Below are 72,089 nucleotides of genomic sequence, written 5' to 3' on the forward strand. Positions count from 1 at the left end.
GACCTTCATGAATGTTGTATATCTGTGTCTTAGCTTCGAAACGGCATAGGTTTCGTCTCAATCCGATAAGCGTAGCTTTGGATATGTTATTTCCGCATTCGTATGTCAAATCTGTCTTGTGCTAAGTTGAATTTCTGCACTTGTGATTGTTATAATTCTTGTTATTATGATATTGTGAGCCTATGGAACGGCTCTTGACATGAATTGCTGATATGTATAATGTTGGGTTGTGTTTGAGAAAAACCATGAAGCCTAAAAGGCTGGAAAATTAGGTAAACACAAAGGGCATGCTGCCCGAATTTTTACTCGAGGACTAGAAAACTATATTAGCAACTTGAGTGAAGGTTAAGTACTTATTACTTGAACTAGCGAGAACCTTGGCCACTATGTTTCTTGAGTGTTATACGTTAGGACTTGGACGAACTTGTACCCTTGAGAAATGAAATAATGATTGCTCGAAATATGTTTTCCTTGTACTTTCAACTCGCAAGACAATTTCAAGTATAAATATTACAAAGTTTTACTGTTTAAAAAGGCGAGCAAGTGTTTCACGACTACTGTCCAAGTGAATTTCAATTTCTTGATTCTTATTGAACGAAACGTCTAAGTTTCGAACTCTAGTCATGTTTCAAAGTTCTCAAATTGAGTTTTATCGCAGATTTGGACTCCGAACTCGGAGTATAACCTGAAAGTGACCAGTAAAGGCATTATATCTTGTGGTGAGTGCTTTCAAATACTGAATTGCACTAGATACTTGAACTGGATACGTGACCAATATGAGTACTTGTTATATACGTGAATTGACAGGGCAAGAGTGTACTTTATCGCACTTGCCCTTACGTGATATACTTGTTTATTGATTGCAATTGACTTGATATACTTGATGTGCGCACTTCCTGGAATTCCAGAAACCCTGTGGCGAGTTACTCTAGTCGAGCCGGCAAGGGCTTGGTCGATTGGGTAACGAACCCTGGGTCTCTTATTTTGTCGAGTGGAGTGATACCTCCTCGGCTAATCGGTATACTCGAGTATTACCACCCATGTTTATTGAGGATTTTGGGCCCAGTAGGGGGTGTGAATGGTGGACGGAGAGTCGTGTAAGTGGTGCTCTACTGGATTGGTTCCTTTACTTGAAAGTTGACGGAGTGTCAACTACTACGTGATCAAGCTCCTGATGATGAATGGAAGTTGGCTCCTGAGGGCCATCCGTATCCTTATGCTTTGGATTGATTATTGCTTATTGGATTATTGTTGATTTTGAAAAACTTTTACACTCGCTCATTTTGAGATTTCTACTTGACGTGTTATTGCTCACATTTATGAACTCTTCATGCTCGTTACTTTGTTATATCGAAAACTTGTACTTATAAATAATGGTCAATTTCCTATTTGGAAACTCACTGGGCTTTTAGCTCATACCACGTTATTTGTTTTCCTTACAGGAGGTACGAGTGACGCGTGAGACTTGTAAAAGACTAGCGTAGCCTTTTGTTTTGACTTTTGACTTTTGGTCTTGTACTCGCGCTATTCCTTGAATGGAACATGTTGTACTTGGATTGTATACATTTTGAACTAGTTTGGTGTATTGAGGCTTTGTACCTCGATTTCTATCAATGTAAATTATAAGTTTGAATTGCGGATATTATTTATGGTTCATGGATGTGTGTACATGACTCGATTGAGATAGTGAGTGAGTCCTGGCGAGAGCTGGGCAGGCGGTCCGCCGAACCCTTTGGTACGCCTTAGGGAAAGGTGGGGTCGTCACAGCCTAACTTTCCATTTACTTGTTCTAAACATGACATATTTTTAGGCTAGGATACTACTAATAATTAGCACTTTTTTTTTTTGTCAAAAGTCATCTTAGTGACTTTTGTACTTTTTAAAGCATCATATAATGAGAAAGAGAACAAGACTATAAAAATGAAATGCCTAAAACAAAAATGATATAAACAAATATAGACATTCTGTTTAATTAATTATTAGGTCATGACCATCATACACTGATCTTGAGTCCAAAAAATTAAATAAAAGAACCCACGGGCTCTTCTTTTTTTTTTTTTTTTTTGTGGTAGCAAAAGAATTTATGTTGTTACTTACCAATTGATTAATAAATTAGTTGTATCAAAAGTTTAAAAAGAAATCTATAAATGTAAAGCAACTATAGATTTCTTGAGTATGAGGAAAAAGAAGAGGATTTCTACATAAAATAAACTTGAAATGAGTAAGCTTCATGTATGAGCAACTTTTATTTTTTGACTAATCAAATGAAAAAGGAGTCTATATATGAAATGGTGTAATGAGGTTCAACAAGCGTGCAAAATAAATATTAAGCTTCCTGAGCATGGGCATTTTAACCTTTTTTTTTCCCTCTATTTTCACCTTTATATCTTTTCATCTGAATCTTTTTATACCTCTACAACTAAAAACCAGGAAACCCATGGTAATAAAGAATAATTCCTTCTTGCCTAAACCTATTTATGTTAGGATTTGTTATTTGCAAGCTTTGCTCTTAATTCTTTCCCTTGTTCACTCTACCAGGACAATCCTGTTCCTCTTCGTTCTATACATTACTGCATTTGTAAACTTAACTAAGAATATGCCATTTAGAAACTAGAAAGACTCAGCCCATGTGTATAAGCACTAAGTCAGGTAAATGTTTTCTTCACTTGAAATTTTCTCAATGTCCAAAATAAGATACCTTGTGAAAGGATACAGGACAGTTGGTATCATCTCAATTCCCACAAATTTGACGTTAGGTAAATGTTTGAAAGCATCATCCTCAGGGTCTTAACAGAAGGGGTTAAATGTGCAATAACCGATCAACAGTTGAAATCTTCTCAATATCCCACCAGAATGTGATGTGTGTTTTGCAGAAACTTGGGCACAAGTGACTCATTTTCAATAACAATTTATGATGAGACATCAGCCCCCAAGTCCTCCTTCCAGCAACTATGCTACTACAAAGACAAACTCTATACAGTTTCAAAGATGCGAAAATGTGGAAGAAACAACAAACAGGCGTATTAAGTAGGAAAAATGTGTGTGAGGATCTGTTCATTGAGAAAGCAAGACTAGGGCATTATATGTTGTGGGAGACAGGGTGGATGCCCTTCATGCCTTGGTTCCATGAACTATCAGGCACGTCGAAATCGTCCCAGGTTCCTTTGGCTCATCATTTAGCGGATGCAATGTGTTCTAGTGCACCCACAACTTCTTTCATTGATGGTCTTGCTTCAGGATTAGAAGCAAGACACCTTAGAGTAAGCTGAGCCACGTCCACAGCAGCTTTTATTGGGTATTTGCCTTCCAACCGAGAATCCATTATGCTTGTTATCTTTCTTTTGTCCGATAAATGAGGCTTGATCCAATCAACCAAGTTGCGTTTCCCCTGCTGATGATTAACGTCCAGAGCCCTTAAACCTGTTAGCACTTCGGCCAATACAACACCAAAACCATACACATCGCTCTTCACATACAAGCGTCCTGTTACATACGAATTCCACGTCATTATGACTCTTGACCTTTCGATTGGCATCTGGCTCAGACTTGATTTAAGCCAAACTAATCAAAACTATAGCTTCTACCACTGCCATGATCACAAGCAAGAAGCTTAAAAGATCTATGTATGATTACCTGTTGCTATATACTCGGGAGCAGCATAGCCATAGGTCCCCATAACACGTGTTGACACACGTGATTGACCATCTGAAGGACCCATCTTTGCCAAGCCAAAATCTGATAGTTTGGCATCGTAAGACTGAAAACAGAATGTTTTGATCAATGTTAAAAGCAATGAAGCTTCCCATGGTTCAATCTCAAAACAGCATTATTCATAACCTAAATTGGTATGTAAGTAAAATTTTTACAGCAAGCATATGGAGTCTAAGAAAGAAATTTTAGCTTTAGCAGACAAATCAAGAAAATTTTGCATCCAATAAACTTGGATTAATAAAACAATATGAGTATTAATGAGGTATATCGATCTAACTTACACCATCAAGTAATATGGACGATGCCTTGAAATCTCTGTAGATAACTGGTTTCTTTAATGCATGAAAAAATGCCAGAGCACGACCAGCTCCAATTAAAATCTTAAGCCTTACATCCCATTGAAGTGGCTGAATAGAAGAGCCCCCTAAAAATATAATAAACACCACGACACAAATTACTGCATGGTAGATCAATACCTTAGATGATGCCAGGCTGTTTGCAAATACTGTTAGGATAGTAAAACTCTCACTTCCAAAGAGGTGATTCTTAAAGCTGCCCTTTTGCATATACTCAAAAACAGCAAACAATGCTCCATTATGCCAGCAGTAACCATGGAGCTTAATAAGGTTAGGATGAGAAAGCTTTCCAAACATCCATATCTCGGACTGCATAAAGAAATATAAAGAACCTTTTGAAGCAACTCAGGAAATGTTCAACATCAACACACAAGGTGAATTGTATCTATTCATAAATCACGAGGAATTGACATACATATTTAACAACGTCAACCACCTTTCTCCTTTCCTCTTTTAAGTAGAAAATGTAGAAGATATAGCAAACACTTTCTTCAGTAAAAAACTCATAAGCCAATCCACTAACATTCAAATTCTTATTAATGTAAATTGTTGTGCAACCTTGCACCTTCTTATTTGACATTAATCATGCAAGTTTATTTTAAACTGCTAGATCTAAATTCACTAGCTGTGCTATACATGCCACTACCCATTGGGCAGTGGAAAGAGAACCATGCAAGGGAAGCTTTTTTTTTTTTGTCCATTCTGTGAATACATGCCCATGACAACTGTGACTGGCAACACCAGATATAGCATAATTTGGGCCAAATTCTAAGTAGCTCTAATACATTTGACTCTTCTTGTATATTGTTAGTATGATTTATCAAATCATCAACATGAAAGATTCCTTTTTGGAAGTTGACGCAAGCAATTTTGTTGATAATAAAAAACTGCTTTAGATCAACAACTGGACCTTTTTCTTCTTTTTTCTTTGTCAGGGAGATGATATGCCTAAAGAAAGGTCAGTAATGAATTATTTCAAGAGAGATGGCACTATAAAAAGGAAAGCTTTGTTCCACCCTTTTATGTTCCAGTCTTTTATGTGCCAACATAATTGATTCAGATAAGATGAACAATGTGCATGAAGGAATAAAAAAGCCGATACCAATTGAATCCAAAATGACTTTATATGTTCAGTCAGTTACAAGCTTAGTTTGAATTACCATGCACTGCTCAATTCCTTGAAGACTTTCAGGATTCCATTTTTTAATTGCAACAGGTGATTGACTGCCGCCCTTTGATGTGGACTTATCATGAATCCAACCTTTGTATACTCTTCCAAACCAACCTTCTCCCAGCACTCTATCACTTCTGAAACTTTTAGTTGCAGCTAAGAGGTCTGGGTAAGTGTAAATTCTCAAGTTAGGGAGGTCGCTGATATCCCCAATTGGATAAACCTCCTCACTTTTGCTATCCCCAATTGAAAATGCTGCATTGGTGTTTGCCTGTGATGTACCTGGCCAAAATGCACTTATAATTGTCCTTTGTCCCGGTCTAATGATTTTACACATAAAAAACTTAGGGGGCAAGTGGAGCAGTTTTATCATGCAAATGTGACTCAAAGAAGTTAAAAGAAGTTAAGGTAGTCTCAAAGTATCCCCACACCAATGGTAGCTCTTGAAATGGAAGGTATAAAAAAGGAAATTAAAATAAACAAAAACCAATTGTTTCACAAAAATAATTGTACCAAAGATAAAAAAAAAAAATTGACAAAGGAACCGCGTTAAAATGCTGGGATAGGTATTGTGGAAAATTTGCCTACTGTTGGTTAAAATTTTGAACTATTGTGCTGAAAGAATTTCAGTGAACACAAGGGCAATTAATAGAAATATATTTGTGCAAAAATAGAACAGCCTAATAGATTCCAGTCTGAACTAACAAGTTTCAATTGTCCAAGCAGAAAGTAGCTGGACTATAAACAAATGAAGGCTTGCTCAGAAAAGAAACTGGAGCTCAGGCTCTAATATTATGGCACCTACCTACTCCTGTCATTCCCTCAGTTACTCTCGTCTTTTCTGATGTGCCAAGTTGACCATCAAGCCACGATCTTACATGAGTAGAGAACCTTAACGACTTAGGATCTTTTAAAGCCTCAACTATGTGTAGCATTTGAGGTCGCTTAGAGTGCTGTGGATGTAGACAGGCCTTTGCAACAACAGCAGCTACCCACACTTCAGTCAAGAGATCCTGATCCATCACTAAAGATGGATCAACAATGTTCACGAAGAGTTCTTTATCATAAGTATTGATGTAACACAGGACTTTATCCATCCGACCATTGATGCTTGAAACATTGTGATCACCAAAACCTGGATGACCTGTGACTAGTTCAAGCAATACCTTTCCAAAGCAATAAACGTCATAGGCACACGTTGCATTGGATGAACCTCGTCATTTATGAGAAGATTAAGACAAAGGTACGGTCAAGCATATGCTTTTAGTAATCTTGTTTAACCTTTAAAAGCCATTTCTTATCAAACATGTAGCTGGGCATAAGCAGATGAAGAATTTTTCGCAAAAAAATAACAAAGCTAACTGGTGATAGTGCTGCTTTAAGGACACCCAATCTCTCAAAGTTTTGAACTTTTTTGCTATTTCCACTATTCTTTTTTCTTGCAGTTCAAATTTCAAGCAGCTGTTCACCATTTAAATTTAAGGTCCACCAGTTTTCTATTCTGCTTCCCTTCTGAATTATAGTTTGTAAGATGTCAGATTGACTCGAAAATCAGAGGCTAATTACCATTTTTCGATAGTGAGAGGAAAAAGTAAAAAGAACAAACAAACCATACTGCAATAAATTTTACATACCTGCAGTGCCTCCTTCAGAAGCCCTGAATCTAAAGAGAAAAGAGTAGCCACAAAACTCAAATAAGTCACATTGGGTATGAATTATAATTACAACTCTATAGATTTGATACATTGGGTATGAATGATAATTATAACAGAATCTAGTGCTAGTAAAGTAACACCTTTAGCTTCTTTTCAGATTAACTACGTCAATCACTAAGAGAACCCCTGGTTCAGAAGTTATGTGCATGCTATTATTTCTTTTATGAGTTCAAAGAGACACATTACAATGTCAAGCCTTCAGCCACTGCAAGTGAATCCTCTGATTCTTGTAATAAAAGCCCAAAGTTTCCTCAATTAGAACTATTACATTGATGAAAAGCTTCTTATACTGTAAACATTTTCATTCCAAGGATCCACTTGATTTTGTGATTTTACTCTTAAGAAGTTTAAAACATGGCCATGATATTGCAGATTATTTACCAGCAGACATTTTATGGGGATAGAATTGAATAGGAAGTCTCACGAGAACACCAAAAACTTAGAAGTATCACCATGGCACAAAATACTTACTTTGACAACCATAATAACCTTGAAATCCTGTTCTGATGTCTCTCTTTTTTCTCGGTACAGACATCAGCAAGCCTTCCTATCCGTGCTTCAAAGTTTTCATCAATTAGTATGCTGCGAGCTTCAACATTTCTGTAACGATTATAACAAAATCATGCCAATTGACAGGTGAAGCCCATCATGGAATGTTCAAGAGGTAAAAAATGACACATAAGGAAAAAAGGAATGAAAGAAAAAGGAAAAGCACTGCTCAAACACTATCATAGGAATCATTCACAAAAAGATTCCAGAACCAAAACTCAAGAGCCATCACTTTATCATCAGGTGAAGTATGCTGAGATAGTAGGGGCGAGTTAGAATCTTCAATATTTTATGTACGTCAAATTTACATTTCAATTATATCAGGAGGTAAGGCTCTATGCCTAGGAAAATGAATATGCCAACAAGCAAGATTCTTGGGTTTACCTATGAACAAGGGGTGGAACACATTCGTTATGCAAATAACACAAACCCTGTGCAGCTCCATTTGCAATCTTCAACCTCGTAACCCAATCTAACGATGCTGGTTGTTGCCAATTAGCATTGCTATCATCCGAGGCAACTCCCCTATGACACAAATAACTGGACAAGTCTTTGTTAGGCATGTACTTATAAACCAGAAACTTGTTATTCCCATTCTCAAAGCAATGCCCCAGCAAAGGGACAAATCTAGCATGAGAAACCATGCCAAAAAATTCCAATTCAGTTACCAAGTATGATGACACTGACAGATCAACCTTTTTAACAACAATCTGAGGTCCACCTTCTAAAACACCGTAGAAGAGATCACCAGAGCGGCCATGCTTGATGAAATTGGATTTACTGAAGTAATCAGTGGCCAGGAGGATTTGATCATAAGTAAAAGATTTCCCAATTAATGGTAAGCTGGAGGATATCTTAAAAGACGAAACTCGGGTAGAAGCAGAAGTGAAGTTAAAGGAGGAAGATGCTGATAATGATGCCGAAGAAACATCACTTGGGGTCCTAAGACCACTCAGCCGCAGCTGCTCTCTGCTAAGAGTGGCTCTGACTAGCCTTTCCCAATTATCATATAACACTGGCATCCTTGATTAGTATTCTACTACTGGTATTGCGTACAAGGTTCTTTAGAACCACTTTGTAGTCATTATGATTATGACATGATCCAATTCTGACATCACGATTTCATTTCATACATGAATATCCCACTAAATTACTAGTGCAAAATCAAAATGTTAGTGTAAATCTATTGATAAACACCCGGAAGGTGAGGAGATGAAAATGAATGTTCTTTTCCCTCTCTGCAATTCAACACATACATCTTGGACTGATCAGTTGACTTGGTTTCTTGCTATAAACAAATAAAAAAGACTTGGTTTTACAGCAAGCAGTATACTATATTGGTGGAAGAATCATCATGGCTAAAAGTAAGAGAGTAATTTGGCAGCATCTATGTTTAAATATTCTAAAGTTGCATCGAAGTCTTTTAATTTGTATAGCATTCGTCTTCCTTAAAACACCGTTGTTGTATTTTTTACAATATCTGGTGTACACGAACAAAAGTCATGCATACAACAAGACAACATAGAAATACAACCATAAACAACCATACAACACAACCCCACCTGCTCATTCCCCGAAAGTCAGTCATCAGTGATTACAAGTTACAGCTATAACACAAGGCATTTGCATTTTCAACTCAGAGTGCAATTTATTAACAAAAATTTTAAAACCCATGCTACAGCCCATTGAACAAAATCAAAAATTCAAAACAAAACCGATATAGGGTAAAAAAGCCAACCTTTAAACCGGAAGCATTGCTCTCTGCTTGTTCAATCCCAGAAATGTGGCGAACCCATATATTCCAATCCCATTCTGATGCTGAAGATGGATTATAACTGCTGTTTTCTTCATCAAAACTAGAATTGGAGGACGAAGAAGAACTCTTATCATAATCATTGAGAAGGTAGTAGTAAAGCCTCCTAACTTCTTATTCTTATTATTCCTGATAGGGACCGGACACATTCTTGGGAAACTAACACCAGTAATATACTTCTTAAAGGAAATTCTACCGTCCCTTTTGATACCATACCGATTGTAATTCAAAAATTTAATGTAATTCAGTAAATTCGTCCATCACTCAACAATTTAAATTTTTAAAGTTTTACAAATTTAATATTAAATTGGTACTCATCAAAATGGCACAAAAGGTACGGTAGAACTTCCCAACTTTTTATTCTGGGGGAAAGTCAAGGCTTTGTTTGGAATATGATTTTTTGTAGAAAAATTTTTATCGTTTTTTATCATATTTTTTAATCACTTTTTTTCACTTTACCTATGTCATATCTACCTACTAGATAAAAGAACAACTTGAGTTGTCCATTGAATGCCAAGTGTCAAGCTCTTATTGGAGGAAGGAACTTTGTTTTATTCATTTGGATCTTAAAGAATGGTAAATGTCTATTTGGGATTTGGTCTTACAATTGAGAATTCCAATAGTAGCTTACTATTTAAGGGTCAATTGGTAATAATGGATTAAATATATTTATTTTTTAACTTTGTTTGTGTTTTAATAAGTGTTAAAAGTCAGTTGCATCCTTTTGTGAAAGGTGGTTGTTTGATTAGTTACTAACTATTTAGGGCTATTTTTGTATGTTTGAAAATATTTCCTTCTTATTTTTCTGTTTCGATGCAAATAGTTTGATACTGTTTGTCGATTGATCTAAACATATGGGTCAGTTTTCGGCCTCTCACTAAAAGCAATAGTTTCAAAAAAGCAATATATAATAGAAAATTAAAAAATACAGCAGCAAATTCATAAAAAAATCTCATTTTTTATGCGTTTTGATTTTTTGAGTTTGTTAAATTTTGTGTATTACTGAATTAATAGTTATTGGATCTTAAGGAAATAAAAAAGAATTAAAACATGATATTTATGAAGGAGAAATAGTAATATAATAAAAAGTGGGAAAGAAAATGACACAGAATGTGGGACAGAAAATCCGTTGCGCTGTTTTACCAATTTTCTGAACAAAGCATTGTACTTTCTCTTGGTTAGAACCACAAAAACCCTCCACATGCACGTGATTGCATTTGCCCCAAGAATCAGCTTCTTTTAGGAATTGTACTTGGTTTGAATTTACCAGCGAATTCTTCCCTTTTTCCTACTACGAAGTGATGTTTTCTTTTAGAAAACAATTTTTAATGATCTATGGTACGGTGTCTAAAACCTACCATGTATACAAAAGGGAGAAGGGAAAGGAGAAACCCTTTAGATGTTGGTTCTTTCTTTCTTTCGTCATATTGAGCAAAGGATGAAAAACTTAGGTACGATTATGATCTTGCCTTTTTTACTGTTAACTGTGATTTTTGCTTCAGAAATCTTTCATATCTACTTGATTCAGAGAAAAACAGCTTGGTTTCAAGCAACTGGGAAACTTGCCTTTGGATACGCTAAATACAGGAATAGTGAATGCAAACATTGATTGGATTATCTGTTATCCTTCTTGCAAGCAACAAAGTGAAGTTGATATGAGGTAAAGTTACCAATTCATGCTCTTTAATTACAATTTAATCCTCTTTCTGCATTTAAATTGATGTTAATTTCTGTTGTTGAATTTGAGGGCTCGAATTCCCATCATTTTTACTGATGATTCGGGAACAATCAATTGCACTATATCTAGAAAAGGTGCAGAAAAAATGATTCTATTCACTTCATTTCAGCATAAACTGGTACAAGAAAGTGTAAGTGATAACTTTCTATTTTATATCCATGCATAACAAAAAAGATAACAACAGCCGACTACAACTCAAAAAATAATTTTTGCTGCAGCACTTTGAAGTAGACACTGAACTTAATGGTTCCTTGAAGAAATATATAATTGTCTACTTTCTCAAGGCTTATGAGACTCACTTTTAAGACCAGGGACAAATTAAAACTAGTGTGTCCAAAGCTTACACTGCAGATAATCTGTTACTGTAACATTTCCAGATCGCACCGAAGTTTCTTCTGCAGTGGGCACTTCCTCACCAAGATATCAAAAAAAAAAAACAACAACAAACAAAGAAAGAAAAGTTTACACCAACCACTGAGTTGGTGCTTGCAGAAATTGCTGGAGGCAATTTTTCCACAAAAAATGATGCATATGGGAGCAGTGTAGTAAATAGGAGCCTTGATTTTCCAAAAGGGCTACCTGAAAATGAAGCTACACAAGTAGAAACACTATCCAAAGAGCCATCCAATATTTCTGAGCAGTGTACCAAAGAAGGTCCAGAAGATAGCAATCCGCTTGAGAATATTGAAGATAAGTCCAGTAAAGAAGCTTAAGGGCAAGTAGGCCTAAACTGCTTTAATTATGTTACTTTTATTAAATCTTTTGTTAGCTAGCTAAATGATTAGGTCCATTGCTTTGATGCTTTTTTTGAAACTGCTTCAGTCCTTGACAAATAAGGGATCATGAGATAGCTATTAATAGTTTAGTTTGTTATCTTGCACCTGCATAGATCATGAAACTTAATTGCAAGTGCTAATATGTATGAAGATCTAGTCTTAAAGCACATGTGCTGTCAAAAGTGAATGATTTTGTTCATATAATCTTTGCCATTATTTTAAATGTTATTTACCTCTCTGTCTTTTAAACACAATTAGCATATCAAATCCACAGATATATTATCAACATCCACAAAATTATCTGGATTTTGCATAGGACAAAAATGGAGGACTAAATAAACAACGAAAATTATCAATGGATAGGCCAGTGCGTAGCACGGCCAGATCCAAGCTAGTCACTTTTATATGAAAACTCCTAAATAGCAATTGAAATGGACCAACACTTTTGACGATGAAGAAAAATGAAGGGACGGCTTTTTAATTGATGAACCGGGAAAATTTGGGTAAGACACAATTCACGTCTCACTAGAGAAGTTTTGACATAGACCCAACTATGCATGATGCCCAATTAGCATTGGTTCGGGGATTTTGGCGACGAAAACTCTGCATATTGAGGAACAAGACGAATTCTCATGGTCCGTTTGGTTCATGGGATGACACATGATCGAATTAATCATTTTATATCATCCCATGTTTGATTGCATTTTACATATGAGATGACATATCTCAACTAACCGAATTAATCCCTTGTTCATGGAGGAAGTGGTATTAGTCATCCAGGGATAACTAAGGAATAGGATGATGAAATTTTAGATTGATTTATCCTTTTGAATAATATAAAATTTATACTTTCATAATTATATAACCTTACCCTTACACGATAATATATCATGAATGGACTAATTTGTCCCTACTAATTAATTTAAAGTTTTTTTACTAATTTGCCCCTACTAGTAATACAATAATTTTGGACTAATTCGCCCTTGCACTAAATATTATATAACCATACTCTCACACAATAATATGATAATAAATTGACTAATTTGGCCCTACTAATTCTATTAAATTTTTTGACTAATTTTCCCCTATTCATTATTTTAAAGTTTTGACAAATTTACCCCTATTAATTAATTTAAATTTTTTGACTAATTCGCCCCTACTTACATCATAATAAAAGGACTATATTGCCCTTACTAACCTTATTTTCTCAATCAAATTCTATATAAGTTCAACCTCAGCCCAAAGAAAAATATTCTATTGGCTTGAGCTCAACTCATTTAAAACTCTTAAATGGGTTGAATTTTATTCAATTTAACCCTAACTTAGTCAAAATTCAGACCATTATTTAATTAAATTTAAAATTTGGATTCAAAAACTAGGTTAGAACCTATTTTTAAGGGCTCGAATGGGTTGAGTTTGAGTGAATGTAAATTTGTATATATGAAAGCCCTTGATTTACTTTATAATTCTAACATTTCAAATTAATTTATTTTAATAAAGTTTATAAATTATTTGATTAAAACAATCCTACAAATTAAGGGGTATTTTAGTCATTAAAATAGTAATCGTATCTCATCCAATATCCAACCAAACACAAGATAGGATTATTTTTCAATATATCCTATCCAACTTAGAATCAACCAAACACTAGATGATTTCGAATTGTTAATCCAAGAATGACTCAACCTAGGATTAATAATTCAAGATTGAGTCATCCTATCTCACCCAGTCCATGAATCAAACAAACCTTAAGTAAATAAAACAAATAGAAAGTAGATTGGGGTTGAGGAATAAGTGTCCACAAGGATTTGATAGGTTTAAATTTTTATGTACTGTCGGTGTAGAGAATTTTTTGAATTTTTTACACTAGTAGGTTCAGATGTATGCCACTTGCGCAAAAACTAAATTTCAAGTTTGAAATCAAATTAGGGGACATGCATTTACACTTTTTTTTATATATAAAAATAGCAATTTTATTACTAAAATTGTTGGAAATCGTTGGTCAACAAATGATTGATAAAGAATGCGGGACACACACTTACACTTGCTCATGTATCCACCATTGATAGTGCATAAAAAAAATTATCTCAAACAATTAGTTATTTACATGACAAGTATTGATTGGCTTCCGGCCGAATAGTAGGAACCAAGGGACTACATAGCTAATACAGGAAGTATAATTGGGCTTCTTGATTTTGCTTGAGGGTTAAGTTTCCATTTCTCCAAATTCTATCTAACATCCTTCTCATATTCTTCTCTGTAATGTGGAAATCCTAGGGTGCCAATTGAGAATTAAATTTCTAGGACGGTTAGGCCTCAAGTTCTTTCATTTGTCATGTCAACTCTCCTGCAGCTTATGCTCAAAAAAGCCAAAAAAAAAAATTAAATTAAATTTAATAGTCCCTGGAACCCTTCGTGCATGATCCCGTATGTGGCTTTCCAGTAACGTTTAACAACTAAATGGAATAGAATGACCAAGAAATTGCGTTTATAATAATTGGATGACATTTTTGGTTAAGAAAAAAAGTTTAGTACTAATATTTTTTTGCTAAGGGAAAAAAGTTAAGTGATATTTTTTGTTAAGAAAAAGGTCAAGTGATGAAAGATGAAAAATAATAAAAGGTAATAATTTCATTATGTCATGCACCATTTGCTCTCAAATGCATTAGTAAAACAATTACCAAAACTGCGTAATTTTGGTACTAAACTTGAACAAGAATCATTATTGATTCTCAGTTGTACCTTCCAGAAGTGTTCCAACATGCATTTAATTCAGTGGTGGCTTTTTTAAATTTTCTTTCTTTCGAATACTGAGTGTCCACCCACCAGCCTTTGAGCTAGTGATCACCACCAATGCATTAAAACTTGGTGGGATGAGAGACAAAAATAAATAATGCACCCGTCTGATCCGATGATAATTCAATCCACTCCGGATTACTTCAGAATCTTTTCGGACCCTCTCCCATAATGTAGGAAGCTATTGTATTGACAAAAAAAAAAAAAAAAAAAAAAAACTCAGTGTCCAATTATGTCATCACCAGCCTTTTCAGGAAAAGCCCACTTAAAGTCGATATCATCCTCCACTTGACAAGGGAAACGGATGACGGATGGAATATCCACAGGAATCTAACCACCAAAAGCCCGTAGGCCCTGCACTTTTCTTACAGGTCAACCCCCACAAGGATTTGGATGCCATGACAGTAACAAATAATGTCAGACCACAGAAGGCAAGAATCACAGAATCAGAAAATTGTCTTTGATACATGAGGCGCGTAGGGCTCTTTGCCTTTCATGCAACAGCAAAGACTTTAATTGTTTCACCCTCTACAGCTCATTCGTGAGAGCTGCATCACGGGTGGAACTTTGGCATCATAAAGGAAGGCTAATATTTGCAATTGCACAAGTTCCCTTGTATCTTTCTAATTTTGCCCAAAAAGCAAGTAGAGGAGCAAAAAACACAACACACATGAGATGACACACCAATCTACAGAGCTTCCAAATATCAAGACGAATGCCATTACTTGAACGAAAATATGTGTGCTTCTCAACATTAGCAAATTAATCAATGAATTCTTTTCATATGGTAGGAGAAAGTTATGAACTTGGGCAATAGCTATTGGTGGGAAAAATCAAATTAGCTTCTCCAAGTCCAATCCCATGAGGGGGTTAGAGTGTTTAAAGCGAACTCTGGTTATTGCTGATGGGAGGAGTGTTCAACCAGCACTTCTACACGCTCTGAATCTGCTTGGCCTTGAGTTGCAACAGCCATTCTTCCATTTTCAGCAGTTTCCAGAGCAAAATCTGCCTCAGCGACAGGTTCTGCATTTTCTGTGCGAATTGGGCGGAGAAGCCCTTGTAATCTCAGCAGATATCTCTGGCTAGATGGTTGAGTTCTTACATACGGGGTGGTTGTTACAACATGAGAAGATGATCGTTCTGAATCAGCACGAATGTTGGATAGTGCACTAAGGTCAAGGTTTGGAAAAACGGAGCAACGACATCTAGGGCATTTAACATTAAGCCGAAGCCATTCATCAATGCATTCTACATGGAAGTTGTGAGCACATGGAAGGCCTCTAACCTGCAAAATACCAAGGGAACTATAACATAAACCTTAATCCTGAAATTAACTTTTTTTATTTTTTGCCCTTGGTCCCTCATTCTATCCTAAAAGTAGTACGCAAGTGCAAGATGCCCTTTCTTTTTTGTTAGGAGAGAGAATGAACAGGGATTATCAACTCCAAGTACACATATTATCTACATTCAATAGTTGAATAAGCTTCTTCCAAATTCTCGTGCCAATCGACTATATTCTTAAGCCTGAACAAAGTATTTAAATATTTCTAGAGCCCAGAGGCAGTATACTTGAAACTCTGATGAACCATGATAACCATACACATGGAAAAATCTTTTTTAACACACAAAATATGAAAGATGTTCAATCCCTATATCGGCATAATAATAGCATCAGTTATTTGTGTTTGCAAGGGAGAAGAGATTGGGAAAACTTGACTTATATTCAGCTTTCAATAAGCTAACAACTTAAAACTATTGTCACTGAAGCAAACAAAATTACCTCATTGCCAACATGGAACTCTTCTAGACAAATAGGGCACTCACTGCAATCAGTTGGAACAGCCTTCAACCTGAACTTTGGGAGTTCCTGAATGAGTGCCTCAACAGCTTCTCTCTAACCACCCAAACATAGAAACACATTAAAAAAAATGTAATAAGAGGAGTATGAAATTCTTAACAATCAGGCCAGGACAGAGAATTAACAGGCTTAAAGAATATATAGAGGAAACGGCATGTCTTCGGCCAACAGTAAGCGTGTCAAACTCTGCAAAGTTCTTCACTGTGAATCCTATGCTATTCAGATAAAAAACAATTTGACACTAATGAGACGGCTACATAAAATCCACAGATAATGTTCCATCCACAGCTTAAAGTTAGTTCACGGACCAATTATTATTAATAACACTATGTTTCAATATCCAGAGCAACAAAAAGTGCAGCACTAATAGATTAAATGCTACCAGAGATATGCCAACATGCACTAAACTTGCAAGATATCTAGACCAGAAAATCAAGATAGCATAAACTCAAAAACTAAGGTAAATCAATTCTTACCTGAGCAGGAGTCAAGTAAAGTCCAGGTTGATATGCAGCAGCATCTTGGCCCATTCCCCGCATTTCTTGGCCAGCTGCTTCAAAAGCCCAATCTGGCACCCGGATCATGTCAACCAAAACCTGAAATTTTAAGCATTTTTCAACAAGTTCTTTTCAAAGAGGAGATGAATCCTGCACAAGTGATAATAGAACCAAAAACACAGCAATTGTTGTCAAAGACTATTAGAAAAATAAATCTTTTCACTTTTCTCTTTTATGTTTTCTCTTTTGATAAGTAGGCCTAACTTTTAAGATAGCAATCAATTGAGAAAACTAGTAGGAGCATCAGAAATCCACCATCATGATAATCCTAAATAACACCTGTCCAAGCCATTCTAAATCTGCATTACAGTTTAAGAAAGTTCTTTCCATATCAGTATCTGCAGTATATTTTCTTAGAACGCACTGATTGAGTAAAGAACTTAAGCATGATCAATTTGTAAAACTGCAAATTTGCATATAGCGCACATGCATGTGATGTGTGTGAGAAAATGAGTCTACTATTTTGAAGCACAGTCCTTAGGTTAGTGCTTACTCCAAATTCTGAAATTGGTATGCCCTGTTGAGCACGTAATAGATGTGCTTTCCTTCTCGTCAACCACTGCAAACAAAGGTACAACTCAGATAATCAGCAAGTCACATTGAAAAGGAAAGATAAACCACAAAAGGCAGACACTTGTGTAAGAGACACCAAGCAACATGGCAACATCAGTGATCTATTTCTGTTTTCTCTCTGTACTTTCCAACACCCCTCCCCCCTTCCTGGGCTGCCAAAAGAAAAGGAAAAAGCACAAAGAACAAGACAGAGAAAGTAAAAGCAAATGATTTTTTTTTGGGGGGGGGGAGGGAGGGAGGGAGTTGGGGAATGGCAAAATGGGTAATTATGAATGCAGAAAACAAAACTAACCTTTCCCATTGACATGCAAGCTATGCAAACAAGTCCGCAGTAGCTGAAGAGCAACCAAATTAGAAAGCCCCATTTCTGGCCTTCTTCTGGCAACTGAAAGTATTTCCAAATTATAACCTTTCAGTGCTGGCAAAGTACAATTATCAGATGCAGTAAGAAAAAGGGGAGAAACTTACGCAGTTTCTGGCACTGGTGAACCATAGGGTCCCAATAATAGTCCAAACCCAGAGAAAGGGATAAAGCAACAGAGCAAGAATTGAGAGAACTACTGTTCTTCCACAGAAACGAGCATGTCTCTGCTGTGGACCAAAATCCCTACAATCAACATAACGCACCCGTCAAACTAGTACTATTAGGCTATAGTTGCACCAAAAATTCAACCGAACCTTGCGCAACTTCAAGCTAAACTTTTACTTGAGACCTCATTTATCAATTTCAAGACTAATATTCATCCAAGCTCTTTATAACTTTCAACTAGAAATGCACCGACATCTCATATGCAACTGAAAAATGGTTGCTTTTTGTTACTTTCACAACTGAACCATAGTCCATTTCGCACTACAGAAGTTCATTTCACTACACAAAAAATAACACCTTGTAAACGATAGATGAATAGAACATTAGTTTTAATTCCTAAAGATTAAAAGATTGTACAAGTTGAATTCAAAAATGATGGAAGAAGCCTTACAATCCCATTCCAGCAGCAAGGCCATTATCTACAAACATCAGTAGCCGAAATACAAATACAGTTGTGTAGTCAGCCTAATCCAAAAGTGGAAAAAAGAAGGCAAAATTCAGTTTTTACTTCCATCAACCAATTGAACCCAAAGAAGCACAAAAAAATTTCAAGATACTCACCACAATCCATATGTGCAAGGGGTATGTACAGAGATGGTATCTCTTCCAATTGATTGCCACAATTATTCTAATCAAAATAGTCAAGGCAACAAATCCAAAACCAAATAATTTTCACCCAAATGCAAGAAATTTATTTATTAAAGAAATACAAAAATAAAACATCCGGGCAATGAACACTGAAATAAGTGGACCAAAAATAGGATCCATTAACCCTAACTTTCTCAGCTTGAATCTTGAAAGGATACATACTAGTAGCTAGCATTGACAAAAAGAATCCATCATACCTGCAACAAAGAAGAACCCCCAATTATTTCCAATAATAAAAGAAAACAAGAGAAATTACACTCCCAAATTCAATATTTGAACTGATAAACAAACGAAAAAAGAAAAAGCAAGAGATTACCACTTAAAATCGACACCTCTGATCGCCATTCGAAAAACCCAGAAACCCTAGCAAGACTGAGACAAAGATTCGATTCTCATTTCCTGATTTTTCACCACCCAAATCAAATTTGAGCCGTCCAGAAGCGAATCTCTGGCTCAGTGAGTGTTCCCCGGAATCAAAAGAAAAGTTCGTATAAGCAGAAGAGAGCTGATTAACGAATGACTACGCGTTTGATATACGCATGGGATACGGGAATTCTACGTAGAGATACGGACTATTTGAGAGATGAAAAATTCGGAGATTTCTGGATTTTTTTTCTTTTTTTTTTTGGGTGGGAAAACAAGAAAGAAAGAGTTAATGGTGAACTTGACTGAACTCAACTGGAGCAGTGGAGCTGCGCAAGAGAGAAAGTTAATGGGGAGGGTGACGGACGGTTGACGGGAGTTTGACGGCCGTTTGTTTCCCCAGAATTGAATTGAATGGATATTTGGTCGAGTAATGTGCTTTTTTTTTTTTTTTTTTTTTTTGAAGAATTTGGTTGACTAATTTTAATGACTTCACTTTTTTATTGATAGTATCGTATCTTTTTTTTAAAAGAAAATTCTACTCTTTTTCCCGGAAACGGTAGAAACACGCGCAAACAAACACTCAAACCCGATAAATTTAAGCGGAACCCACAAAGAATCCATGTCCAACTAATTGATAAGAAAATTTACTCTAAGTAACATACAATGACACTTGATTTTCAGTCTTTTTTTAGATGAATTCTTTTAAATACTTTTACACAAAGAGAGAAGAAAAAAAGGAAAACAAGAGATTGAATACTTAACAATAAGTGGAGTGGTAGTGTAAAAAAATTTTCTATACGAATGATCGACTAGGTCTAGATTCATGAGTTATATTGTCTCTGTTTATATTTGAATTTTTTTGGTCTTTTTTAAACATATTTCCTAAATTTAAACCCTGCTCGTTTAGAGAATTTTATATGCATTAATTTAAAATTGAATGGATACTGTGTTTGATCCTTGAAGTAATCAGTTCATTTTAATTGAAGGTTACTGTGAGAATCTTGACGTATTATTCACCGTAATACTTTTCTATCGCGTAATTTATATTAAATAAATAATTGCTTGGAAAGATAAAAATAAAGTTAAAAAACGTGTTTAGTATACAATACTGAGAAAATTTTCCAAACAATAGTAGTATTCACATACTGAATTTATAAACTAGTAATTAGCGTACAAATTGCATTGACATATAATGTTTCTCGTGATTAAAAATTAATGAAGACACTTGTTAAAATACTTAAATTACACTTAACCTATTATGTGAATGCACAAACTAATAATTATTACTTTTTCTTACATTCATATACTTTCGCTATTTAATTTTATACTTCCAAAATATTGACATGTGCATTGCACCTAAAATATTTAATATTGCTTTAAAACCATAAGGATATGGTAAAGATATGCAAGTTGCCATATCTATCAAGTTTTGGGTGATATTGGGTATGATTTTTGCTTCATCGTTAACTTTTTGGTAATAATTTCAAATGATATTAGCTCGTCCAAAAAAGGAAAAAAAAAAAAAAAAAAAACCTTTAGTGAGGATGGAGTGCTACACACATTTTTTTCGAATGCCTATGGTCTATCATTTCAAAGATTAATAATATATTTTTGTAGGGATATATGCAAACCATTACTTATAATTGTTAAATATGACATAAAGACCCATAGTCTAGATTCTCTAACAATTCAAATGTTAAAATTATCCTCAAGATATATAGTTTGATGATTATTTTGCATTACTTTTACGAAAACATACATTCTTAACTACAAAGTCTTTAATTTTTTAAATTTTTTTAAAAAACTCTAACATTGTTTAGGTCGTAAAAATTCACTAAAAAATAATGAATAAGTTAACTTCAAACTACAAAGTATAATACTTAAGTCAAGGACTATTAAACAATCCATATCAACACACAATCACGATTAGGTATTTCCTTCATTATTAGTTGTACCACAATTTAAAACTAATCTAATAATAGGAAAAACTAAGTCAATTGAAGAGACAAAGTAGAGAGATATTGGTGAATACATAAAAAGGCCAATTTGTGTATCAGAATATTTAATAGGTTTTTTTTTATCATTTCATTTAGTTAAAAAAAAAGGGTGAAGTATCTGAAGCTTTTTCTAGGGTATCAATATCATTTTCCTATAAAATGTCAAATGTTTGTCTAATTTGAAAGAAACACTTATTCTTAGATTCATAAATAGTTTAACATTAGTTTGCATAGCTTGTACTTGGATTGCAATAAGACATTATTATGAGTTTTAAATGTATAATAAATTACAAAAATAGAATACCTATAGTTAATAATTTTCTTTGCCTACAAGTATTTTCTTCCATACTTAAAACTACACTTTTTTTTCATATATTCTCCCTAATCTTAATGACAACAAGTTTCTGGGCTCACAATCATTAAACTAAAATTTTTAAGGAATTTTTCATGTTAAGGAACAATAATGTGCATAAAAAGTGGAAAAGACAAGTACAATCTCTGAGTTGGTTGGTCTTAAGGAGCTTGATACAATATACAAAGTAAAGCAAATATAAAGATGAAGTTTCTTGTGGCTTGGTCACACTTAATTATATCATCACTAATCACCCTCAATTAGACATGAGTTCATTTCCCCTTGGTTCATTTTTTCACCACTTCGTGAACCATGACTAATGGTTAACCTTTTTTATTAATAAATTTTTTGAGTAATTGTTAACTATTCTATTCTAAGAATATGACCTAATGAATTTCATGCCCTTGACTATATGGTTAACTATTTGTTTCATCTTTTCCTTTACCATTTGCTGTAGTTCCATAATTCACTCCTTTTGCTATTATTATTGAATAATTTCAATAAAATTGGTGATTTCCAAAGCTCATCATTTAATTTTTTTAGAACTCATTTCTAAAATTTATTGGCATTGTTGATTAAGTATAAGCTCTAACTTAATCATATCTGGTTAAACAAATTACTAAATCAACTATATTGTGAAATGCCCAAAAAAAATGTGTTGTGAAACATAAGCAACACATTCTCTATCGTTGAAATGAAAGCCAAAGACTAAGAACAAGGTTTGGAAGGAGGGATAATTACTTTACACAATAATATACCATTCACGGCAAAGCAAAAAAAAAAAAAAAATCACGGTCAACTCAACTTAAGCTATTGAGTTAGCACAATAAAAAGTACAACAATGAAAAAAATGTTGACGCAAATAAAGTAAAAATTATTTTAAAAAAAAAGTACAACAATAGAAGAAAAATTTACAACAAATGAAAAATTAATCATAAGTAATGTAACTAACAACGGGAGAAGGAAGTAATGGCATGAGAGAAAAGAGAAAAATAAAAGGTAAAAAGGTAAATCAATATTGAAAACTTAATTTACAAGACCATATAAGAAGGAAATTGGTCCCTGGTTCGAGTCTCGTTGCCAGCAAGTTGCGGGAGGCGGGGGAATTAGTCTGCGAAGTCCACTCCCAACGGAACACTAAAAAAAAAAAAAAAGAAGTTATGATATCCTATTGCTGTATAGAAAACCTATCCACAAACCACAGAGGGCAAAGTGCTAATAAAAATAACTTACCTCCTAATTATGGAGGATTGAGTTTGATTTATCCCAAATTCAGTAAAAACCTACATGAAGTGAAATTAGAAAATTTCCAAGGATGTCAATGTAATTTAAACAATTCTAAAGATGTCATTTGCAATTTTATGGTTATGAATTAGGACGGGGTAGGAAGAAAGTGGGAGGTATGTAGGATATTTGGGTTGATGACGTGGAGGAATTAGGTTTGCTAAAGTGGAGTCCTTCGTGGACTTCATTCCAGTCTTGATTATTAAGGAATTCTAAATTACATTTATCGAAGAACTAGCATAGATTTTTAAATGCATTTTTGTTAACCTATTCTGTAGATCAAATATTTAAGTATAGAAATTAAGTAGGTACAACACGATTGACTGACATGTCTTAGGTTGTTTGTGTAATTATTTTGGGTTTAAATACATATTATGTAAAAAAAAAAATTTTAAATTTAAAATTCAAATTATACATCGTGTATCTAAAGTCGCTCGTCTAAATAATTTCTTTAATTGTCAGTATATACATTCTATATATATATATTTTTGAGAAATCTAGAGAAATACAAAATTTTGTACTCTAAAGTAAAGATAAACACTTGCAAGTAGATTATCCATTATCTTTCAATCGTCCTAAATTTTTGCAAACACTTGAATAATAATCTTTTAATTGACTTATGATGTAAAACATTACAATTTTAATCCCTTTGTTGTGCTCTTATGTGTGTTTGAAGAGTAGATTATTTGGAATAATTTTTACAAAAAAAATATTATTGTAATACTCCATTCAAACACACTCATCATTGATTTTCATAGCATTTCATTGATGGAAAATGCAAGACACATAAAAAGAGTCTGTCCAGTTCTTAGAACTCATCAAACAGGAACACGGCCGCACAATTTCATAATTCTCAACAATGACATCTACACTTATGTTTCTTCTGTTTTAAATTGGATCTATATGGATAGCCTCTCACAAAATTTATGTGGGATCTACATATTACTTGAGATGGTCTATGTAGATCATGGTGTATAACAAATCTAGAATCACAATTTATGTGACAGGTAGGGCTGCAAACGAGCCGAGCCGAGTCGAGTTTTGAGCTAATCGAGGCGAGGCTCGACTAAATTTTACCAAGCTCGAGCTCGAGCTCGAGCTCGACGAGCTGGCAATTTTCGAGCTCGAGCTCGAGCTCGAAAAAAATAAAAAAAAATTATTTTATTTTTAAAAAAATAAAAAAAAATAATATTTTTTTCTGAATAAATAATAAAATATTAAGGATATATACGTAATTTCGCTATGAAAATAAAAAATTAAAATATATTTATATATAATATACGTAATTTTATTATTAAATAAAAATAAAAAATATATATAAATATATATACTCAAGCTCGCGAGCCGGCTCGCGAGCTAACGAGCTTAATAATCTGAGCTCGAGTTCGAGCTCGAGGTTGACTCGAGCTGGCTCGAGCTCGACTCGAGCTCGATTAATCTCGAGCTCGACTCGAGCTTGACTCGAGCCGCTCGCGAGCGGCTCGCGAGCGGCTCGATTCGTTTGCAGCCCTAGTGACAGGTCCATGTAAGTCGTGGTCTGAAACAATGTCTCACACTAGATAGCTGAGATTAGAAGCCAATGAATATAAGAACCAAAATTCTTAGGTTTACCAGAGGCAAATGATATTGCTATAGCAAAAATTTAGTACCACAGCAAGCTTGACAGAGTTTCCCTCTCAAATAAATTTCTGATAACTATTTGATTTGGTTTGAGAAAGGTAATTTTGGTATTTTAACAAGAATTTGCTACATCATCAGAATTTTAACCAGTATTGTATTGCCTGACTGGAGTTCCACTTGGCGATTTCAAGAAATTATTGTGATCTTCTTCTAAAGCAATATGCAATTGCAAGCAGTTGTATGTACAATGAGAACGATTCTTGCTCGAGTGTCTAACTGACACAATCCAATCGTTTTCTCAAAGCTCTACCAGCTCTCACAATAATGCATGTATGAAGCTAAACTTTCAAGAACAATTTGGAGGGTTTACGCACTTATACACAGCGGATGCAGGCTGCTTATAAGTAGGTATGCTGCTAGTGTCAACAAATCTGACTTCACCTGGCCCAAAAGAAAGATCCCTGTGCCTACAAAAACAATAACAGGGACAATCTGTGAAGAGGACATGCTAAAAATTTCTGAATGAAGTTCTACATAATGAATCAAAAACAGTATCACAGAAGTGCAGGCTTGCCTTCGGAGATCAAGCCCAACTAAACCAGCTTGTAGGATTGTCAAGTTGTCAGAATCTGGAGAAACGATAATGACTGTGTCCTCAGAGTATTGTGTTTCGAGTATTGACATGAGCTGTGTCACACGAACAAACACGTCTGAGACACTTTCATTTGGTGTTCCATCATCAATAGGTGGTGGCTTGATATTTGGAGAAAGACTATCTGATGCATATACCTGCAGCATTTTTCATAGCAGCAACTTCACTAAAGCACCAAGTCTTTGCTAATAGGGACATAAATAGGGCTGATTTATCATTTCATTGCATGCACCATTAGGGGCTTACCTTCTCTTTCAAACTTTTTGATTGCGAGGAAAAGTGTGGGAAAGTCAAGAACAATTAGATATATATTTTTTCCCTAATGCTTTGCAGAAAAGTAAGAAAATTTTCTTGCCTTTAAATGCACTCCCAGCATATTGTGTCCTGCAACAATTTGCAGGGTTTTGCAAGAAAAAGTAAGCTTCACACAATATCCTCAATAACAAAGACTAACCACATATTTCTACCAAGTTCTTTTCCTGTCAGATGAAAATGCACAAAAAAGTATTTTCTGTTTCCTTCTGCTCATGTTCCAGCATTATTTTCAAAAAGTGTAATCCTAAAATAAAGACCTCCAAATGCTTAAGCACCTTCTATGGAACTTAGTAAGTATATTAACATACATGATTATCAAATGCTATGAATAATTTAAACACATAAGAGGGCATGATAGATGGTCTCACTTCTGATATAGAATCCAAGTTCTTCCCTTCATATGCTCCCAGTCCACGAGCATCCAAGAAGCTGTACTCAGGGACTATATGGCTGCAACCAATCACAAAAATTCATTAGTCATTATGGCGCATCATTATCCATGATCATCTGAATAAAATGCCTGAACAGAATCAATTCCTGGACTGTGAAACTACCACAAAAAATCCAGTCTATCCATTCATATCACAAGCTATCTTGTTGGATCAACTAAAGTAGCAAATTGCGCTGGTACCTTCTACTAATTCCATTAACAGCAGCGATAATCTCAGCAGCCTGATAAGCCCTTTGAGTAATAGAGGGCCATATCCAGCAATTTGCTTCACAAGCTCCCATTGCTTTTAGTGCTAAAGCAGCCTTAGCTGTCTGCTTCTTCCCTTCCTTTGATAACCCACTATCCACTGACGTTTTAGCAACCGGGTTCGTATTAATTATCCCCAAACTCTCGTATTCTGACTCCCCAGCTCTAACTAAGAAGTACCTTCAATCAATCAACATACCATGGCAATAAAATTAAATCATCTCCAACCAAAATCTAACAAATAATACAGAATGCATTATACTGTGACGTTAAGCACCACAGCTAAGTTTCCACTAACTTGGAGAGGATAGTTTCAGCATAAATCATCAAGAACTAACTGGCCGGATTCAGAAATAAATGTCATTTCTAAATTACTATACAAACAAACATAGATGCTTGTGCACACACATACAGACAAATAGAGTTAAAAAAGGAGAGAACAATCACTTTCTTGTTAAATGCGTTGAGCAGGCATGATGTCCAAGAAAACCAATACCACAATCTACTGACTGCCAACATGAATTTCAAGATAAGATTAACTTAGTTCAATTCACAAATGCATCGAGCAGGCATGATGTCCTATGATGCAGCAATTGTCCTAAACGAATATTTTAACTGTGTCCTTTTTTTTTTTAATTTAAAGAATGAGGAGAACGGAGATGAAAGGAAGCCTAAGATAAACAAAAAATTTGAAGATTGCAAGAATGGCCAGTTGCTTACTATCCAATTAATCTCCAATTCAAGAATTGTATCTGGAAGCAGAAGAGTCAAAAACTAAGAGAGGATTATACACCATTTTCAAACAAGATTGAACTTGTCAGCTGGAAATTCCACACAAATTAGCAGAAGATGCAGAAATTGATGCAGCAAAATTCACCACCGTAAACTTGAATTGAAGAAAGAATCAATGACCATAACGAATGGAAGCAAACAAACCTTAATCCCTAATGTCAACTCTTCATACACCTACACCAAATTATACGCTTAAAACCAATTCTCAGAAAATTCCTAAAATTTAACAAAATCCCACGTTCAAATAATCTCTAAAGTCCAATATTACATCAGAATGAACATGTTGGAAGTACCTGTTGCTAAGACGAAAAGGGGGCATTTGGAAAAGACCACGAGCCTGTGAAACTTGTACTGAAAAGGGGTCAAAGTTATCATGATTATTTATCTGGGGAGAAGTGAAGAATGGAAGGAGAGTTAACGAAAGGGAGGTTAAGAGGTCCCTGCGGGTAAAGGGTTGAAGGGGATTGTGGAGATTCTTGGGTTCTGGAAGGGGAGAAGGGGAAGGAATTTGTGGTGGCAATGTGGTTTTGGAGGCAAAGGTCGTTACTAGCATTGTTCAGTAATTGGAGAGTTTAACTGACTTCTGAACTGGTGGAAGAGGTGAGCTATTATACTAAGAGCTTTTTCTTTTTTCTTTTTTTCTTTTTATAATGGGGAGTTGTTTAATTTCAAAATTTCTTTTCTAAAATGGTTAGCAATTAATTTAGATTGAGTTTATTTTAATTTTTTGGTAATTAGTATAAAATTTGAATAGGAATTTTATAAAATTGTACTAGAAAATCTTGAATTTCTATTGTGTGATTAAAGCTAACCCATTATATATAATCATTATGTTAGTATTTATTCCACTGTTTATGATAGTCAAAATCCTACCTTACATATTAAAGAAAGAAATGGTATTTGCATTTATTGTATTATGCATCATGTATGTGATAAAAGTGTGGCCAAAGTGGCGTGGGTCTGTACGTAGGAATCTTTTGAATTTTGTTTGGATTTGATTATACCAACTTCGTCCACTTAGAGCCTATTTGAAATTGTGGTGTTTTAACTAAAAAAAACATTTTTCAATTGTAGAAGTACTTTCATGGTGGTGGATAAGATTTGATTTTACAAAGTTCATCCATTTAGAGCCTGTTGAAATTGTGGTGCTTTAATTGAAAAATACATTTAGATGGTAGAAGCACTTTTTATGGTAGGTGTTAAGTATTTTTTTTCATAAATTTAGGAGTAAAATTTTTGGTTCCAAAAACACTTTTCCTTTTTAGCTCAAACTTGAAGTTGGTGTTTTTAGAATAACTTATATGTTTCAAAAAATTAAAACTGAAACTTTTATCATTCACTTTGAACCGAAAAAAGTGATAAGTAAGTTATATTTCAAAAATTCAAAATTAGACATTATACATTACAAAAAAGAACTTTTGCAAGTACGTACCCAAATGGGTTTTCTACTAAGTGAAGTTATATATATATATATATATATATATATATATATATATATTCAGTCATAAATCAATCTCATTTGAGCTTTTAGAAATCATTTTATGGGCTAGCATATTTTTGCCCTTGGTACAGGCATTTTTAAAGCCCAATTTTATTACTTTACAGAGGAAAAAGAATGAACTTTGCAATGCTGTGACCAGAGCTATTGAATCTTCACATACGTACGTACGCACATACATACATACATACATATATACTAGGGTGAGTGCCCGCGCATCGCGCCGGTGTTTGGTGCCTCTGGGGAAGGAGATTTTTTTATTGAATAAATAATAGTACATTGTGAGAAGAAATAAAACTTAATATGAAAAGATAAACGATATAATCAATCAATTCACACAGTATTACAATAAAACTGTGTCAAATTGAAGGTTTTTGATAATGCAGAAAGGTAGAGCAACACATAATGCTAACCTTATTCCAGAATCCCCCACCGAGAGCTCTTTCTTGCTGTTGCTCCAAACCTATAAGATTATAACCAATTCAGACTAATTGGGATTAGGCAACGCGAAAAATGCTATCTTGCAGTTAGACAACACGATAAAAGTCGCTAATTGTAGGTACTAAGAATACACCGACAAAATTAAGGGAGGAACTGAAAAATTGGGGGAGTGAAATCTAACCTCACGCTGAATCACCAGGAGTAGTTGGGACTGAAGAGCATTCTGAGCTAATTAGTATAAAGCCAGGTAAAATTATCCCAATCCTAGAAATGCGAACAGGGAGAAACTGATAATCAACCATTTAGGCATTAACATACCAACGGTTCGGCAATTGAATTAAGTGTAATTAATGACGAAATAATAGGTAATTTCAGAGTTGAATTCGGATGAAAGAGAAAATGATGAGGCAAATCGTTGTAGACAAAGGCAAAAAGGGAAAACTTAACTCCTAAAGCTGAAAGGGGATAAACTGACCAACGTTTATGGCTCATAAATGCAGATTATAAATGATAGAGAAATGGGTTCCTACCATTGATAGAGAAATCGTTGGCTCATTTCCTAAATCTAATTGTCATTCAAACGTTTCAGACAAATCAACATCTCAAACGGTTATCTGCGGCTAAAAAGGGAAATAGTTGGTAGTTAAGGGATATTTCGGTAATTACACTAACATACAAGCATATATGAGTTGTACAAAATGCAAAACCGGTTGCATACTAATTACACTTTCCATCACTATTCAGATGGCTCATCAATGACAACTTTAAATGTATTAAAATGGAGTCATTTCAGTAAACATACCCAAATATACGTTTCCTCAACTTGTACCTAAAGCTTTTAAACTAATACACAACATTTCACATTCCCAGAAAGCCCCCGCCTATATGGTTGAAATTCAATCTATTCTTTGGCCAAAACTCAATCTTATATAGTATACTAGAGGGGAGTGCCCGCGCATCGCGCGGGTGTTTGGTCCTTGTGGGGAAGGAGGTTTTTTTATTGAACAAACAATAATGCATTGTGAGAAGAAATAAAATTTAGTATGAAAAGATAAACGATATAATCAATCAATTCACACAGCGTTACTATAAAACTGTATCAAATTGAAGGTCGTTGATAATGCAGAAAGGCAAAATAACACAGAAAGCTAACCTTATTCCAGAATCTCCACCGAGAGCTCTTATTTGATATTGCTGCAAACCTATAAAATTATAATCAATTCAAACCAATTGGGGTTAGGCAACGCGATAAGAATTACTAATTGTAGGTACTAAGAACATACCGACAAAATTAAGGGAGAAACTGAAAAATTGGGGGGGGGAGAGAAATCTAACCTTACGCTGAACCACCAGGAGTAGCTGGGACTGAAGAGCATTCTGAGTTGATTAGCATGAAATCAGGTAGAATTATTTCAATCCTAGAATGCGAACAGGGAGAAACTGATAATCAACCGTTTATGCATTAATATTAGGGGTGACAATTTCCGATACAACCTGAAAATATGATACAAATCTAATACGAAATTAATGGATTTGGATTAAGGTTTCGCAGGTTCGGATCAGAATCGGGTCGAACCTGATGGACCCAGAAAGAAAATGAGTCGAATTCGGGTCAACCCGTGAGTGACCTGATATGACCCGATAACCAGTTTTATGAATTAAAAATAATTTAATAAATATAAAAATTATTTTATCTAACTAAACTAAGTTATTCTTTTTTTCCAAAGGCATTAATCACTTAGTCCTAAATGAATTTATTTAACTTATGTGAAGTTGAAATTATTATATTTGGACAAATAATGTATTATATTATTTTTTACTTTTATACTATTTTAATTTATTTTATATTTGGTTGGGATAAAATACTTTTACAGTGTTTTAATTTATTTTAGATTTGATTTGGGATTATTTATTTAAATTTTTATTACTTGATTATGTAATTAGTCTTGTACAAAATTAATTTTATTAGAAATTATAGTGATAAATTAATAAATAAAAATTAAGTTTCGAGTCATTTCGGATCGATCCGTCAATTCGAAATTTTCAAATTCGTGTCAGATATTCTGACCCATTTCGGGTTGGCGAGTCCGGTTCAGGTCAGCGGGTTTTCTGTTATACCCGGGTCTCAATCCGATCCGCCAATCCGAAATGGACCTGATTGCCACCCCTAATTAACATACCAACGGTTGAGCAATTGAATTGGGTGTAATTAATGACGAAATAATAGGTAATTTCAGAATTGATCTTAGATGGAAGAGAAAACGATAAGGCAAATCGTTGTAAATAAAGGCAAAAAGGGAAAATTTAACTCCTGAAATTGAAAGGGAATAAACTGACCAACGTTTGTGACTCATAAATGCAGATTATAAATGATAGAGAAATGGGTTCCTACCATTGATAGAGAAATCGTTGGCTCATTTCCTAAATCCGATTGCCATTCAAACGCTTCAGACAAAGTAACATCTCAAACGGTTATTTGCGGCTGAAAAGGAAAATTATTGGTAGTTAAGGGATATTCCGGTAATTACACCAACACACAAGCATATATGGGTTGTACAAAATGCAAAAATGGTTGTACACTAATTAAACATTCCATCAATACCCAGATGGCTCATCAATGACAACTTTAAATGTATTAAAATGGGGTCATTTCAGTAAACATACCCAAATACATGCTTCCTTAACTTGTACCTAAAGCTTTTAAACTAATACACAATATTTCACATTCCCAGAAAGCCCCCACTTATGCGGTTGAAATTCAACATATTCTTTGACCAAAACTCAATCTTATATAATATAAGGAAGTATAAGTATATATATATATATATATATATAAGAAATATTTAGTAATATGTTGGAGAAAAATGAATATCCTTATAGCTAAAGAAAGCCAAATTTGGCTAGTTATTTTCCTTGAAATATACAAATCTAATGCAAAACACAAAAAAATTATGAGGTACATTACCTTTCTTTATTTGATAAAATACACCATAATTTCATTGATAGAATTTGCACTAATGGTAGAAATTGCATTATACATGTACAATATAATAGAACTCAAGAACAACATAAACTATAGATCCAAAAAATTTAATAAAAAATTTTCTTCTAAAAACCTAAACATATTCAAATATTAAATAGAGCATTGTAGCCCTATGAATATCCGTGAATGTCCACAATCACCAGATTTACTAATTAACTGTTTTAGATTCAAATATAATGGTAAGATTTGACATAATAGATCTAAAAAAATTCCAAATTTGACAATTAAATCTAAAAAAAATTTAAATCTAATAAAAGAAATAGAAAAATTAAAAAAAATCTCACTACATGGAGAGAAGAAAACTCTCACTAGATTACCTCAAAGAAAAAAAATTCTCTCTAGAAAATCTTAAGAGAAATTATTACACAAACATTTCAAGATATAAAGCATTGGGAGCAAAGGAGGGAGACCAAGAGGCTAAGGATGCATTTGATAAAACTGAAATCTAAAAATTGAAATATGTCTGAAGTCTAAATCCATTAAATTATTGAATTGTTAAATATTAAATCTAATACATTTAAGGTATATCATATTTGGTGATAACTGAATAACATATGACTTAATTTTGAGAGCAAATTTTTCCTAGAAAATTCATTGTTATTTAATTAATTCATATGTTCAATTTTAGGTTATCAAACGATCTGAATATATTAAGATTTGAATTCATAAAATTTAAGTTCTGAACTGGATTATCAAACAGGGAATAATTTGTGTTCCCTCCTAAGAGGAAGATGTTTTGTTTCTAAGGAAAAACTGTAGAGAGGGAACCGAATTTAAATTAAAGAGAGAGGGGATCTACTATTAAATGCCTGGCAGATTACCTTCTAAAAACCTATGTTCTGTTAATACATAATGTAATAAATTTACTAATTATCTTCAAGGAACAACAATTTTTTTTAGATATTTAGAAGGACTTTTGTATATGACACTCTAATTTAATGTCTGTAAATTAAATGATGAAGATCTTCAAATAGTTTTTCAACATCTTAATTATATGAATTAATAATTTATAAGCTGTTAGATTAAATGCATGTTACAAATGTAAAACTGGAATTTTAAATTCAAATTAAGATTTTGACATGCATCCAACTCTAGCATTGTACATATTTACTCCGTTCTATTTTGATAGTCTTATGTTCCCTTTTCCTTCATTTCAAATTATAGTCCACTTTCTAAATGAAAAATATAGTTAACTTTTAACTTCTCTAAAATACACTTATTTAATGTATTTTATTATCAGTGAGTATAACTTACCTTATTTAATAATTGTTTTGATTTATACTTCGAATTGTGCAACTTTTCATTAGTATAGTTGTTTTAATTAATGTAAAGGTATAAAGATTAGTCATATTCCTAATATTAATGTAAGTGTAAGTGTATTTTAAACAAATAGTAGACTAGATTTATTTTTTAAATAAAGTTAACAATTTTTTTTTCTGTGTGAAAATAAAATTAAAACTATCAAAGTGGTAGGAAGTGAGTAGAAGAATCACCCTAATTATATACTCCCTCCGTCCCACTTTGATAGTCCTGTTTCTTTTTTCACACAGTTTAAGAAAAAATAGTTAACTTTGCTGGAAAAGTAAATTTAGATTGCTATTTTCCTAAAATACCCTCATATTAAATATGGTACAACTTTATGGGAACTTAAATTGATGGTAAAAAAAGAATCAACTCTCATTAAATGGGGTAAGTTTATAGTAACAACTACTTACATTGAATAAGGGTATTTTAGAAAAATTAAAATACAACTACATTCTTCAATTAGAAAGTGGACTACAATTTGGAACAGATGAAAAAGGAATACAGGAATATCAAAGTGGGACGGAGGGAGTATGTAATTATTGCTATCCACCGAATTGCCTTTGAAAGACTAGTTGGTAGGGAACATCGTAATTATATCTGTAATTATTATTGCCAACCCAACTGCTTTGAAAAGACTAGTTGGTACCTCGTTAGAAATAATGCTGCTATGACATGTTCATTGGGTTCACTTGACACTCGTCTACAGCTTATTGGATCGGAGACAAACTTTTTGCATAAAACTAAAGCAAAAATTTTCTTGTTGTAATAATGTAAGACAAACCCTGGATCTTGCCATCATAATCTATTTCAATAGAGACGAAGTAGCCATATTTACCCCAAAAACGGAAGGTAATAAAGGGGCCATACTTGTTTGTTGGTAATAAAGGGCCATACTTGTTTGTTGATTGTAAAAACTATTCCTAAACAGCATTAATTTCTATCACTGCACAAGTATGACTGTATTCACCAGCTCATACATTTACCTTAGTAAATGCAAGTGGAATGCTTTGATGAAAAAAATGGACTTCTAATTTCTGCTGATAGCTTCCCAAGTTGTAGGGCAGAAAAAATTATCCTCAGACTGTTGTCTTAAACTTTGCAAAGATTTATGAAATAGCATAAGTTAATCTAGGTTAAATAATCACACATTTTGATTAGTTAATGATATTAGTATTTATAGAAAATCTAGTGAAGCAGGTATGATTAGTATTTATAGAAAATCTAGTGGTATTTTATTTTGGGAATTTTTTAACTAAAGAGTTTTAAAGAGGGTTTTTTTTTTTGGTAATAAACAAAGAGCAAGCAAGTGTTAAAATTCAAAACTTACCGTTAAAGAGTAAACATCAACTTGCTGTAAAAGGTATTAGATATCTTGGCATTATGAAAATCTATCAGCTAACTGTTTCATTGGGTATACTACAGGGGCCAAATATCAGACTCTGGAAAGCATAAATGCACAAACAACACCTGATATTGGTTTGAATCTTCTGTTACATATTTTTATATTATAGAACTTTTTAAAGTAACAAGTGCCTCATAAAGAGAGATATTTTAAAAGTTAGATACATATTTTTATATTATAGAATTTTTTGAAATAATAAGTGTCTCGTTAAGAGAGACATTTTAAAAGTTAGATTCTAAATCATTATTGAATGGGACACGTATTAATCAAATAGATGGTGTAACAAAGAATCCTTTACCCCTGACATTTTGTCCAGCATCATTTTGCTAATCAGGAAGGCACTGTTTATATGCTTTCTGCTCCTTGGCTTATTTGCTTAGGAAGGCATTGAGATTACCAACTCGTAGTTGAACTTTTATGCTAGTATGAGTATTGAATATTTCAAACGCAACTAGGAAGTCATTTGTACTTTTCAACGTCCCCTATTTCCTTATCTTGAGTCTATCTAGTAATAAAATAGGCTTTCAATATTTTTACAACGTGGAACTTTAACAATGGTCTTAAATTCGACCAGTAATTCAAAGTAATTGATGCCAGCAAAATGTTCCTTGGTTGGAATTCGTATATTTGCCCAACTATCTTTCCTCCTTTTTCTTTTCTTTCCAATAACAAAATTTTATTACAAAACTCACTAAAAATCATCCAAGACTCAACAAAATTAGTAGTTTCAGCATAATGTACAAATTCATGTTAAACTTTATTAATCTCACGTGAAATCCAATTAACAACAACGTTTGAAAAACTTGATAAGAAAATACGCAAATCCTCAATTATCAAACCTAAAATAGAGAAAACATCCTCTCTAATTTTTATTTTTTTTATAACAATAATATTTGTATAATGTAATCTATCTTATTCTATAAAAAAAAAAGAGTCTAAAGAAGTTGTATAAAGGTTAATAGGTATACAAATTTAACTAAATCAATGAAATACTTTAATACCTCATTTATATATTTTTTCATTACAGGTGAATTTGAATTCCTAACTTACAGCTCAAAGAAGTACCGAGTCTTTTTTTGATGGCCGAGGCAAAGCTTAGTGGTTTCCTCTATAGTTTTTATTACCCTACCTATCCTTTTGCTTTCCGTGAAAAGAAAAGCACACTATTAGTCAATTTTAGGTGTAACACACTATTTTCTTTTGCACAAGGTGATTGATAACTATTTTCTTTTAGCACACTATTTTCTTTTGCACAAGGTGATTGACAACTTGCCACGCTTGTGCTAAGTACAGGACATAGGAAATGAAAGCTGGATTACACAGTGCAACGTGCAAGCCAATACGTGCTCTGATTTTGTAAGTACTATAATTGGTCAAAAATGAAGCATGTCTCATGTCTCACACTTTGTACTCCTTCCTGGTATTTCTGATACAGGGTACAAGAATCCAGCAACGCCCCATGACTTTTGTCCCAAAATTGAGCTGTTTCCTGCTGTGTCTGTTGGGCTTCGCGTCTGTTGGAATCTATTCTTTGCACTCTGCAGTACTACTCGTAGCTAGTGCTCAATGCTCAGTCTTTTTTCAAAGCCAGTTGAATGGCTTTTGTTAATTCACAAACCTAAATTCCAAGAAAATCACAAAAAATTGGCAACTCTTGAGATTCCTCGGAAGACTTATAAACTAACCCAAATCTCCTCTCAACCTTGACATGGAATAACCTCCAAGCAAAATAGCTGCTGTTAAAATCCAAAGAGACCCCACTAACCCCGATCCAAGCGTTTGTCTTCCTTCAAAGCCAGTTGAATGACTTTTCCAAAGCCACTAATCCCCGCTCAGTGCTCAGTCACTGAGTATTGTTTTCTGCGCATGACATTAGATTAGATAATGTGGTCCAATAGTCCAAACAGAACCAAATTTGTCGGTCTAAGTCACTGACAAGTCATGGCATTTTCCTTTTGGTCTTCATTTTTTTAAGTGTAAATTAATCCAGCCGCTAACCAAGTTGCAAGCTTAACTCTTCTAGGTGAAATCTTTTACATCAAGGGCATGTTTTTGCAGGTTAAATTTCTCTCAAAATTGTCTAACAAAAAAATGGACGTTTGAAGGGATGGTACTTTGTTAGCATTAGTTGCCAACTAATTAAAAGGATATAATTGTGTTAATAACCGATTCAAAGCATAATTGTGTCTGAATCTAAATGATTCATGTTCTTTAGAAGGAAACTTTAATCTAGTGATCGTATGTTCATGACTGACTACTGTATTTTTTTTCATATTATGATTCAAATGCACACAAATTAACAGAGAATTAATAATCCATTAAAAATATTTCATGGGTCTTGGATATTAGGAATTTTCCTGCTTGTATTATGGAGAAGAATAGATGTTTAACATTCGATATAAAAGTTTTATTATCTGGTATAGAGTGGCATTTTCACATTTTCATCCCGTGCAGAAAAATGGTTCCATTAGTAATTTTTGTTAATAATTATTTGTCTAGTTAAAAAAAGAGGGATGGGGTTTAAAAGAAAAAGCACAAACAACATTTTATTTTGTAGACTATATTCTTATGGGATTCTCAGAAATGTAATGAGTATAAATTCACTTTGTCTGCCAGCATTGATTTTCTTCCTCTGCAAAGTAGACATGAAAGTGACATGCTCTCAAATATTGAGATTATGGTAACAGGGCTTAAGATTATACAGTTTTATATTTAACCAAACTAGAAAAGATCTGCAACATGGCCAATGTCGTAGTAACTTGAAGAAAGATTCCTTTTTTTCACATCCATTTAGACCTAATCTGTCTGCACATTAGATCCATTTCTTCACTAAAATATATGCATGGACTGAGATATTCTCTGCCAGACTTGATTAATAGTCAAACACAAACAAATCCATCTGCATTATGTAGCCCAACCTTATTCTGGTCAAACCGAGTTTTTTCAAGAAAAACCAGAGAAGAAAAAGGAAAATCCTAGAAGCCAATGCTTGTCTTCTTCTATTTATGTCCTCTTCTTCAAAGGAAAATCCCACAAGCCAACACAGACTTGTCTTTCTCGTATCAGCTGAAAATGGACAAAATGGTCAAGATCAGTAGTCCAACCATCCTATTCTCCTTCTTGTTCTTATCAGCTTTGTCTTTCAATGTAAGTTGTTCTCTTCTGTAGTACTGCCAAGACCCCTCTTCTACATTAGCCTACATTTTTCTAACAAGGGTACGGTCTGTTTTTCTTGCAGGTTTCATTAGCTAAGGAAAGTCCTCTAACAGCAAGAGCTTCATTGATTCGGTATTGGAACAAACACATTTCCAACTATCTTCCAAAACCACATTTTCTTCTCTCAAAAGCTTCACCACTCTCCATTGTTGACTCAGCTTATTTCACAAAACTTGCAGCTCAGAAGGCTCTTTCTTCTCACCTCTCTTCCTTCTGTTCCTCAGCAAACCTGTTTTGTCTCTTCGATGAAAAAGACGCCCTAACCAACTCAAAGAAAGATGCCGACTTTGCCTTTTACACCAACAAGCACTTTGCTAACTATGGATCCTCTCGTCTTGGAGGGATTGACATGTTCAAGAATTACTCAAATGGAGTCAATTTCGCCACCGGCTCATTCGCGCGGTATAGCCGAAGCTCAAATGATCTCCATGAAGACTTCACAAGCTATGCAGATGATGGAAATGTTGCAAATGCAAACTTCACATCTTATGGCTCGGGTGCCAGAGGTGGCTCGGGAGAGTTCAAGAATTATCTTCCTCGTGTCAATGTACCGGATCTTCGGTTCACTTCTTATGATTCTGATGGTAACAATCACAAACTCTCGTTTTCTAGCTATGTGGATGATACAAATTCTGGCAGTCAAGCTTTCACTAACTATGCTAAGAATGGAAATGGTGTCCCTCTTGATTTTACTAGCTATGGTGATACTTCTAATGTTATTGGATCTGCATTTAGTGGATATGGTGAGTTGGGGAATGCAGCAAATGATTCTTTCAAGGCTTATGGCAGGAATGCTAACAATCCTAGTAACAATTTCAAGAATTATGGATCTGGTGGAAATAGTGGAATTGATAGTTTTATGAGCTACAGAGATTCAGCCAATGCGGGCACGGATACTTTCCAATCTTACGGGAGAAGTTCAAATTCGGAGACGGCCAATTTTGTGAATTATGGGAAGTCATTCAACGAAGGAATTGATACCTTTAAAGAATATGGCAAAGGTGCTAAAGGTCAGTCAATAGGGTTCAAGATTTATGGTGTGAATAATACCTTTAAAGATTATGCCAAAAACGGTGTCGCATTTGCTCTCTATACCAAGCCAAGCTCTAGCAAAGGGGACGACACCTCAAAGATCAATAGCAAATCTGTGAATAAGTGGGTAGAAGAGGGCAAATTCTTTAGGGAGTACATGTTGAAGGAGGGAACCATTATCAAAATGCCCGATATTCGTGACAAGATGCCTAAGCGGTCATTTTTGCCCCGGCTTATTTCATCTGAATTACCATTTTCAACCAATGAGTTATCGGCGATTAAACGAATTTTCCACGCATTGGATAATTCGACTCTCGAGCGCGTCATAGTCAACGCTTTGGAGGAATGCGAACGAGCCGCCAGCCGAGGTGAGAGCAAGCGGTGCGTTGGCTCGGTCGAGGACATGATTGACTTCGCCGTGTCAGTTTTAGGCCGCAATGTGGTGGTGAGGACAACGGAAAATGTGCGTGGATCAAACCAACATGTCATGATCGGAAAAGTGCAAGGAGTCAACGGTGGAAGAGTGACAAAATCAGTTTCTTGCCATCAGAGCCTGTACCCTTACTTGCTTTATTATTGCCATTCTGTTCCAAAGGTAAAGGTCTATCTGGCAGACATTCTTGACGTTGTCGGCAAGACCAAAATCAATCATGGTGTTGCCATTTGTCACATTGACACGTCTGCTTGGAGCCCAAATCATGGGGCATTTGTTGCACTGGGTTCTGGTCCTGGGCTAATTGAGGTTTGCCATTGGATCTTTGAGAACGATATGACTTGGACCATCGCTGATTGATTACCAATTTGCAGGATTTCATTCTATAGTTACTTCTAGGGACACAATCTCCTAATAATTAATAATGAAGTTTTGTTTGATCATATGGTTTTACCACTATTTGTTTGTTTTATTGGGATTTGTCTCCTTCATGTATTAACTTATGCTAGTTCAACATTTCAATAAGTTAAAGATGGTAATACATGCATTGATTTAGAATTTTAAAGGGAAAACAATACATTTCGGCCTTATTTTTGAAATCTTAATCATTGTGGTCCTTCATCGATCTATTACCATGTATCAATTTTGTTCCTTATTTTTATAAAACTTGATAAACGTAGGACCTTTGACAGTAAATTGGATAAAATCTAACAAACAGATCGCGTGAGCACCATGGTGCATTGTTAAAACAACAATATATCAAGTGACCAATTTGGTAAGGTATTTTTAAATATTTAATTAATATGGTTCCTTAGTGACATGAAATCAATTTTCTCTCTTAAATTATAAAAATTGGGCCAAAGTGATAGTTTTATTGCAAAATTAAGAGTCACTAATACAGTTGAGAGACCAATTTTGAGCTTTCGAGCCAAGGTGGGAAGAAGATGTAAAAACTTTCACAATTCTAAATAACTTATAAAACTGGTAAAACCCCAAACACTTTACAAGAAGATAATTTTAAAAGTTTTAAACGTAGAAATTTAAATGAAACTATTTACCTTAAAAAATCTCATACAACATGTTAATCGCAAGATTATAAATTTTTCTATTTTTTTCTTAGTTAAATGTCATGAAAATATGTAGCAAAAGATGAAAAAGACATGTTTAGACTTATGTTTAACAAAGTACAAAAAACTTATTTTACTTATAAAAGAGTTTGAGTGAGTTTTGGACTTTGAGGGATTTAATAATTGTTTAGCATTTTTGGAATATTTAATGAAGCAAATGATACGAAAACCATAAAAAATCTCTCATCTTCGTTAGCAAGTTATTAAAATTTAAGAAAAAATTGATTCTATATGGTACTAAGGGGCCATATTGGCTTTTTTTTAAAAAAAAAAAAAAAATTTTTTTTGTAGCCCAAAAAGGGTGGATTTAAGAAACAAGGCGAGAAAATGGTGATTTGAATCCAGGACCTCTAGATATTAGGCTAATTTACATAATGGTTAAAACTTTAAAAAAGGACCCAATTAGTTTGTTGTTTTTAACAATACACGTGCTACTCACTTGACTTTTAGGCTAGTTTGTTCGAAGTTTTTATAGTGATAAATCTTTACAAAGACAAGAGATTAAATTGGTACACACTAGCAAATGAGTGACTACATTAGTAAGGACTCTAAAAATAAGGGACCAAAATGATTAGTTTTCTTGAATTTTAAGTAGTTTTCTCTTTTCTTCTTTGATGGTAGTTTGCCCTAGCCATGAAAGAGCGAACTTAAAGTGTTCTCTATGACGGAGGCAAAGGGTGACTAGCAACCGCGGGTGCTGCCTAACTTCTGAGCAATTGCAATTTTACTTATGTATCTTAACTCCTTATTATTTTGCCCCTTCGAAAATCTTGGTGAACTTTCTTGCCCTTAAGCTTCTCCCTTGATTTTTTCCTCAAAAATATTGTGGTTCTTTATCCTTTTTACATTTATTTTTTGATTGATGTGGTTCTTTTAATCATATGTAGCATTGTACCATAACCATAATTTTTCCATTTTTCTTTTTTGTGCCTAGAAAAACTATAATCTTTTTTGTTTTCTTTTAATAAATAACTTGCATGTGACTTCTTTTTTAATCTCAAATTCTCTATCCTATTGCTAAATCTTAACTCTAACGTTGAGTCTTCTTATGTACTCCACCATCTTAGTAAACTGTCACGCTCCTTATTTTTGTGCATATATTCCAGAACTATTTGTCACACTTCAAAAATTTAGCGCATAGTTTTTTACTATGTTTAATTCCACTGTTATCCCTTGTATTTTCGTGATTGACGTATCATATCATCCAAGAACTGAATTTGGAGGGTGAAGTTGAAAAATTGGAACAACTATATACTACAAATTAAAACTTTTGAATTCCAGAAAATGAGAAATTTTTAGAATTGATGGAAAAGTTTGAGCAGTGAATGTTATTTCTGAATTGTGATCATAGTGGCACTAGAGGTGCCTATCATGTATGCTCTTGTGCGTTCGACTTCAGTTGGGTTTACCACTTTCCCTTCTTCTCTTTTGTCCTTTCATTTTCTGTGCTTTTTTCCCTTCTTTGGAGATATAAATGGAAGTCTTTTAATCAAGAATAATCTTGGGACTTCAATTGAATTGAAGATTACTTGAAAACATTTTTTATTTTATTTATTTTAGTCTTTTTTATGACGTGATATATTTGAATATAAAAAGATAGTAAAAAAAAAATAGAAAAGTAGTTGGAAAACATGTTTAGCAGGTAACATGAAACTTTTTTCTTCTGAAAAAGTAAAATTACTGGAAAGGATCCTAATTTTAGTTCTAAGTAATTAAAGGACATATAAGTTAGTGAGCTGAACATTTGCTCTTGATTCGATGTGGCTTAGTCTAACATTCAGTCCATAACCATCAATGTTTATAGCACTTTTAAGGGGTGGTGAAATGAATCATCCCACTTTATTCATGTACTAGTCTACTCAAGATGAAATCTAGTGTTATTGCTCAAAAACATCATCCATAGCCCCCAAATCTCATTTATCTATGAAGAGATTTGCACTGGTATAAAAGTCTTCCGACTGGGCAAAACTAGGCAAACTTTGGTCCATGCGTGCATGCATTTTCTCATTTTATTTGCATAGAAATTCTCGTGTTCTCGAATACTCAATTGTTTCTACTGTAAAAGACAGAAGGATCCAGCAGAATATGTACGAAAAATGTTGTAGTAGCTTTGAGTCTGGCTGAAGCAATGAGGAATACAGATGGGAATCTGCAGGATCATTCTCAGATTGTAGTTGATCAAATGTAGGATGATCGCGTAAAGAATTATACGAGCATGCATAATGAAAAATTTAAAATTTTTGATTTTTTAGTAGATCGTTTTTTGATTAAATTCATGTGACATAAAGTTAATTTAAGAAAATTATCTCAACCCATGAAAATCTTCTTAAATTGGTGGAATTTGACGTAGAGGATGGCAAATGGATCCATGTAACCGCATACTTGTTCTGTCTCTAACAGTGATTCAAACGAATCTCCTTAATTAGGACCTCTTAAGTTGAATTAGTTCAAGTAAGATTAGTGCTGACTATTATCAAAACACCACATATAAGTTGGTTGAGCAAAAACCTTAATTTTTCACCATGAAAAAACAGCTCCAATGAGAAAAATAAGACATAAAATTTCCTTATTTTCTTGGACTAATTTTGGGTATTTTTCTCACACAAATTTTCTCAAAAACATCACAGGACAATTTGTATGTCGATTAATCTTGTTAGCAAAAACTTAATGAGTATTTAAGTTCATTAAATATAATTTGTGGACAAATAAGTTATCCATATCTTTATGAAAAGCTAAAACCAGTTCCCAATAGAATTTAGTTTCTTTATTCTAATACAACTCTTGTATTTGAAAATTTAACTTATTCACACCATAAGTTTCTCAAGTTTTAATTTGCCTCACAAATTAAACTATAAGTTATAAAAACTTCTTTCAAGTTCCTATTTAAAATTCATTTAATCCAACTAAAGAAGTTCTTAACGTGTGCGACCCATTAGATTCTTATATACATTGGCAATAAGTATAAATTATAATCCTTAATAAATAAGAACTGGATAAATTAAAACTTCTTTTAGTTTATCATTGATTCCACAAATGACTCAACTTATTCTTATAGATCAAAATTGGCATCTAGCAATTAATCATGATCACTCAAGTAATGAGAAAAATCAAGTGGATGATTTCACATTTTTAGTGACCATTTACTATGTATATCTCAGTTCATAACTTTTGATGATTACAAAACAATTGGATGCTACTAACATACTTTGAAGAGTTCATTTCAGGATTTGGAACAAAAACCAGACCAAAGACTTGAAGCTAAAACTGGATCAAGGTTTGACAAATTACTGAAATTACTGTCAGACGCACAAAAGGACCATATCGGACGGCCGACAACCATTGAGTAACTTCGGACACATGAAGAACTCACACTCGGACGTCCGAAGGTAATGTGTCAAAACATCTATGATCACTAACCTCGTTCGGACACACAAAAACAGAGCACCGGACGTTCGACAAACGTTGCTGCTCTTCGGACGCAAAATACTGGAGCATCGGACGTCCGAAAGAAATAAAGAAGGATTTGCAAGTTTACTTTCGGACGTATACTGTGGAGGGACCGGACGTCCTAAGAATTGCAAGAAATCATCTTGAACTCACTGTCTTCGTTCGGACGCAGAAATTCAGAGCACCGGACGTCCGACACTACCAACGGCTAGTTGACCTTTCAACTACCTTCTATCCGTTGACAGCATTAATTGAAGAATTTTTTGGTCCCCTATAAATTGGGATTAGTCAATTCCTCAAAACAACTTTTACACATTAAGTCTACATCAGATCTTGAGTGATTCAAGTGTGTGAATACTCCAAAAAGAAGATTTGTACTCTTAGTTGTGTAATCTCCATTTAGCTTTTCAAGTGTGATTCAATTTCTTCAATAGTGTAGCTTTGTGAGGGTTATCCGTGCGATTGTAAAACTTCCTTGCTTGATCGGGTGAGACTTGAGGCAAGGAGGAAGTGATCTTTCATTTGTACACAAGAGATTGGTTGAAAGTTAATCATATTGAAGAAGTTTGATATATATAAAGTGATATTCAAACTTAGTCAATTTTGAAGTTTGGTTTGCAATTCCATCCCTTCATTTACTGTCCTGCTATATATATATATATATATATATATATATTGCTTATATGTTTTACTCACAAATTATTTGTGCTAATCCTTCTACTGCTTTTCAGTGAGGTCCTCTTGAAAAAGAAAACTAGGTCAAAAAAAAGGGGGTAAGTCATATTTTGGCTGGTTTTTAAATAACCTAATTCACCCCCCCTCTTAGGTTGTCTTCGATCCTTACATACTATGTAACTAATATTCTTTTATCATTCTTATCTCACATTAATATTGGAATAAGTTGATTAATGTTTATTTCTTGTACCAAAATATAACTCTAATGAAGAGGCACTTAGAAACACTTTCTAAAACCTTTTCCACATAGTGCTAAAAATTTTGAATTATACTTTTACAAGTGGTCAATCATAAGATAACTCTTCTTCCATTTGCTAGTTGATGAGTGTGGGATATACATATTACAATTAGCTCATCTACAGTCAAATTTTACATTTACAAAATCCTAAATACCTTATACGTGATTTTTTGCAAGTATACGAGTCGTTTATTGAGCATAGGGGTATTAGGTGTCGATCCTACAGGAAAGATTGTTAATTATCGATAATTTTCAAACTTCTCTATTATTTAAACTATCACAAATACAAAAGATTAAATCTACACTACAAACATGAGATAAAAGTAATAAAATAACAATAAAAAACTCCTAGAGTTACGGAATTTCTCACTAGTCTTGCAAATGAAATTACCAGTTAAGTGAATGCTATTATTTTGGTTAGTTATGGCGTAATTTCCTAATGTACGTAATACCTGCTTTCACTGGTGTACTAACTATATCTATAATTAATTCATATCTACTTTCATAGTTATAAAACAAACTACAAGTTCATTTTTTCTATGAAATTACATGAAACAAATCACTAAAGTCACAAAGGTGCACTTCTACTTCCGTGAGTGTACTCCCTAGAATTATTACTTTTTTGAATTAGTGCTAAATTTCAATTTTTATTGCAAAATTAACACCTTAAAATTATCACAATTAATGGCCGGTTAATCATGATTAGAAAAGCAAAAGTGGTAAACAACTTGCTCAAAATAATATTATCAAATAACCAAGTAAATATCACTAACAAGATATAGAAAGTTCATCCATACTCTAAGCATAAACTTTAACTAAACATGAAGAACAAGATCCAAACTTGTATTATAATTAAACATGAACTTAAAATACAAAAGAGAAAGTGATAGGAGAGAAGTCACCGTTATCTCATGAGCTCTAACTCTCCATCTTTGCTCTTCAAATCTTTATCCAAATCTAACTACAAATACAAGAAGGATAAACTACTCTAACTATACTATACTATCCTAACTAATGAACCAAGAAAATTCTAGTGAAAACTACATTTTTGTGGAGTTTCTCTAGCCTTCCAAAGTTGTGAAAATGTTCTCCAAGGCCTCTATTTATAGAAAGATTCAAGGTACAAATAAGATGTTAAAGTTGATGTGAAATGTTCCTTGAGATTCTCAAAAGATGCTTCGACAAGTCTCCATGCATTTCCTTTACAGCTGCAGCTGAAATTCTGAGTTTGAAATAGCTGGAAAAGTCGTGTGAATGCAAAACAAATTGATGTGCAAGTTTCAGAGCCGCAATTTGGGATTCGAGGGCAAGATCCAAGGTCAGATCGTTTTAAAACACCTCTCAGATCTCATTTTTCTCCTTTTTTATTTTCTCTACACAGCAGGATCCGAGGCCTGTAGTAGGGAGATCCGAGCTCGGATCCTACTCTTGGATAAAGCCTCTATCTACCAAAGTTTATCCAAGGTTGGATCCAAGGGTTTCAATTCAGATATGACCTTGGATGTGTGACGGGCTTTTAATACAAGTACAAATTTATTTCCGAATTACACTCGTTTTACTGCAAACATACAGGTCAAGCTAGTAGTTTAGGGTATATAATGGATCGATCCCACAGAGAGCAACTTTGCAAGTATTAGGTCTTTACTTACTCTATTATTTAGACTAATGATCAATTTAAGTAAGAGAATTTATAATTACTACTACCTAACAAATCTTAACTAGATGTTTGCAAGGTAACAAATGGAGAAAATTCACTAAATACTTGACTCTAGAGATATAGATTCCACTTATGGCATAAAAGATACAAATAAATAGATTTACCTCTTGTTACAACTTTTGTTTAACAAAAAATTCATTTTCACTATTACCAAATCTCATTCTCATGATAAAATGGCCTAGAATAGACTAGTTTTCCCTATTCTCATGGTGAAGAACTAAATCTACTCTTGTTTTCTTCATGAAATGCAAGTTTAATTCACTTAAATGTATCTCTATTCTCATGAGGATACTACTCAAGCTCTATTTATGTTGTTCCATCATTATTACCAACTTTCATTGAATAATAACAACTAAAAACTTGCTATTGGTGATCAAGCAACAACAAGTGATAAGCATGCATAAATAGACAAGTTAATACAAGGGCGATAAAAACCAGAAAATCCAAAAGAGTACCTTACATACTATATACAAATCCCAAAAAGGTTATAATTACATTCTCCAAAAGTACCTGCTCAAACTATTACACCCTTATAATTACAACCAAAACTAAAAGGTAGACCCTAAGGAGGGTCCTTATACAAACCACCACAATAAAAACAAACATCCTAATTGTCCAACTATGACAAACCAATACTAGTGTAAGTGCCCATAAGTCCCCGCGTCGGCCCCTGCTAAGGAAAACAAAAGGAACGGGGTAAGCTATATGCTTAGTAAGTAAACAGGGGCAAAAGCGTAAATGTCACGTAACCACAGTTACTCAATAAGAGTAAAGCAAAAACAGAAAAGTAACATCACATAATAAGGATACAGGTGGCTCCAAAGCCAAGTCGTTGCCATGCGTGACCTCCTGTCGACACTCCGTCGACCATACATAAGGTCCGTAGAACTCCACTTGTACACCCACCGAACACCTTATCACCCTCACTGGCCAGTCACCTCACAAACTTGCCCAGGCGAACGAAATCACAAACTTGAGCTTGAGTCACAAGCTCGGGTCACAAAATTGGTTCACATACTCAGCGAACCGGGTTCACAAACTTGGTGACCTCAAACCAAGTTGGACTGACTTCGACCAAGCCCTAACCGGCTCGAATAGTCCATCTAGGTATTGAGTTCAACCTCAAACTCACAAAATTCACAAAATTATTCAAAAGTCACCCTGAGCCACCAGCTCAAGGGTTTTAGTTCCAAAATTGCTCATATACATAAGCCATGTACAAATATGTGTGCAAATTAGGGTTTAGAGCGAGTGCGATAAAGTACACCCTCGTCTAAGTACCCTCTTCATACATATCGAAACACATAAGCAACTAACATACAAAAGCGGCCTGAATACTTACTCCAAATACAAAAGTAGTACAAAAGCGGAAATCACTTCGTTGGTTGGCTAGTAGTGGGCCCCACCGGCTCCGCCTAGTTCACCACCGTCTGAAATCGAAGATTGTGTCACAATATATCACAAACAGCTACTCACACACGTAAAACAAGCAAAATGGCAAAATTGGCACGCGCAAGTGCGAAAACGGCAAAAAGGGGCACACGCGCGCGCGCGGAACGGCAAACGGGACGGCCAAATCGGCCATCTTAAACCGTTTTGGTCGAAAGTTAGGCTAGGAGTGTCGGATCAAGGTGAGCGAGATACCGTTTCGAAGCTAAGAGGAAGGGCTACAATTCTCATGAAGACATCTCAACCCAGATCTCAATAGGTATAGGTAAAAAAGGCACGAAATAGTGCCAGCTGTTTCATGGCAAGTTACCAAACATGCCCTGTTTGCAAGGCCGTAACTCACGGCTCAGAAATCGAAATCAAGAAATTCCAAAGGCGTTAGAAAGCTGAGACATAAGGCTAAAACTTTGATGTTTTGGCCAAGACCTGAATCCACTCAGAACAGAACGAAAATCGAGTGTCAACGTACCCGTCAGAACTGTCCAAATACAAGGCAGTTCTGACGAGCGTTATTGTTTTGATCATAACAGGAGCTACGGAACTCGGTTTTCGACGTACTTTATACCGTTTCGAAGCTGAGACCAAGATCTAAATTTCTTATGAAGGAGTCGACACCCAGATCGTATGGAATCAGAACGGAAAAATGCACGGCAGAAACTGAAATGCAAAACGTACACAAACGGACGTCTAAAACAGGTCTGAGGGTTTTGTCTATAACTCGGAATACATTAATCTGTTTGACCTGCAATTTTACAGGTAGATTCAGCACTTAAAAGGCTACAACGTTGAAGAAGGCCACTTAACCCAGTTTCGAGTGTAACTAGGTCAAAACTGTAAGATACTAAACCAGAATCGTAAAACAGGTGAACAAACCGCAACCTGGTGCAAACAGCATAACTCAGCCTACTTAAGTCCAAATTCAGAAATTTCAAAGGCATACGAAAGCTTAGAAACAGGGCTACATTTCATCAGAAGACTAGAACAACCAATTCTGAAGTAATCCTATCCAAAATCACCAATTACAAGTGCAGTTCTTACATTCGGACAAAACCAGAACAGCAAGGGTATTTTCAACTTTTCTCACTCTACGCTACTCCGATTGACCTGAAATTTTACAGGCACCTATAAAATGTCATTTCCTACAACTTTCATGTTTTAAGCCAAGGCCAATTCGGCCTCTATCTAGGACCAAAATATTCGGACAGAATGAAGAACCAAGAAACCCCAATTTTCCAGATTTCATTCAAAACAGAAATCACTTGCAATCTTCCACTTTTTCCACCATCTAGCATCATTACATACCATTTCCAACCATCATATATAGCCACACAATCATGCTTATATTAAAACAGGAAAAATCCCAATAAATATAAAACTTCACTAAATCATCCACAAATCAAGATATAAACCATAATTTTTCATCTCTTAACACCACTAAGCATGAATTAAGCTTCATTAGGTGAAGGAGAGAGTTCATTCATTACTCACCTAGTAAAACAAGAGAGAGGGAGTTGCTTGTCACCTTAGCTTCCACAAACACTTCACCAATCAACTTACTAATACCAAATGAAGAGGTTTTATGGAAGGAATTCAAGATTAACCGGTTAGTTTATGAGATTGAGCAAGATTAGGACAAGGAATTGAGAGAGATTTTTCTTTCTTCCTTTGGAGAGAATTTCGGCCAAGAGAGAGAAAAGAATGAGGAAGATTAAGCTTCATTTGTCTTATAAGAAGGTTGGAAAAAATAAGAATTAATTCTAGCCACAAGTTTGGTTAACACTTGGTTGAATCACAACCACACAATTTTCTCTCTCTTGTTGCATTTTGAACCACTAATTTTCGGCCAATAAGAAGCTAAGAGGGGGGAAGATATTTTGCTCTATTAGTGGTAAACTTGCATGGCAAGTAAGTGGTGGTCAATTGGTGCGTTCAATCGGTAATGCGCGGGACCCGCCGGTTCGCGCCGTTTTTTCTTAAAACACACGTACTAGGGTTTTTACTTCCTATTCACTAATCTTATCTTATTGCTCCTAATTACATATTATTTCTCACTTAAAAGTCACTTTTAATCACCAAATTTGATCCTTTTTCCGTACCAAAATTTCATCCGGCGAAAATCACAAAAACCCTAATTTTGCTCCAATGCTGAAACCGAAGAGTGAAACCCTACTTTCTAGGCTCACTTGCACTTATTATGGAATAATTGGATAGTAGGGCTTTAAATCTTAATCCCTACATAGGGTTTTCGAAATACTCCTAAAACCAAACGTTACCGCCCAGCTAATGAATATATCAACGTAGAACGGACTGGGGCCTCACAATCTCCCCCACTTAGAACAATTTCGTCCTCGAAATTTTTCTATGAACGGAACCTATCGAATCTAAAGTAACCAGTGGCCTGTACCTTCTTCGTCCTCAGAAGAAACGAGGCTTTTCATTCCAGTCCCTTCTCTATTTGACGGTCCAGGGTCGGTCTGGGTTGGCTGCTGGGTTCCTTTCTTTTCACGCAATAAACTAGGGCAATTAGCAATCCGATGCTCGGTGCTCCCGCAACGCAGACACCTTCCATCCTTTTTCCAGCAATCCACCTCCATATGGTTGGATTTTCTACAGTAGCCACAAAATGAGAGAGCGATTGGGGTCTGATCCTCTTGTGAGACATCATGCAGTGGTCCTTCTCCACTTGGGTTTCCTCCCGGAGTATCCTCCTTAAGTGTCTCCAAAATTTTCACACCCCTTACTCCACGACCCTTCTTAGCGACTGGCCTACCTCGCTTACACTGTTCTGGCCTTTTACCTCTTTTCTTTGCATGGAAGATATTTACTTGTGGCCTTGCAATTCCTGTCCTTTGAGCTTCCTCTGGAAACCCCATAGCAGTAGTGTTTTGTGCCATTGTTAAGGCCTCCTCAGAAATCCCTTCGTATTTCCTTTTTAGCTCCAAGTTCTGGTGCAAGAGCTCAATCTTTTCTGAATACTCGTGCTTCCATCGCCCTTCCCAGTATGCGGCTAGTCTCCTTTGGACCTCTATTTCGTCTCGAAGAACTGCGATTTCCTTATACATCTCGACCCAATGTGCCATCTCACGGAGTTGCTGGACCTTCGATAGTAGCCTGCTGGCCAAAACAATGGGTCATAATAAATTCCTAAATACCAATGACACTCTCGGTCCCTGGTTTTGTTCAGTGGTTGTTTCCCCTTTTTCTTGACTCTTGGCCCCGCTTGGCTCCACGGCCACGACCATGTCCGCGACTACGTCTTCCCTCTATGTTTTTTTTTTCTTCCAAAGGGTACTTTAATAAATGAAATACGCAAATAAACTTATACGCACATAACACGCCATATTAAGGAGACAGATAATCAATTACACAAATACATATCAAATTGGACAGATAACCATGTACACACACACACATACTAACATCATGTAGTAACTATATACGGGCGAGTCAAAAGAAAAGGTGAAATCGTCCCAGTCTCAAATAAATAACCCCGTCCGATCTATCACGTTACTTTCTATCCAAACTAGACGTCCATTGACCTCTTGTGCTCATTCTAGTCAGACAAAGCCTGTTCATGTTTCCAAAATGAAATTTCAAGTACTTAACGCTGCCTCAACTTTAGAGTACTCGGGCACGAGAATCCGAAATAAGATAATTCACATCTCGAGCTGGCCAGTCCCAAGAGTAAACTATCTACAATCGAAATTCCTACCCGACGTACCTATTTATGATCCTCAAATACCACGGAAAAGATTAAAGGCCCATAACATTTGCAATTCACAGCTTATGCTCGAACGAGCACTTAGTCCTTCATATTTATTCACCACTTAGTCCAGGCTCACTCCGCGCAGAGACCACGCGAAGCAGCTATATATTTTATCCCTCAATTACTTAACTTTCATATCAAATCAAATCCCACAGTCCGGCATCCTAAACTTCAAGCCTAGGATACACTACAGAGATCTGAAGCCTAAGCTCTGATACCAACTGTGACGACCCCACTTCTCCCAAGGGCGAACCCAAGGGTATCGGCGGGCCGCCTGCCTAGCTCGCGCCAGGACTCAAACCTTAAAGCGATAAAAACCAGAAAATCCAAAAGAGTACCTTACATACTATATACAAATCCCAAAAAGGTTATAATTACATTCTCCAAAAGTACCTGCTCAAACTATTACACCCTTATAATTACAACCAAAACTAAAAGGTAGACCCTAAGGAGGGTCCTTATACAAACCACCACAATAAAAACAAACATCCTAATTGTCCAACTATGACAAACCAATACTAGTGTAAGTGCCCATAAGTCCCCGCGTCGGCCCCTGCTAAGGAAAACAAAAGGAACGGGGTAAGCTATATGCTTAGTAAGTAAACAGGGGCAAAAGCGTAAATGTCACGTAACCACAGTTACTCAATAAGAGTAAAGCAAAAGCAGAAAAGTAACATCACATAATAAGGATACAGGTGGCTCCAAAGCCAAGTCGTTGCCATGCGTGACCTCCTGTCGACACTCCGTCGACCATACATAAGGTCCGTAGAACTCCACTTGTACACCCACCGAACACCTTATCACCCTCACTGGCCAGTCACCTCACAAACTTGCCCAGGCGAACGAAATCACAAACTTGAGCTTGAGTCACAAGCTCGGGTCACAAAATTGGTTCACATACTCAGCGAACCGGGTTCACAAACTTGGTGACCTCAAACCAAGTTGGACTGACTTCGACCAAGCCCTAACCGGCTCGAATAGTCCATCTAGGTATTGAGTTCAACCTCAAACTCACAAAATTCACAAAATTATTCAAAAGTCACCCTGAGCCACCAGCTCAAGGGTTTTAGTTCCAAAATTGCTCATATACATAAGCCATGTACAAATATGTGTGCAAATTAGGGTTTAGAGCGAGTGCGATAAAGTACACCCTCGTCTAAGTACCCTCTTCATACATATCGAAACACATAAGCAACTAACATACAAAAGCGGCCTGAATACTTACTCCAAATACAAAAGTAGTACAAAAGCGGAAATCACTTCGTTGGTTGGCTAGTAGTGGGCCCCACCGGCTCCGCCTAGTTCACCACCGTCTGAAATCGAAGATTGTGTCACAATATATCACAAACAGCTACTCACACACGTAAAACAAGCAAAACGGCAAAATTGGCACGCGCAAGTGCGAAAACGGCAAAAAGGGGCACACGCGCGCGCGCGGAACGGCAAACGGGACGGCCAAATCGGCCATCTTAAACCGTTTTGGTCGAAAGTTAGGCTAGGAGTGTCGGATCAAGGTGAGCGAGATACCGTTTCGAAGCTAAGAGGAAGGGCTACAATTCTCATGAAGACATCTCAACCCAGATCTCAATAGGTATAGGTCAAAAAGGCACGAAATAGTGCCAGCTGTTTCATGGCAAGTTACCAAACATGCCCTGTTTGCAAGGCCGTAACTCACGGCTCAGAAATCGAAATCAAGAAATTCCAAAGGCGTTAGAAAGCTGAGACATAAGGCTAAAACTTTGATGTTTTGGCCAAGACCTGAATCCACTCAGAACAGAACGAAAATCGAGTGTCAACGTACCCGTCAGAACTGTCCAAATACAAGGCAGTTCTGACGAGCGTTATTGTTTTGATCATAACAGGAGCTACGGAACTCGGTTTTCGACGTACTTTATACCGTTTCGAAGCTGAGACCAAGATCTAAATTTCTTATGAAGGAGTCGACACCCAGATCGTATGGAATCAGAACGGAAAAATGCACGGCAGAAACTGAAATGCAAAACGTACACAAACGGACGTCTAAAACAGGTCTGAGGGTTTTGTCTATAACTCGGAATACATTAATCCGTTTGACCTGCAATTTTACAGGTAGATTCAGCACTTAAAAGGCTACAACGTTGAAGAAGGCCACTTAACCCAGTTTCGAGTGTAACTAGGTCAAAACTGTAAGATACTAAACCAGAATCGTAAAACAGGTGAACAAACCGCAACCTGGTGCAAACAGCATAACTCAGCCTACTTAAGTCCAAATTCAGAAATTTCAAAGGCATACGAAAGCTTAGAAACAGGGCTACATTTCATCAGAAGACTAGAACAACCAATTCTGAAGTAATCCTATCCAAAATCACCAATTACAAGTGCAGTTCTTACATTCGGACAAAACCAGAACAGCAAGGGTATTTTCAACTTTTCTCACTCTACGCTACTCCGATTGACCTGAAATTTTACAGGCACCTATAAAATGTCATTTCCTACAACTTTCATGTTTTAAGCCAAGGCCAATTCGGCCTCTATCTAGGACCAAAATATTCGGACAGAATGAAGAACCAAGAAACCCCAATTTTCCAGATTTCATTCAAAACAGAAATCACTTGCAATCTTCCACTTTTTCCACCATCTAGCATCATTACATACCATTTCCAACCATCATATATAGCCACACAATCATGCTTATATTAAAACAGGAAAAATCCCAATAAATATAAAACTTCACTAAATCATCCACAAATCAAGATATAAACCATAATTTTTCATCTCTTAACACCACTAAGCATGAATTAAGCTTCATTAGGTGAAGGAGAGAGTTCATTCATTACTCACCTAGTAAAACAAGAGAGAGGGAGTTGCTTGTCACCTTAGCTTCCACAAACACTTCACCAATCAACTTACTAATACCAAATGAAGAGGTTTTATGGAAGGAATTCAAGATTAACCGGTTAGTTTATGAGATTGAGCAAGATTAGGACAAGGAATTGAGAGAGATTTTTCTTTCTTCCTTTGGAGAGAATTTCGGCCAAGAGAGAGAAAAGAATGAGGAAGATTAAGCTTCATTTGTCTTATAAGAAGGTTGGAAAAAATAAGAATTAATTCTAGCCACAAGTTTGGTTAACACTTGGTTGAATCACAACCACACAATTTTCTCTCTCTTGTTGCATTTTGAACCACTAATTTTCGGCCAATAAGAAGCTAAGAGGGGGGAAGATATTTTGCTCTATTAGTGGTAAACTTGCATGGCAAGTAAGTGGTGGTCAATTGGTGCGTTCAATCGGTAATGCGCGGGACCCGCCGGTTCGCGCCGTTTTTTCTTAAAACACACGTACTAGGGTTTTTACTTCCTATTCACTAATCTTATCTTATTGCTCCTAATTACATATTATTTCTCACTTAAAAGTCACTTTTAATCACCAAATTTGATCCTTTTTCCGTACCAAAATTTCATCCGGCGAAAATCACAAAAACCCTAATTTTGCTCCAATGCTGAAACCGAAGAGTGAAACCCTACTTTCTAGGCTCACTTGCACTTATTATGGAATAATTGGATAGTAGGGCTTTAAATCTTAATCCCTACATAGGGTTTTCGAAATACTCCTAAAACCAAACGTTACCGCCCAGCTAATGAATATATCAACGTAGAACGGACTGGGGCCTCACAATCTCCCCCACTTAGAACAATTTCGTCCTCGAAATTTTTCTATGAACGGAACCTATCGAATCTAAAGTAACCAGTGGCCTGTACCTTCTTCGTCCTCAGAAGAAACGAGGCTTTTCATTCCAGTCCCTTCTCTATTTGACGGTCCAGGGTCGGTCTGGGTTGGCTGCTGGGTTCCTTTCTTTTCACGCAATAAACTAGGGCAATTAGCAATCCGATGCTCGGTGCTCCCGCAACGCAGACACCTTCCATCCTTTTTCCAGCAATCCACCTCCATATGGTTGGATTTTCTACAGTAGCCACAAAATGAGAGAGCGATTGGGGTCTGATCCTCTTGTGAGACATCATGCAGTGGTCCTTCTCCACTTGGGTTTCCTCCCGGAGTATCCTCCTTAAGTGTCTCCAAAATTTTCACACCCCTTACTCCACGACCCTTCTTAGCGACTGGCCTACCTCGCTTACACTGTTCTGGCCTTTTACCTCTTTTCTTTGCATGGAAGATATTTACTTGTGGCCTTGCAATTCCTGTCCTTTGAGCTTCCTCTGGAAACCCCATAGCAGTAGTGTTTTGTGCCATTGTTAAGGCCTCCTCAGAAATCCCTTCGTATTTCCTTTTTAGCTCCAAGTTCTGGTGCAAGAGCTCAATCTTTTCTGAATACTCGTGCTTCCATCGCCCTTCCCAGTATGCGGCTAGTCTCCTTTGGACCTCTATTTCGTCTCGAAGAACTGCGATTTCCTTATACATCTCGACCCAATGTGCCATCTCACGGAGTTGCTGGACCTTCGATAGTAGCCTGCTGGCCAAAACAATGGGTCATAATAAATTCCTAAATACCAATGACACTCTCGGTCCCTGGTTTTGTTCAGTGGTTGTTTCCCCTTTTTCTGGACTCTTGGCCCCGCTTGGCTCCACGGCCACGACCATGTCCGCGACTACGTCTTCCCTCTATGTTTTTTTTTTCTTCCAAAGGGTACTTTAATAAATGAAATACGCAAATAAACTTATACGCACATAACACGCCATATTAAGGAGACAGATAATCAATTACACAAATACATATCAAATTGGACAGATAACCATGTACACACACACACATACTAACATCATGTAGTAACTATATACGGGCGAGTCAAAAGAAAAGGTGAAATCGTCCCAGTCTCAAATAAATAACCCCGTCCGATCTATCACGTTACTTTCTATCCAAACTAGACGTCCATTGACCTCTTGTGCTCATTCTAGTCAGACAAAGCCTGTTCATGTTTCCAAAATGAAATTTCAAGTACTTAACGCTGCCTCAACTTTAGAGTACTCGGGCACGAGAATCCGAAATAAGATAATTCACATCTCGAGCTGGCCAGTCCCAAGAGTAAACTATCTACAATCGAAATTCCTACCCGACGTACCTATTTATGATCCTCAAATACCACGGAAAAGATTAAAGGCCCATAACATTTGCAATTCACAGCTTATGCTCGAACGAGCACTTAGTCCTTCATATTTATTCACCACTTAGTCCAGGCTCACTCCGCGCAGAGACCACGCGAAGCAGCTATATATTTTATCCCTCAATTACTTAACTTTCATATCAAATCAAATCCCACAGTCCGGCATCCTAAACTTCAAGCCTAGGATACACTACAGAGATCTGAAGCCTAAGCTCTGATACCAACTGTGACGACCCCACTTCTCCCAAGGGCGAACCCAAGGGTATCGGCGGGCCGCCTGCCTAGCTCGCGCCAGGACTCAAACCTTAAAGCGATAAAAACCAGAAAATCCAAAAGAGTACCTTACATACTATATACAAATCCCAAAAAGGTTATAATTACATTCTCCAAAAGTACCTGCTCAAACTATTACACCCTTATAATTACAACCAAAACTAAAAGGTAGACCCTAAGGAGGGTCCTTATACAAACCACCACAATAAAAACAAACATCCTAATTGTCCAACTATGACAAACCAATACTAGTGTAAGTGCCCATAAGTCCCCGCGTCGGCCCCTGCTAAGGAAAACAAAAGGAACGGGGTAAGCTATATGCTTAGTAAGTAAACAGGGGCAAAAGCGTAAATGTCACGTAACCACAGTTACTCAATAAGAGTAAAGCAAAAGCAGAAAAGTAACATCACATAATAAGGATACAGGTGGCTCCAAAGCCAAGTCGTTGCCATGCGTGACCTCCTGTCGACACTCCGTCGACCATACATAAGGTCCGTAGAACTCCACTTGTACACCCACCGAACACCTTATCACCCTCACTGGCCAGTCACCTCACAAACTTGCCCAGGCGAACGAAATCACAAACTTGAGCTTGAGTCACAAGCTCGGGTCACAAAATTGGTTCACATACTCAGCGAACCGGGTTCACAAACTTGGTGACCTCAAACCAAGTTGGACTGACTTCGACCAAGCCCTAACCGGCTCGAATAGTCCATCTAGGTATTGAGTTCAACCTCAAACTCACAAAATTCACAAAATTATTCAAAAGTCACCCTGAGCCACCAGCTCAAGGGTTTTAGTTCCAAAATTGCTCATATACATAAGCCATGTACAAATATGTGTGCAAATTAGGGTTTAGAGCGAGTGCGATAAAGTACACCCTCGTCTAAGTACCCTCTTCATACATATCGAAACACATAAGCAACTAACATACAAAAGCGGCCTGAATACTTACTCCAAATACAAAAGTAGTACAAAAGCGGAAATCACTTCGTTGGTTGGCTAGTAGTGGGCCCCACCGGCTCCGCCTAGTTCACCACCGTCTGAAATCGAAGATTGTGTCACAATATATCACAAACAGCTACTCACACACGTAAAACAAGCAAAATGGCAAAATTGGCACGCGCAAGTGCGAAAACGGCAAAAAGGGGCACACGCGCGCGCGCGGAACGGCAAACGGGACGGCCAAATCGGCCATCTTAAACCGTTTTGGTCGAAAGTTAGGCTAGGAGTGTCGGATCAAGGTGAGCGAGATACCGTTTCGAAGCTAAGAGGAAGGGCTACAATTCTCATGAAGACATCTCAACCCAGATCTCAATAGGTATAGGTAAAAAAGGCACGAAATAGTGCCAGCTGTTTCATGGCAAGTTACCAAACATGCCCTGTTTGCAAGGCCGTAACTCACGGCTCAGAAATCGAAATCAAGAAATTCCAAAGGCGTTAGAAAGCTGAGACATAAGGCTAAAACTTTGATGTTTTGGCCAAGACCTGAATCCACTCAGAACAGAACGAAAATCGAGTGTCAACGTACCCGTCAGAACTGTCCAAATACAAGGCAGTTCTGACGAGCGTTATTGTTTTGATCATAACAGGAGCTACGGAACTCGGTTTTCGAAGTACTTTATACCGTTTCGAAGCTGAGACCAAGATCTAAATTTCTTATGAAGGAATCGACACCCAGATCATATGGAATCAGAACGGAAAAATGCACGGCAGAAACTGAAATGCAAAACGTACACAAACGGACGTCTAAAACAGGTCTGAGGGTTTTGTCTATAACTCGGAATACATTAATCTGTTTGACCTGCAATTTTACAGGTAGATTCAGCACTTAAAAGGCTACAACGTTGAAGAAGGCCACTTAACCCAGTTTCGAGTGTAACTAGGTCAAAACTGTAAGATACTAAACCAGAATCGTAAAACAGGTGAACAAACCGCAACCTGGTGCAAACAGCATAACTCAGCCTACTTAAGTCCAAATTCAGAAATTTCAAAGGCATACGAAAGCTTAGAAACAGGGCTACATTTCATCAGAAGACTAGAACAACCAATTCTGAAGTAATCCTATCCAAAATCACCAATTACAAGTGCAGTTCTTACATTCGGACAAAACCAGAACAGCAAGGGTATTTTCAACTTTTCTCACTCTACGCTACTCCGATTGACCTGAAATTTTACAGGCACCTATAAAATGTCATTTCCTACAACTTTCATGTTTTAAGCCAAGGCCAATTCGGCCTCTATCTAGGACCAAAATATTCGGACAGAATGAAGAACCAAGAAACCCCAATTTTCCAGATTTCATTCAAAACAGAAATCACTTGCAATCTTCCACTTTTTCCACCATCTAGCATCATTACATACCATTTCCAACCATCATATATAGCCACACAATCATGCTTATATTAAAACAGGAAAAATCCCAATAAATATAAAACTTCACTAAATCATCCACAAATCAAGATATAAACCATAATTTTTCATCTCTTAACACCACTAAGCATGAATTAAGCTTCATTAGGTGAAGGAGAGAGTTCATTCATTACTCACCTCGTAAAACAAGAGAGAGGGAGTTGCTTGTCACCTTAGCTTCCACAAACACTTCACCAATCAACTTACTAATACCAAATGAAGAGGTTTTATGGAAGGAATTCAAGATTAACCGGTTAGTTTATGAGATTGAGCAAGATTAGGACAAGGAATTAGAGAGATTTTTCTTTCTTCCTTTGGAGAGAATTTCGGCCAAGAGAGAGAAAAGAATGAGGAAGATTAAGCTTCATTTGTCTTATAAGAAGGTTGGAAAAAATAAGAATTAATTCTAGCCACAAGTTTGGTTAACACTTGGTTGAATCACAACCACACAATTTTCTCTCTCTTGTTGCATTTTGAACCACTAATTTTCGGCCAATAAGAAGCTAAGAGGGGGGAAGATATTTTGCTCTATTAGTGGTAAACTTGCATGGCAAGTAAGTGGTGGTCAATTGGTGCGTTCAATCGGTAATGCGCGGGACCCGCCGGTTCGCGCCGTTTTTTCTTAAAACACACGTACTAGGGTTTTTACTTCCTATTCACTAATGTTATCTTATTGCTCCTAATTACATATTATTTCTCACTTAAAAGTCACTTTTAATCACCAAATTTGATCCTTTTTCCGTACCAAAATTTCATCCGGCGAAAATCACAAAAACCCTAATTTTGCTTCAATGCTGAAACCGAAGAGTGAAACCCTACTTTCTAGGCTCACTTGCACTTATTATGGAATAATTGGATAGTAGGGCTTTAAATCTTAATCCCTACATAGGGTTTTCGAAATACTCCTAAAACCAAACGTTACCGCCCAACTAATGAATATATCAACGTAGAACGGACTGGGGCCTCACAGCTATGCATACTCTTAATTCAAGCACCTTTTTACCCGAATGTCGACATTTGTGAATGCCAATCCCCGGTTACTCGGTGGAGGAATCATTGGAGTAAAACAAAATTCTTATTCTTTTTTTTTCTATCCCTTTTTTTTTTCAAAAGTAAAAGACAATAAACAGACATTCCCTCTTAGCAAATATGTAAGAATAATCAAAGGAAGAGTATAGCTTTTATCGACTATATCAATCATTTACTTGCAAAATTAAATAAGGAAGAGAATTTCATTAAACATGCAAAATTATATGCATAATTCTCCTCACTTTATAGGATATACTTCCTAAAATGCAAATATTCTAATTGCATAATAACATTTCCAAGTCGAATGAGGATTAAATCTTCCAAAACACATTGGAAGAATTAGAGCACTTAAGGTTGGATCAAATTGGCCCTTTTTTAAAATAAAATTGCAAAAATTTAAAGAATTTTTGGGCCATAGCCAAATTTTGGAAAAGATTTTGAAAAAATTTTGACAGATTTTCCCCTTATAACTGGATGAAGCTCCTTGCCAACAAACTCAATTTCAAGAAAATTATCCACATAGCAATTTTTCCAAACACAGTTCCAATATTTCTAATGCATTTAAAATCTACAAAATTTCATGACATGGCATAAAATAGCAAACCAATTATTCCCGTCCCCCATACTTAAATTTCACATTGTCCTCAATATGAGAAAAGACAAATAAATAAAGAGTAAGAGATAATACTTCCCTCATTAACTTGCGGTATCCAAATCCATGGCTATGTGATGAATTTCCAGCTTTATTTAATGAAGAAAGGAGAGTTCAATTAATGCACCACTTTAAATGGCAAAATCAAAATAAAACTACTCTTAAGAAGAAAAACTTGCAACCATCAAGAAGCAAATCAAGAGAAAAAGGGAAAAGAATCAAGCATGTGGTACCAACATAATGTTCAAGCAAGAAATTAGCTCACTTTACAACACAAGTATGTGCATTAACATCCAATGCAAAATTAAGCTAATTTCACAAATATGCCAAGGATCATGAACAAAGTAAGTTCCATTATGGCTCAAGGCCCCTCAAGTACAAAAGTAATTCCAAAATAGAGGCAAACACACCAAACCAAAATGTAAGTGACCTTTTTTTAGAAATCATGAAATGTTAAAAACCATTGAATCACAAAGATCAAAAGTGCATTCATGTATTTGTCCATTAAAGGTCAAGTTTCAATTCACCACACTTTCTAGAATTACCTAAGAATTGAAGAAATCATTCAACCAAACACATTTTCATTCATTAGGTAATCTAGACTAGTCACATGAATATCATAAACTTCCATTAAACTAATTTAAACACTACATTGGCTATGTAATATGCAACTTTGTCACCAAACTAAATGAATCATAAAATTAGCAAAAATTCACCAATCTTCACTACATATTCACAACTTATGATTCGTTCATCATCAATAATCATTAACAACATGAATAAGTGCAATAAAAATCACCAAAACAAGAAATTAAAAATTGCCAAAAAGATAGAAAATATTCACAAATGGCAATAACCAAAAGATAAAATTTAATGAATATTTGTTACCTCTAATTCATTGAGTAATAATTAGAGATGCAAATGATGTGAAATTCCCCTAGAAATGCACTCCAATTTGGCTCCAATTGAAAGGTATAAGAAGATGAAACCCTAGTCTACTTGAAACTAAAATGCAAATTTGGAGGGATTTTTGAAAGATTTAAACCATGAAAACTACTCTAGAGGACGTGAGGTGTGATTTGGTGAAGTTTGTTTGAAGAGTAAATGGTGAAAAGTGAGATTTTGGTGAGTAGTGTATGCCCTACGTATGAGTGTATGTTTATGCCTGATCTTGTTCAAAGGAGAAGAATGGAAAAAGTGAAGAAGTGATCCAAACCTTCGTTATTGAAATAATTTTGGATCGATCCGAGGTCGGATCATGGTAAATGAACTCGGATAAAAAACTCAAATTGGTCTCTGATTGCAAAAGTTGATCCAAGGTCGTATCTTTATAGATTCGAGCTCGAATCCCCTGAATCTGCATTTATTGCAGAATTTTCTGCAATTTTTAAGTCAACCCCAATTCAAAACACACTCTTCAGTTCACACTTTACAACGAAATTTTCAACAATTCAATAGTTCACACACATGAAAAGTGACTTAAACATGAATCTTAACACCTCAAAACAAATAAAAAAATGTAGAATGCAAATTGAGGAGTGAGGTTCTTGGATCAAAAGACCCCCCCGACACTTTAAATACACATGATGGCGCTCAAATGGTCAAAAGAGTGCAAATAGGTCATGAACACATTTAAACACTTGAATTCACTTCAACTTCATGCAAATGATTAACTTAACCTTATATCAAGAAATTAAGCACTATAAATTCAAAACTAAAGGTTAAGCTTCCTTTTTTCGCATCAGTTTCCACTCATGAACAATTGCTTCTTCAATATTGCATCTCCTATAAAACCAACAAAAAAAATATAAATTTCCTAAAACATAAAATATTCACTAAACTAACTAACATCATTAGAATTATTGGACTGTCTTCCAACAAGCGCTTCTTTATAGTTATTAGCTTGAATATATAACCTCATTTTTAAGGAGGTTTTGTCCATAAGTAATCCACCCAGCTTTTAGGTCGTGGTGGATCATTCAAAGGTGACTTTATAGCAAAAGTCACATGTTCTAATGATGTGAGAGATGGAAGAGACTTACCTATCTCAAGTGACTCATAAATAGTACCTTGAATGTGTGTCACTTGAGTATTCACCAAATGAATATCCGCATGATATTTTTGGGCTATAATGACTTTGGAACCTACATTCTTAACATAATCCTTGTAGACACCAAAATTTCAATTCCATTTAATTCTATTTTAATTTAATTTAATTTAATTTTAGTTAAGCAAAGCTCACAAAATGATAGTTAGCTATTTTTTAAATTAGGTTCATCTTCTTTTAAAAAATAATCAACAAAACAAGCATTTTTTGCATTAAATTTCCGAAAAAAGAAAATTCTCACAAAAATTTGTTTTAATCTTTTCAAATTCAATTTCTTCAAAATAAAATGAAAATTTGCAAGGCAATCTCAAATACGAATTCAATATTTTTGTTTACCCTAAATTTTTGCCTTGAAAAATAAAAAGGAAAAACAAAAATAGGTGGAAGACATACATGGTAGCTAAGTGTATTTGGGAGCATTAGATGTGAGACCCCAAAATTTTACTTTTCTTTATAACCCTTATGTGAACTCACTTACCTTTGATTCTTGATTGCTTTAATGGTTGAATTTGAGTCAAAGGAGTGAATTTTGTTAAGAAAAGTTTCATAATCTCAAGTTGTTAGAAAATCTAGAAATTTTCACAGGAGGCTCTGCGCAGCTTTGGGAAATTGGCTATAACTTTGTATAGGAAAGTCAGAATTGAGTTCCGTTTATTACATTTGAAACTAGACTCAGAGGGCTTATTACGATGTAAAACTCAGAGTTTGATTCAAGGATTAATTACATTTACCTCCCTTGAGATTTGACCAAATAACGAATCGATCCCTAAAATTTGGACAAACAACAAATAACTCTCCCATGTTAAGTTTGTCAGTTATATGGAACGGAAATAGCCAAAAGTCTGAACAACCCTTATTGATTTCCATCAAATTTTAAAGATATAAAATATGTACTTACCATTTTAGCCTTTAGGCAGGAAACGATACAAATAGCGACTTTATCACTTCAACCCCCACAATCCCAACATCAGATTATCGTACTACACTCTCACTGTTCTTGAACTCTCTTTTCATGAAATCCTATCTTTCTATGGTTGCTTAATCCTTAAATGACCAAGATAAAACTCAAAAACTGCCCTGCGTTGTCTACAAATCAAACATTTTGTGGCTGGAGAAATTTTTCACAACAAAGGCTGTAGGGTTGGAAAGCTATTGGATGCCCAAGCATGGTACTATCTTCAAGTGAGGCACAGAGCATTTTTAGAGAGAGAAAGAAGACAGAGCATTTCTTCTCTACGGCAGCCTCCACTCGTTTGCTTCAATCATGAAGTTCAACATCGCGAATCCCACCACAGGATGCCAGAAGAAAAAGCTTGAAATTGACGGTGACCAAAAACTTCACATATTTTGGGACAAGAGGATCTCACAGGAAGTCAGTGGTGATGCCCTTGGCGATGAGTTCAAGGGGTATGTTTGTTAGCCCCGACCTCTCTGTCCTGAACTTGGTCATTGTCAAGAAGGGTGAAAATGACCTGCCTGGACTCACTGATATTGAGAAGCCAAGGATGAGAGGTCCAAAGAGGGCTTCGAAAATCAGAAAGCTCTTCAATCTGTCAAAAGAAGATGATGTCAGAAAGTATACAGGAGGACTTTCACAACAAAGGCTGGTAAAAAGGTTAGCAAAGCTCCCAAGATTCAGAGGTTGGTTACCCTATTGACACTCCAGAGAAAGAGAGCAAGAATTGCTCATGAGAAGAAGAAGATTGCAAAGGCTAAGTCTGAAGCAGCTGAGTATCAGAAGCTTCTTGCTACCAGGCTGAAGCTGCTTTTGTTGGAACCCGAGGGAATGCTGGGTTTCGTTGGTGCATTGTCCTAGTTATTTACAATAGAGCATACATTCCTTAGTGAATGGAAGAAAGGTATGTTGCAGAACTTGTCTGTAAACCCCATCCTTCCAAAGCAGTTTTGGGTTTGTTTCTTTTTGTCGGCAGTGTTTCTTTTTGCCAATTGACTGAGGCTAGCTAGTTCTGCGGCTTTGTTATGGTTGCCACGAGTATGTCTAAGGAAGTCGGAATTTTTTTCAAGGCTTCTGTAATTGATTTCTTCGGCAAACTATACGAGATCTTGTGTATTACAGCCTAAGTTACGAACTCGAATTTGTTAATGTGGAATATTTTATTTTCTAAAAAAAAAAGGTTTAGTTTTTGGGTGATTTTGCAGGCTTGGTGTAGATGATGTGGATGATGTAGCGACAAGTTTTTTACATAAATAGCTTGATTCTCTCCGAGTTTTGTTGCTGTTGTTCTCTTGAAGTTTTTGGTCGTTAAACTTGGGGAAAAATGGGGAAGTCTTTTTCTTTTCTGTTTTTGTACAGATAAAGGTAGGCAATGGGGAAGTCTTTTTCTTCTCTCTTTTTGTACAGATAAAGGTAGGCAAGTCAAACGTGATTGGGATGTGAATGATAAAGAATTATAATCCCAATATCATATATATATTTTTAATGAAAAGGGTATTTTTGAGACTATCATTAATCTTGATGACAGTTGGATACAATTTGGGCAATTTCGTCATTCCAAGTTTTCTTTTTCCTACTGTCAAGTATAATTACTAACGTCTCTTAACAGCAGGTGGGTGATTGTTAAATGTCTGGTTATTCAAAGGGGTGGACTGTTATTTGTCCAAATCTCAGGGATCGATTCGTTATTTGGTCAAATCTCGAGGGAGGTAAATGTAATTAACCCTTGATTCAATGTCTATAAATTTTAGGAAATTGGCAAAGTTGAATGAAAATTCTGCCCTGCACAAGTAAACATAGGAATGTTGTAGTAGCTTATGGCTCAATTTGGACCAACTTATGAACTAAATCACTTTGAGATGTCTTCTAAAGATTCTTAGTATTTGAAGTCTAGTTTTTAACAAGCCAAGTTGTATAAATTTTTTATATTTATAACTCAAGTTATGATTTTTCTAAAGGAAGGGCATAAGTTAGGGTTTTGTGCATACTAGGGTTTTGGTGTGCATTTTGGTAGTGTGATTGTGAGAACTTGTAAAATCCCTTATATTTTCCTTAAAAAATCCCCTTTTATTTGAAAATTATTACTTTATAATAGATTTACTACCCAATCACTCCACAATAAGTGCAAATGAATATAGAATTAAGGATTTTCCCTTTCGTTTTCAAGTTATCGCAAATTAGGGTTTTTACGCCTTTTCATAATGTGACTATTCGGTACGGAGTGTGTATCAAATTTGGTCATTAAGAGTGAGTTTTAGATGATATTAAGTGTGTGATTAGAAGTAATAATAATAAGTTAGTGAATTATAAGATATAACCCTAGTATACGCGATTTAAGGAAAATCGGCTTGAACCGACGGGTACTGTTCATTACCGATTGAACACACCACTTGACCACTACTTTCTTACCATAAATTATCATTGATATTAGTGCAAAATATCAGCCCCTTACTCAGCTCATCTTGGCCGAAATTATTGACTAGAAAAAGCCAAGGAAAAGAAAAAATTGAGAGTTAATCTCATGGCGACAAGTGGCGGTCATCCAAAGGTTGTTGACCAACCAATTTCTTCCATATTTATCACCAAAAATCACTCAAATTGCTCTTCATTTTCAGCCATTCCAGCCGTGAGCCTTGAGAGAAAAACAAGAGGAAGAAAACTTCAATTCCATCTTCAGCTTAGCTTGATTGAGTGAGAAATCAAGAAAACTAAACCGATTAACTTCTAATTTGAGAGCTTAGGAAGCTTGGGGAGCTAAAATTTTACAAAGAGAGAGGTGAAGGATATCCCTTGCAAGCCTTTTATTGAGGTGTTATGGCTGTCCATCTTCTCCCTTTCCCTTGGTCTTATTTAAGTTATGGAGCAACTTGTATTCTTGACTTGTGATACCTAATTTAAGTGATTTTAATGATTGTGGTGATGGAATTTTGAGTAAGGGTTTTGAATTATTCACTTATATTTCTTGTTGTTTGGATGGTATATGGTGTATATAATCTTGTATAGGAAGTTGTAGTAGTGGTTTAAACTAGAAAGGTGAAATTTACACTTTAAAATCACTAAATTCTAGATTTGGATTTTCATCTTACCTTGTTCTGCCCAGTTCTAGTTGGCCATGATGGAGGCTGAATCAGCCTTAGGTTAAAACATAAAAGTTGTATGAAATGATGTTTTATATCTACCTGTAAAATTTCAGCTCAATCTTAGCACTGTAACATGTGAAAAGACAAAAATACCCTTGACTACCATAGGTAGAGCTCTGTGGACAGTTTTGACATTTCACCATTCTCTTGATCCGTATCAAATTAGCCTTTGGCCAAAACATGAAACTTTTATCCCTATGTTTCAGCTTTCCAACGCAACTAAAAACACCTCAAACGAAATTGTGTAGCCTGAGTTATTGTCATTTGAATTCAGTACTGGCAACCGTACTGACAAGGACATTTTGGTTATGTAATCTGTACTTTTGACCTAGATCAATTGTGAACTGGATTTAGTGGTCTTCATGAAAGTTGTAGCCCTTTGTCTTAATTTCGAAATGATATAAAGTTCACACCAATTCGATAAACGTAACTCTAGTTGTGACTAAAATGTTATAAGATGTCGAATCTGCCATTTAGCCTTTTGCCTTCAAAACATGATTTCCTATTGGATTATTATACTTATGTTGTACTTGGATGATTATTGAGCCTATTGAATGGCTATTATAATGAGATTATTTGTGTGTGCCTTTGGGATTGATTTAGAAAAATAATGAAGCCATAAATGGTTAGAAAATAGGTAAATACAAATGACGTGCTGTCCAAATTTACACTCGAGGACTAGGTAAGGATTTGAGGACGAATATCACTTGAACCATCTAGGATATTTGCGTCTTCTTTTATCGAGGTATATAAGTTAGAATTCGGCTGAAACTTATACCCTTGGAAAAATGAAATTTATGACTAATAGAAATACGTTTTCTTTGTCACTTCGACTCAAATGGAGATTTCAAAGTTTTACGAACGAGCATAAGTTTTACAAATATTTTACTCATGTCCTTTGGTTTAAATGTACTCTTTTCACTTCCAAAATCATATTTATACTTTGTACTAGTAGTTATTCGGATTTTCTTGATTCACCTAAACTTTGGATGGTTTAACCGTAATATTTTTCCTTGGTTATTATTAGGGTTCCTTGGTGATTGAGGGTATTATTCGGAAGGATACTTTGGACTTTATTTTGCTTAAATAGGTGAGTGTTCTTTGTTTGTTATGTTTTCATTAACTATATGATTAGTTGTGGTGGATATTTGATTACATGATAAATGTTTGTTAAAAATGAATTTTGCTAGGCAAGTGTGTACTTTATCACACTTGACCTAAATGAAATGTGACATTTTCAATGTTTAAATGATTAAATATTAGTTGTGCATGAATGTAAGTTTTTTGGATAAATGGAGCCCTTACCCTTCGTTGCCGGTTGACTCGAGCTAGAAGCGGATTCGGTCGGGCGATTTGGTGACTCTGAGTGAAAGTTTGGTATAATCAAGTATTACCACATTGTCGGGTGGAGTCTGGCCAATGTCCAGAAGGGGAAGAATGAAATGAATGAACGAGTGACAATGTCAATGGAGGGGTTTTCACTTACAAAATGCATTTTAAAATGATTGGAGGAATAAGGAAATGAAAGGTGAATGAAAGAACGAAAGGCTCCATGTGAGCATGTATCCTTTTAATGAATATGTTATCATTGCTTTATATTGTAAATGTTTCCTAGATTACTTATTATTACATGACTAATGTCCTTGTTTAAGTTGATTATGTGTCTGGAATCTCACTAAGATTTTAGCTCATTCCGTTAGTTTTGTTTTTCTTAACAAGGGATGCGAGCAAGGACGAGAGATCTGTATAGACCAGTTTAGTCTAGTTCTTTTGAATTTTTGTAATGGTTCTCACCCTAGCGCTTGACAAGGGTTGGATGTATGAAAAATTGAGAACCTTTGTATATTTGAGTTGTATTCTTTTTGATATAGAAATGTATATAAGTATATGTTTTAAGTTTGAAATTATTGTTACACTTGTTCTTGTGATCTTATGTTTTTTCTATATTTATTGGAGGATTGTAGTGAGTCCCGACGAGAGTTGGGCAGGCGGTCCGCCGAATCTTTTGGTTCGTCTTAAGGGGAGGTGAGACTGTCACATTAGACATGTGTCTTTGTCTTTTTTGCACAACACATACAAGAGGCTAGGTGGCAAGACAGGTGGAGTTGGGGAAAAATCTGAAAAAAATTAGGAAGAAACAAGAGGGAGAGTGGGCGGCACAAAACAGAAAAAAGGAAGAAGGGTTTCGGGAGAAGCAAGAAAGAAAGGGAAGAAGGAAAAGGAAAAAAGGGGGTTTCGGGCAGGAGAAAAAAAAGAGAAAAGGGAGGAGAAATAAGAGATGAGGAGCAAGAGAGAGACTGGGGAGATAGAAAGGAAAAACCAGAAAAACTGGGAAGAAAAGAAAGAGGAAGAGGGTTTTGGGAAGAAGCAAGAGAGGAGAGGGGAAAAAAGGAAAAGGGAAGAGAAAGAAGGGAAGGAGGATCTGGGAAGAATCTGGGGGGAAACAGAGAGTTTGGGACAAAAAAAAAAAAGAGAGGAAAAGAGAGGGAAGATCGAGTCAAAGAAACAGAAGAAAAGTTGCTGCAGAAATTTTTTCACTAGGCTGACGAATCAGCCTTCTTCCTTGCTCATTTCGGGTCTCGATAGTGCTGATTTTAAGGAGATTTTTTTCTCTGCCCTTCTCTGGATATCCGGGAACAACTTTCATTCAGGAGTCATCGGGTAAAAATACTTTCAAAGCAACTAAATTGGGGCTCAAAGTAGCGTCTTCATCATTGCTGAAATTTTCTGCAACGAAGTTCTTGGCTTCGTTCTTGGAATCAGCGCACATTTCCGGGTATATCTCACGTTCCATTGATCATGTGAGCATTCTCAGGTAAAAATGACTCCTGTCTTTGTTGGTTTAACGTATTTTATGAAAGATCAAACCATCGGATGTGAATTTTTTGAATGTTTGCTGCTGGTTTGAGCTTTGGCTGGTTCCATAACTTTGCCATGCTATTTGTTTGATAATTTTTGATTCGGTAGGAGTCCATGGGATGAGACTTGTTAAGAAAATGGGTTTAGGGTTTTCTATGTGGTTTTACTTGATGAATCCATGAGTTTTTGGCTGAGTTCATGGCTGATTTTCATAACAAGCAAACCCAGAAGATTGCAGAAAATCTTTGCTGAAGATTTGCGTGTTTGAATGCTGAATTTCTGTGATTTTGATACTTAAAATCAAAGCTTTAATGTTGGATGAGACTGTAGTTATGTTTAGCGAAGAGAAACCTGCATTGTAAACCCAGAAACTGGTGGAAAGTTTTCTGAATAAATCTGGAATTTGCAAACTTTTCTTCATTCTAGATTTTCCTTCTCTTGTATGCATAATGTGATATCTTGATGATAAACTTATGGCACTTAATAAGAACTTGAGATTGGATTCTTGTTTGAGATGGTTGTTAAAATTTGCCGCATGAGGTTGCTGGAGTTTCAAAGCATAGGAAAGTTGCAGAAACTCTTCCTCTTCGATACTTGCATGAAAAATTCCAAAAATTGCACTTTAACTCCTGTAATTTTAAATAAATTCACTATGGCCCTAAAACTTTTATTATATTTTCAATTAGGTCCTTTCTTTTTTAATATTCTTGAATATAGCTTGTTTACTTTCATTTAAATGCTTTAATTGTTCAATTTCATGATTATTTTCATTTATTTACATATTATTACTTTTATTTGTTAATTAAATTGGTACATTGACTATTTTGTTGATTTTTGGAGTTTTAAATAGGGTAAATCCAAACCCAATTAACTACTACTTCAAGTGAAGGTATTTTCTTTTATTATTTAAAATCTTTTATGTGCTCTTATATGTTTTTATGTGTGTAATTGCATGATTTTTGAATTATTTTATTTTATTTTATTTATTCATTTTATTTTTTTAATTGTGTATATTTAATTTAATTGTTGATTATTTGAGAGGCATTTAAATGCCAAATTGTAATATTTAGGGGGTTCAAGATATGTATTCAGATAGAATATGTAATAGTTAGGTAGTTATTTTATTATTTTATTCTTTCCCCCCCTTAGATTGTAGTTAAGGTCCCTAAATATAATAGTTAGGTCTCTATTTGCTCTTATTTACTTTGTGTGCTTGCATGGTTGCTTGTTTACGTGTTTACTCGTTTTCTTAGGGTCTTTGCATCTAAATATCATGCTTACGTGTTATGTGCTCTATATGATTTATATGTTTTCTTGCTTTTACTATGTTTATATGATTTATTTGATTATGATAAATGCATGACATCACCACACTAGTCCAACGCTAGTTGTGGCCCTCTGTTCTGATTTTTCACTAGTCCAACGCTAGTGAGAATTTATAAACATGGACTTGTTCAATGCTAGACCCTTAGGGACTGTTCACGTGTTAGATCATGTTTGCGTGACAATCACTACATTTCATGCATATTTTCTAATTTTTAGGATTTTTATCATTTTGCATGATATTTCCCCTATATGTATATCTCTTATCTCTATGTGTAAAACATGATATGTAAACTTGCATTCTATTTAAGAAAATTAGAATTGAGTTAGATCATTTGCTTGATTAGATAGGAGAAGTACCCTTTAATATGAGATATGGACGAGTGTGGTTTTTTAACCTTAGCACGCTCGTATTTTCTCTATGAAAGGAAAAATTGAGTCACGAATCTTAATCTCTGTACCGGTTATGT

At 35.5% G+C, this 72,089-nt stretch overlaps 4 protein-coding genes and 1 pseudogene across 8 annotated transcripts; 2 read left to right on the forward strand and 3 right to left on the reverse strand.

Moving 5' to 3' along the window:
* Positions 1-2,724: 2,724 nt before the first annotated feature.
* LOC113739485 (probable serine/threonine-protein kinase PIX13) lies at positions 2,725-6,889 on the reverse strand. The gene is made up of 7 exons (XM_072046114.1): positions 6,873-6,889; positions 6,044-6,451; positions 5,228-5,520; positions 4,241-4,376; positions 3,993-4,135; positions 3,634-3,757; positions 2,725-3,483 (listed from the first exon to the last, which is right to left on the reverse strand). The coding sequence occupies exons 2-7, from the start codon at positions 6,333-6,335 to the stop codon at positions 3,173-3,175; spliced, it is 1,299 nt and encodes a 432-aa protein (XP_071902215.1). The 5' UTR covers positions 6,336-6,451; positions 6,873-6,889; the 3' UTR covers positions 2,725-3,172.
* An 8,425-nt stretch (positions 6,890-15,314) lies between these two features.
* Positions 15,315-19,617, reverse strand: LOC113740215 (E3 ubiquitin-protein ligase SIS3-like). 3 transcript variants are annotated; one of them, XM_027267750.2, is made up of 10 exons: positions 19,167-19,617; positions 19,009-19,047; positions 18,764-18,830; positions 18,594-18,667; positions 18,082-18,220; positions 17,906-17,998; positions 17,534-17,599; positions 16,960-17,079; positions 16,406-16,519; positions 15,315-15,910 (listed from the first exon to the last, which is right to left on the reverse strand). In XM_027267750.2, the coding sequence occupies exons 1-10, from the start codon at positions 19,193-19,195 to the stop codon at positions 15,521-15,523; spliced, it is 1,131 nt and encodes a 376-aa protein (XP_027123551.1). In that variant the 5' UTR covers positions 19,196-19,617; the 3' UTR covers positions 15,315-15,520. The 3 variants fall into 3 exon arrangements, with proteins under 3 accessions (XP_027123551.1, XP_071902216.1, XP_071902217.1); XM_072046115.1 differs by lacking the exon at positions 19,167-19,617 and having other exon boundaries at positions 18,969-19,024; XM_072046116.1 differs by lacking the exons at positions 19,009-19,047; positions 19,167-19,617 and adding an exon at positions 18,327-18,481 and having other exon boundaries at positions 18,764-18,828.
* Positions 19,618-22,418: 2,801 nt separating this feature from the next.
* LOC113738775 (uncharacterized) lies at positions 22,419-27,506 on the reverse strand. Of its 3 annotated transcripts, XM_072046117.1 has the most exons (7): positions 27,219-27,506; positions 26,068-26,313; positions 25,805-25,886; positions 25,044-25,258; positions 24,844-24,936; positions 22,799-22,848; positions 22,419-22,702 (listed from the first exon to the last, which is right to left on the reverse strand). In XM_072046117.1, exons 1-6 carry the CDS (start codon positions 27,476-27,478, stop codon positions 22,827-22,829), a joined length of 918 nt encoding a protein of 305 aa, XP_071902218.1. In that variant the 5' UTR covers positions 27,479-27,506; the 3' UTR covers positions 22,419-22,702; positions 22,799-22,826. The 3 variants fall into 3 exon arrangements, with proteins under 3 accessions (XP_071902218.1, XP_027121845.1, XP_027121844.1); XM_027266044.2 differs by lacking the exons at positions 22,419-22,702; positions 22,799-22,848 and having other exon boundaries at positions 24,601-24,936; positions 25,044-25,156; XM_027266043.2 differs by lacking the exons at positions 22,419-22,702; positions 22,799-22,848 and having other exon boundaries at positions 24,601-24,936.
* Positions 27,507-37,498: 9,992 nt separating this feature from the next.
* Positions 37,499-39,860, forward strand: LOC113739513 (polygalacturonase 1 beta-like protein 2). Its single transcript, XM_027266735.2, has 2 exons — positions 37,499-37,761; positions 37,853-39,860. The coding sequence occupies exons 1-2, from the start codon at positions 37,600-37,602 to the stop codon at positions 39,653-39,655; spliced, it is 1,965 nt and encodes a 654-aa protein (XP_027122536.1). The 5' UTR covers positions 37,499-37,599; the 3' UTR covers positions 39,656-39,860.
* A 24,669-nt stretch (positions 39,861-64,529) lies between these two features.
* Positions 64,530-65,158, forward strand: LOC113739107 (small ribosomal subunit protein eS6-like; annotated as a pseudogene).
* Positions 65,159-72,089: the final 6,931 nt, after the last annotated feature.

The sequence above is a fragment of the Coffea arabica genome, chromosome 4c (assembly GCF_036785885.1).
Source record: "Coffea arabica cultivar ET-39 chromosome 4c, Coffea Arabica ET-39 HiFi, whole genome shotgun sequence".
Classification (NCBI taxonomy): Eukaryota; Viridiplantae; Streptophyta; class Magnoliopsida; order Gentianales; family Rubiaceae; genus Coffea; species Coffea arabica.

Coding starts and splice junctions, on each gene's coding strand:
- LOC113739485 (XM_072046114.1), bottom strand. CDS start 6,335: ATGGATAAAGTCCTGTGTTACATCAATACTTATGATAAAGAACTCTTC. Junction 5,521..6,043: donor TGAGGGAATGACAGGAGTAG/GTAGGTGCCATA, acceptor CATTTTGGCCAG/GTACATCACAGGCAAACACC. Junction 3,758..3,992: donor CGTCCATATTACTTGATGGT/GTAAGTTAGATC, acceptor TTCTGTTTTCAG/TCTTACGATGCCAAACTATC.
- LOC113738775 (XM_027266043.2), bottom strand. CDS start 27,478: ATGCTAGTAACGACCTTTGCCTCCAAAACCACATTGCCACCACAAATT. Junction 26,314..27,218: donor CCTTTTCGTCTTAGCAACAG/GTACTTCCAACA, acceptor GATTGATTGAAG/GTACTTCTTAGTTAGAGCTG. Junction 25,887..26,067: donor GTTAATGGAATTAGTAGAAG/GTACCAGCGCAA, acceptor GATTGGTTGCAG/CCATATAGTCCCTGAGTACA.
- LOC113739513 (XM_027266735.2), top strand. CDS start 37,600: ATGCTTGTCTTCTTCTATTTATGTCCTCTTCTTCAAAGGAAAATCCCA. Junction 37,762..37,852: donor TATCAGCTTTGTCTTTCAAT/GTAAGTTGTTCT, acceptor TTTTTCTTGCAG/GTTTCATTAGCTAAGGAAAG.
- LOC113740215 (XM_027267750.2), bottom strand. CDS start 19,195: ATGGCGATCAGAGGTGTCGATTTTAAGTG. Junction 18,831..19,008: donor TCAATGCTAGCTACTAGTAT/GTATCCTTTCAA, acceptor TATTTTGATTAG/AATAATTGTGGCAATCAATT. Junction 18,221..18,593: donor CTTGCTGCTGGAATGGGATT/GTAAGGCTTCTT, acceptor TGTTGATTGTAG/GGATTTTGGTCCACAGCAGA.